General features: G+C 42.8%; 1 long non-coding RNA gene across 4 annotated transcripts; it reads right to left on the bottom strand.

The window, feature by feature from the left end:
• Window positions 1–27,987: 27,987 nt before the first annotated feature.
• LOC127476398 (uncharacterized) lies at window positions 27,988–70,363 on the bottom strand. 4 transcript variants are annotated; one of them, XR_007906588.1, is made up of 6 exons: window positions 70,312–70,363; window positions 70,082–70,215; window positions 69,569–69,852; window positions 68,278–68,414; window positions 53,764–53,882; window positions 27,988–28,109 (listed from the first exon to the last, which is right to left on the bottom strand). It is a non-coding gene; the product is annotated as an uncharacterized LOC127476398 (long non-coding RNA). The 4 variants fall into 4 exon arrangements; XR_007906586.1 differs by lacking the exon at window positions 70,312–70,363 and having other exon boundaries at window positions 70,082–70,303; XR_007906587.1 differs by lacking the exons at window positions 69,569–69,852; window positions 70,312–70,363 and having other exon boundaries at window positions 70,082–70,303.
• Between the last annotated feature and the right edge of the window lie 1,726 nt (window positions 70,364–72,089).

The raw sequence follows: 72,089 nt of genomic DNA, 5'->3' as shown, positions 1-72,089 counted from the left end.
GCCTGATATCTATGAGATCTTCAGCTCACTGATCTTACAAACTGCATTCACTTGCTTGTTCTCCATTATAATATTGTTGGTCAGCCTCCATTTCAATACTTTCAGGTGACTATGACTTAATTCATTAAATAATTATAGTTAAAACCAACCACTTTGGGACTCCAAATAGCATCATGTATTGCAAGGAATGTCAGTGCTTGTGAAATGACGTGTAAACCCTACATCTCTAATCACTTGGTGAGGTGCAGCAGCAGTTTAATAAAGTAAAGAATATCTTAACCAACAGACATCACCATAAATATACAGGTAGAACCCAGCTGGCATCACAGAAGAGGCCCAAGCAACGCTACTACTACTCATTACTTCAGTTTTACACCTCTTCCTAAGAGATAAACTTGCTTCAGGAAAGTCAACTATGTTGTACAAGGTAAAGTTACTGCCCATTTCAAAATTAATTGTATATTGCTAAATGCCACTCAAGCTTTGCTGACCTTCTTTATCCACTCAAGTCACAGCTTTCTGAAGTCTATGAAGTTAACAGAATAATTTGATTGACTTCCTGATTATTAATTCAGAGACCTGTGAGTTATTCAAATTTCTTGAATAGATGGAAGCATTTACTTTATTCTAAACTTCATTCCCATTGCTCTGAGGAGACAAGTTACCTCCATATAACACTTTAACTTCATTTTCTCTTGCCACTGAAAGATGATTCCAGAGTTACTGCACTATTTCGAATTCAAAGAAAACTCAGAAGACATTGCAAGGTTGGGGGGCTTTTGCTTTTTCAGTCTGAAGTTCAGTAAATGCTGATCTTCACTTTAGTTCAATTATTATTAAGCATTTCAAAACTTCTCCTTTGTGATTTTATGTTCCTTCCTTGAAGAGCAATAAAAGTCCATTACAGAGTCTCCGCTTTTGAATGTTTTGTGAGCGCTCCTTATATGAAACTATATAAAACAACTGTACCTTGGCTTATAAAAAACGTATGTTAACACCTCTATATTATTCATGTTTTGCTAAGACAAATAGCAAGCTTCAAGCCCGTCCTGCTGGAAGGCAGATCCATGTGCACAGCTGTCCCAGGCACTCAAGCACTTACAAAATGCACAAAAAAGAATAAATCTAAATTGCATTTCATGGAACCCATTGGGGTTCGTCCATGCAGGGTTCAAAGGCAGGCGAGGAGGTGTTAGTTACTGGAAGAGGTAGTACTGTTAGGTACTGGAAAAGATGATTGCAGGGCTCAGCCAAGACCAGGCCAAGACCCCTCCAACACAAGTACCTCTAGGCTTGGAGGGCAACCTTTTTCAAATCTCCTAAACAACCCTAAAAAGCATTCTCAGAAGGGATACAGACACAATACTATTAGTCATTAAGCATCCCCAAATGTCATGTATTTAAATAGCCCTTTGGTACTTCAGCTCTGTTGTGAATTACTTGGGGATGACAACTCTTGCAGAGCTTTGTGCTCTTCGGCACAGTTTCAGACAGATTCAATCCCTTGGTCTCAGTCGCTGAAGCATTTAGAGGAAATTCCAGTCCAGAACAGATCTTCAAAAACAGACAGGTCTCAGAGCATTATGGTGAACAGGCTGCTACAAGGTACAATTATCTTTGTTTCTCTGGGCCTAAGAATCAAAATCAACTTCACTTAAACTGAGTGTAGTCTCACTGATATGTAATTGAGTAACTGATAACCATCAGGTCCTTTGCCTGGAGAAGTGAGCGGTTAGCTTGCACACATCAAGAGACTGATTTAAAAATCAATTAAAACTCTGACATGGGGCAATTTTCTCTCAAGGGGTTTCAGATCTACAAAGCTGGTGATAGGCATCCCACAGAGCAAAGAATATGCTGTAGGATGGTGGGGTCTGGGACAGGCCCCATCACATATCAAGTGATGCACACAGCATTTTGGACAGCTTATGTATTAAATTCAATGTTGTTAGGCTTCAGTGGCTGAACTGGATACAAGCAAGGTATCCTTAATACAGGCCCCCTTAGTATGGATGACTTCACACAGGGATGCAATTTTCTAAAGCTTAGAAAATGTTATGTCCATTTTAATAAAAATGATTTTTTTTAATCAAAAAACACCATGCTAATAAAGAGTTAATAAATAGTTGACCATAAAAAGCTAGGTACTTGCAGGTACTTGTGGTTCCAAAAGGAGCATCATGGTACTTCTGCAATTTAATCTCCTTCACCAGTGACATCTGGCAAACAGAGCATAACTTATGTGAGACAAACTACACCAAAAAACAAAGGTAGGACGTGAATTATATGACAGAGACAAATAAAAGGAGGTGCTTGTATACTATGCAATGTAATAAAATGAAAAGAGATAATCTGAAGAGTAACACTGAAAGGCAGAAGAATGAGGAAGGAAGAGAAACACCGCAATCAGTAAAACAGAGAAACATCACACAGTAAAATCATCTGTAAAGGGCAGTCAGGGAGGGAGTCGACACTTAACATCTACAACACAGAAATTCTTGTGGCAGTCCTGGAAGGAAACTTTTGCAGCCTTAATGTCCCCGCATTGTACTACGTACTTAATCTGCTCAGACCTGAAGCTGACAGCGCAATAAATGGTACTAGCGCAAATACCAGACTCCAGAAGTATCTCATACCATTTGTGTTCTCTAAACTACAAAAGCTCCATAATCAAGCTTGCTCTAAAGAAATTACTGCTTTTCATGACTGAAGCCATCTTACCTACCAAGCTTATCTAGTAACTTTCGGGTAATATATTGAAAAGTATGTTTAATTCTAGTATCTAGTTGATACCAAAGTTTAGATCATGCTACTTAAAATGAAAAAAAAAATATTAGGAAAAGTGCTTAAAAATAAATGCTTAGATTAACCTAACAACCTTAGAGGCATTCAGAAGTGGTCAAGATGGTCACATTCAATTTTTTTACACATACAAGTTTCTGTACAAAAGCATAACGTGGGGCATGCCTACATATGTATCCTTTTAGAGTGTGGTGAATTGCACAGAACAGCCAAAATTAGTGAGACCATGTTAGCTCTTTCTCACATCTTTTGTGTCCCAAATAACACCTTCCAAAATATTCCCTTTTAGCATCTTCACTAGGCAAAATGCAGGTTGCAGCATGCCTTGTCTGGAGAAACAGAGGCGCAGCTCAGCCTGACACTGTGTAGGGTAAAGGAACTGGCTGCAGCTCCTGGGGGAAGAGAAGCCCTGATCTCCTCTACATTTCCTGGTAGGAAAGGATAACTTCACTATCCAGAGAGCAATTTCACCATGTCTTTGCATGTGTCTGTTATCACTAAATCCCTCTTGCCACAAGAGAGAGACTTGAGAAATGAGAAGGGTCACCAGCTTTTCTGTTCTGTCTCTGACATTACTTGTGGCTTTATGCAAGTGCTACTTCCAGCTAGATTGGATTATTTCCCTTCCCCCAGTGCTTCCTTGGCTTGGCCAGGACACTAAAAATCCATTACTAACACAGCTTTACTCATTAATCAATGTAACCTTTTTTTGCTTTCCAAAGTTTCTCATGTCCTTATCTTTGCATAATTGAGCATTTACATTTCAGAAGAGCATCACCTGAGGGAGTGGGGGCAGACTTTGAAAGGCTTGGGGTTTTTTTTTTTCCCCCTTAAGTTTCAAGTTTAAAAAAAAACAAGGGCAAAAAAAACACAAAACCAACTTTGAAAGGGGATGAAGTTAAATTACCAAAGCCTTAGGGCAGAGTAACTTAAAGACTGATAATGTGTAAGAGTTTCTCCCATTCACTACAGAAAATAACATTTCACGTGACAGGAAATCAACGAGCAATAGAGTTATAACATTTTGTTCTTATGTAGGAGTTTCTTATCAAAAGATACCAAACTGCCTCCCAAGCCTTTTTTTTTTTTTTTTAGATATCTTTCCAAGGCAGGGACAACTGTGGATTTTCTGAACGCTTGTATTGGAAAACTCCACCTCATGAGATCTGACCGTTTCCATGAGAAGTCACAGGTTTAAACAAACTCAAGTCACAGGCATGGTCTTAGCAGAGCCCTCTTTTCTTGGGCAGGAGGTTCCATGGGCAGGTGTTCTGGGCTGCCAGAGCCTCAGGCAACCTTACCAGCAAGGTCTAACTTTTACCAGGGATTATTTCTCAACCCAAAGGATCTAAAAGTCCCCAAAGCAGTGCAGTGTGCCCCCAAAGTCAGGAACAACACTGAGCTTTTGGCAGTGCCCAAATCATGACCAGAACAAAGCAGCACAAGCATCCCAGTGAGCCTAATGCCTTGTCTGTATATTTTACACGTGTCAAAAGCACATTATTTCTGAAAAAAAAAATTGCTACGTAAGGTTGCACTTGTTTCTTCCCATAGGAAAATTGCTCTTTATATATCATTAATTTCTTCTACAATAACGCTTTTATACTCCCTCTTTCCACAGACCAACAAGAAATTCTTTCACTACAGAGAGAAGAGGAACTAGAGTAAGACAGTCATGAAAGCAGGGAACAAATACCTACAATGGTTGTCTAACAGTCCCATGTTATGACTATCATGAAAAAAAGTAGGAAAATCAAAAATATTGCCTCCGGACAGCAGCCACATAAATCCACTCTCAATGATGTGGCTAATTTGTTATGGAATATTTGTTATTTTAGGCTTGATTTTCATGGAGAAAAGTAATGCATTTCCTGCTGTTGTTACTGGTGGTGGAAACATAATTCATTGTAAACATCAACGGAATCAAGGAAACAATTCACCTGTAAAAAGCTGACTGCTGTGACTAAGAAAATGTCAGACGTATTGAAGAGAATCAAAAGACAAGGAACCCTCTCTTTTTTTTTCTCTCCAGAAATTACAGAATACTGGAAAAGCATTATGACAACACTTTCTTTCATGTCACTTCTTTCATCATTTGAAGCAGCCCAGTATAGAGGTCATGTTCATGAGACCTCATCCCCAGTGCTGCTGAGAAGACTTCCCTAGAACTAGAAGAAGAGATTTCTCAACAATAGCAAGTGCAGAAACATGCCCAGATTCAGGTTCTTAGGCAGCAAAACAAGCATTTTACATCTCAAACACAACATAAAATGGCTAAATCCTAATTTAGCCTGACTTGAGCTACAACCCTTTGCCTTCCTAGCCCCACACAAGCATTACCTGTTCTCCTGCAAGGTAAGAATCCATAGAGGTAGAAGAGTCAAATCCACCTGATATGTCTAAACCCACCTAATAATCTCAATTGTGCATGAAGAGTCATTCATTTCTGAAGACTGCATGCCTTTCCTAGAGATATATAAGCTCTCACTCATTCTCAATCTGTCTTTCCCTGGTCTTTTTCCATTTGCCTGATATCAATGGATATCCAGCCTCACATCTAGACACAAAACAGTGCTATTTGGTAAAAGCTTTTGCCTGATATCTTAAGGCTGGTGAATGGTCATGGTTAAGGACTTCTGTCCTCATAACAACGCCCAGACAACTCTCCAGACAGTACCCTATTACAAATTACTGAAACCCCAGAGCAATCCCAACACAAAAGCTTCTTAATGCACAAATCAGTTTGTGTCCCACTCCTCCAAGTCAGAGGGCTGGGATGCTGCTTGTGTCAGCCAGGGATAACTAAGCAATGATCCTGATCCCAGTCAGATATTCATGATCCAAATAATACAAAGAAGCAATAAGAAACTCCACAACACCAAACTGTCTCTGTACTGACCCAATCAGAAATGGCTCCAATTTAAATGCTGAAATTCTGGCATTGCCTATGACAGTGCCTTCTTAAAAGAAAGCATGAAGAGAGACCATTTTCTTTCTGATCCCCCCAAAATTATTCACTACTTCATTGCTGCATTTTGCAACTTCTATGGTGCTACTTACTGGGACTTTGTTTCTTGGCACACCATGTTTCAGGAAGTTTGGGAAATAAAAAAAAAAAAAAAAAAAAAAAAAAAGGCAAAGTCCAAACTGGCTTGAATTTGTTTTGAAGAGAGTTAAAAAAAAAATCAGAACATCCCAAGCACCACTACTGCCACTATTTCCTCTAAAGCATACAAGAACTGATTCAATTTGGTTTTCATTCTACATTTTGCAACACTTGGGCTATGCTTTTATTCAGAAATAAAATTTACTGAGCATTGGAAGATTAGGAAAAAGCAAGATGTGCTTAACACTTGATGCACTTTATTGAAAATGTAGAACAAGCAAGGCTTAACTTAGCTCTAAAACTAATAAATACTTTAGTTGCTTTGTGTTATGGGTAGTGTTCAGTGGCTTGCATGACTAATTAAACAATCTTTAGTTTGCTTTGAAGGCTAAGCCATCCTAAATGGCTTTAAATTACATTCTATCAAGCTAAGCTTAGAATTAAAATCCTCATTTGCAATAAGGAATTCCACTGTGTATAAATGCTAGTAGAGAGTTGTATTGGAAAGTTTAATAATCTGGATAGTTTCTGGCCCTTGCAGCAAAAGGAGACAACCTAGCTTTCTCATAGCTAAAGTCTCCATCAGTGTTGGGAGAGGAAGCTCCATGGGGAAGGTACAGGAAGAAAAGTGTTTTGGGGGAAGTTTTGCATTGGACAGTAACTCAAGGAGGAGATGAAGATGTAAATCACATTGGCGAACAAAGCCAGAGGGTCAGGGAGGAAAGCTGTGAGAAAGGACATGCTTATCACAAAACAAGGACTACCACTACATTTTATCTATTCCATGTGGCCCAGAGAGCCAGCACTGCGGGGGCTCAACCCTAATCCCTGACTACCCAGCACTGGGTAGTCAGAAGTCACAGCACACCTTTCATTCACTTTTGTTTACAGTCATAAATAAATTGTTTGAGGTCACAGCTCCTCCTACGTATTCAATACTCAGATATTCATTGTCTCTAAACAAGTGCACTAAGAGCAGAATTTTTTTCCATCTACCGACTTACAAGAGTCACCCTTAGGCACACAGGGAACCACTACCCATGCTGCAGGGCAAAGTCAGGCACAAATATATCACACGGAGCAAACATGGCATTTTGCTGCCACTGTCACTGACTATGCCTACAACCCCTCTTAGTGGAAGAAAGAGAAAATAGCCCCTCATGTCACTTGAACATTTTTCTCAAGTAACTTATTGAAATCTCTGAATTCTGGCATGGCTGTGTCCCATGCCACCTCTTCAGGATGAAACAGATAACTCACACTTGTTGCAACAAGCATGCTGAGGACTTTTTTCTGAGCAAGGCAGTTTTGGTCCCCAAGCCATCTGAAGTGAGTGGAGGCATTCCAAAAATACAAATGTTTTCAGAAGAGAATGTTTTTTTCCCTGTTCAAATAATTAACCCATCTTTTTCATTCATCCAGCAGGACTGGAGCCGAGCCTGCCCTAGGAGAGGCGTAACTGAACACTCTTCCTTTTGGCTGCTGCCTGCAGTGCATGTGGTGCACTCATGCAGTTTGAGTCACTGCCCATTAAACAATAGTTCCTCCTTCTCTTTCATTAAAACCATCTTCAAAATCCTGCCTGGCATCTCCCTGCAGTTAAGTTAATTTTTCTGTGTCTTTATGCATGGAGGGGAGGAGGGGGATTCTTTTTTTCCATGATTACTTTACCCACTGATCTGGTGGTTGAGAAATACCATATGTTTTCACTGTTTGCCTTTACTTTTAGCTCTTCCACAAACGAAAATGTGAAGCCATCCATGCCTTCACTGGCACGGCTCTGCTTTGTTTTCTTTCCCTCCTTAACGGACTCATTCATGTGTAGGAGGCTTTTGATTCTGGGTTTAGATATTCATCCCTACTTTACATAACCATAAGCAATGGCAGGTACTTATGTAAACTACAACTGGGTCTTTGCCCCTGTGCACAACAAGCAGAGGTCCTAAGCCATCGACAACTGCCCCCTGCTTCCAGCTGCCTCTTTGCAAAATACACTGGCAGGGAGAGAGAGGGGCTGTGGGGGGGAAGAGAGACAGACAGAAAACAAGGGGTGAAGAAATTATATCGCACAGTTCCTATCTCCGTGGCAGAGTCTTTGTTATCTTGAAGAGGAAAGAGACAGGTTCCAGAGAATGAGGATCCCTGAAGAGGAGCCTGTACTACTGGGCCATAGAAACACCTTTAAAGGCTGTTTACTTCGCATTGTAAAATTCAATTCAGTGGGATGGAGATTACTAGAAACAAAAATATTCATCAAGGAATACATTAAGCAAGTGACTAAATGCATTTTTAGTTCTCAAAGATATTTATCTTTTCCACAGCTCCACTTTGGAAAAGGGAGGAAATTCCTTGTATTTCATATTTCACCCAGTTCTTCCCTTAAGGAGGAAACACAGCAGCCTTCACACACTATCTGTGCAGGAACACCCATACAGTTACACAGCAGAAGAAATTAAAGTCACTCACCACAGGGCTTCAAATTTCCAGCAAGCCCACCTCTGAAGACCCTGTGCTCCACCACAACATATTTCAATGCACAGCTGTGGAACTGGATTGGGACTTCAAGGGCTCTGAACAGTTTATGTTCTCCTGTTCTCTCCAGTAACCACCAGAGTCTCTCCAGTCAATAATATGGACCATGTTTGCTTCCAGAAATGATACAATCAGGATACAAGGTCCACCCTAAAGCCACCACAGAGGTCTGCTGTAGAGTTTAGCTGAAGTCTACTCCAAGACACCAAAGCAAAGGTGCTGCACTCATTCAGGTGCACCATAAAGGGAAAGGAAAATTGAAATAAAAAGAAAGAGAGGGGAAAGAAAAGCCACTACCTCTCCACAGGTTCTGCCCTAATTGCAGCAGCTGACTGCAATGAATGGGAGGAAACTATGCCTGTCACTTGGGCAGCCTCTGCATACTCACCTGGGGAGGATCTTGGCTCAAAGACACCAGCCCCCCATCCATTCCTTACTGTCAAATTCATATTTAACCCACTTAATACCAGGGCATGGAGCTAAAGCTTTTGTAGCCCCTGAGCGTCACTGCACCTTGGCCTCTTTTATGTCCTGATGTATCTTCTTTAATATCTGTTGTTGACATCTTTGCACACCTGTAAAACCAACATGAGGTCGAAGAGAAATCAGCGTGTTTTCTTGCACTACACAGCAAAAAGAAAGAGAAAATAAATGTTGTTATTAGATATGGATTTACTTAAGGAAAATATTGTTAGAATCTGAACAAACCCCTACAGTTCTGTGCTGTGGATGGTGCAATAATGAAAAATATTATGGGATATAAAGGAAAGTTATGACACTATCATGTAACACAGACAAGTGAGAAGACGTATCAGTCATTATCTAGAATAGAGTAGACTCCTGTGGTTTCATTTTTCATTACTAATTTAATGTACTTACAATGCTACATGATAAAAAGTGAAAAAGAACAATAAGAAGCAAATATCGTCAGAACAAAATGGGATCTGCAGAATTCAGAGATTTCAATAAGTTACTGGAGAAAAATATTCAAGATCCCTTGAGAACTGAACAACATCTATTGACATCCAACAAAAGATCTAATAACAGACACATAAAAGAAATATGAAAACAACATTTTAATAAACACAAATTAGGAAATACATTTCTTTACATATCATAGTCCCGCTACTGGAAATTATTTCATAGAAAGAAAAGATCCGTTTTGCTAAGAAAGGATGCTTTGCAAATGTTAGCTCAGCAATTGCACTCCTGTGATTCAATGCAAACAGTTTATTCCACACTCTCCCATGAATCCTTAACCCTTAGGAGTTTGCAGTATATTTTCTTGTAGCCATGTAAATGACAAATAATCCCATGTAAGTAAATGGACTTACACCACAGTTAAACGGGTATGAGAGGATAATCACACCTTGCATTGTTTGCTGAGCAAATGCTTACAGACATACTCTGCATGTCTTTCTGGGCAGATTCACCATGAAGCAAATACAAGCCAAAGCCACCTTGAGCTTGATGGTTGAACTCAGGTCAAACAGGCATATTCCAAGACTATCTTGAATGAAATGCCATAAGAGCCCATTTAGCCACAAGTCAGCTAGTAGCCATACTTTAAAAAAACAGTGTCAGGAGTAGAGTGAGGACCCCTGACCAAGACCAAGGTGAAATACAGCCAAAAGTTGTCTCTCAAGTGTGTAGGACACTCAATATTTTCTTTGTCCCAAGTGAGAGTCACTGGGTGTCATAAGTTTTTTAGAAGTCTACATTAAGACTTGTGAACTTCTGTTTTTGTGTTTTGCCCTGTATCACAGATAATAATATATATCAGTAAATTTACAGAGACCTTTCAGTGATGCTTGGGTATCAAATGTCCAACTATGATCTTTGAAATCTTGGCAATAAACCAGCATGTTTGAACACTGGCTAACAAGATTGAAAATGCAGAAAGCCTCAGCAGAAGCCACTATGTGACTAGGCAGAAATGCTGCCTACTTGTATATATGGAAACTGGCTGGGAGGAGATAGAAGATACTGTGTTAATACGAATAAAGGAAAACTCTATTTGGCTGCAAAATTATCCTCACCAGTAATATTTCCTTCAAAGCAGAAACTTTCCCACAGCTGTTTTGTCCAGCTTGTACTCCACTGCTGTGTCTGTAAAATGTAATTAAGGACTGTAGGCTTAGGGGAAAAGAGGAATCCGATTAAAAGTTACAGAAAGGAATGGAGGGGGTAGGTTTGAAGGGTGCTAATGGGGGCATGTTTCAGCACTATTGAAAATAAACAGTAAAAATACTTTCAGACACAGTACTTTCTACTGTGGAACCAGCTTCTCTTCATGATCCTCATACTCAGCCAAGTGTTTTTTCTTAATAAAAAGGAACTCTGGGAAGGTTTCCCTAAATCGCCTGTAGCAGAGGCAAAAGGCATTGTTTTCCTGGATACCTTTGGACATATTATTCTAATGTTGCATTTCACAGCATTTTGGGACACCTGAAGCTTGTAATATTCATACCAGTAGATGCAAACCATCTGTTTCCTTTTGAAAGAGTCAAGCTTTCACTCAAAAACTCTCCCCCTCCTCTCTTTCTCACACACTGAGGTAAATTTTCACCACCTGAGTTTTGCCTCTTTTTTTTTTTGGCTTTACGAGCTGTATCATCTGTGACTGAATGCCATCAAGTATCACTTAGGCCTGTTTCCACAGTAAGGGAATATTGGAAGTAAAAACTGTTCAAGGAATGCTCTCTGGTCCCCTTAGCAATGCAGAGCTTGATTTGCAGCTGTGGCAAAGCGAAAAAAAATCTGGCTGGAGTCCATGGGAGTTACATTTGCTCAGCATCCCTGAAAAATCATACTTTGGATATGTTGGGTTGAAATCTGCAAATGGAGGAAGCAGCCTATGCTTTTGAAAATCTAGTCTTATGTGCATTTCAGACTGAAAATTTTCACTCTGGTCTTTCCGTAAAAGAAAATTTTCTCCAGAGGGCTTTACAGTATCCTGTGAGATCTTTGGTACTTAGGAAGGTTGAAGAAAAAAAAATCCACTGATTATAATAGAATATTGGGTCCTTTAATTCTCTTGGAAATGCATGCGGAAAAGATAATGTTAAATGAATCTCAGTGGGCAGTGCATATATTTGGTAAAATCTATTTTAAAGATGGATTTAACTGACAAGCCTATCAAAAATAAGAATGAAAAACATATGAAACAAGACATTTTTGTTAAATTCTTAAGTGTGAATTCATAGCTGGACATAGTGCCTGTGTACGGACAGCTCCTTAACTGCACAGCTATTTGGTCCTATGGATTTACAGGCTCTTCTGTGGAAATTTGAAGAGACAGAACCTATGAAATCTTTTGGATTTACAAAGCAGTGAGTGGAGTTGTTAAATACAGCCAATTGCTTAGGCTCAGACTAAAGTCCTTAAAGTGTGTTTGTAAATCCACATCCCCACTAGATAAGGAGAGAAAAGCTATTGAGGTTCCTCTGGCAACATCTGTGGGACTTTCTAAGTCACACAGAGCTTTCAATTATGGGTCAAGGACCTATAATTGGCATAGTTGGCAACAAACAGTAAAATGAGATTATGAGGTTCTTTGTCATCCTCAAAAGAAAAAAAAAATGGAAAAATAACACCAGTTAAAAGTGAAGGCTATAAAAAAAATCACATGCTTCCAAGTCAGGAATGTGTATGTAATTAGCAAGCCCATGGTGTGCATATTTGGGTTTGTTATTTTTTTTCTGTTTTAAAAGGAAAATACTGTCCTTTGCTTACTACGCAAGCTTCATCCACCATGCAGATCTATCGAAGGTGCTATCCTAAAAGATTTCCTGGTGCTGGATGGAAATACCCCGGCTCCTCTGGCAGGATACAGAGGACAGGTGAGCAGCAGTTACAACCTGGATGGCCACCCTCACTCCAGGAGCAAACACTGGCCTCCGTTTGAAAAACAGTGCAGAAGGAGTGGGCTAAACAAAGGGCTGTCCCAGCCCACTCCTTCCTCACAAAGTGCTTCACTGCAGAGTAACAACTCATGTTCAGCTGGAAAAAACAGCTTAAACTTTGCACAGCCACAGGTCTGAGCCCATGTCTGAGAGAGCTGGCAGCAGAGGAAATAGAACAAAACTTGGGTACCACCAATGGTAGCACTTGGTTTGGCTCGATCCATGTGAAGGCAGCTTTTCTCCCTGAAGTGTGCCATCAGTACTCCTGGCACATCCAGATCCTGAAAGGGGAGAGCCAGGACAGGAGAGCCAGGATGCCCTACCAAACTCTTCTATAATGCAGACTGCCCTGTTGAGGCAGGGTTTCCTAAGGGAAAGGACCAAGTGCTAAAAATATGAAACCACATCTGATCCACTTTGAATGTATAGGCCTTTAATTTTTAAGCCATGAAGCTGATCCCTTCTTTTGAACACATTCCCACTGGTAGGGCTGAAAATTGCTAAAAGCAGGTACCTGTCTCTTGACTTTGGAGTATGCAGGGCTGGTGTGTTCTCCGTGAACTGCTTCATCCCTGCACCCACCTAACACAAGCTCTAGACAAGTGTAATGACAGAAATCTCATGCTTAGTCCTTCTCTGATGAAATTTTCAGCATCGTTCTTGCTCAGCTATTGACAAAATATTTGCTTGTTTACTACATCTATTGTTTCCTTTCAGAGACCACATTCATTTAAACTATTTCAAAAATACTAAATTCATTTGAAGCTGGAACAGCTTCCATAAAGATTGCAGCTAGACCACACATTTACACACAGAAACCAGATCTGTGCTTGGTGTGGATTGTCTGCGTATTTACTACAATGCTCATTTTCTTCTTTGAATAAAAGTGCAGATTTTTTTCCTCCATTATTTGCCAGTGCTATTAACTAGCCTCATTCTTTCTTTTGGTTGTATAATCTGTGTCCTTCTCTGATCCTCTCCAAAGTAAACGAGTCATTTTTGACCCCAGGATGCCATGCCATCACCACCACAACCTTCCCTTTGCACTATCTGTGCCATAAGGAGAGGCACTCTTGGGACTCCAAGAAGCGACCCTTTTTGGCTGGGATAGCTCAATGTTGCTCTTGTGGATTCACAGCACTGCTGTTTACCCGGGCTAAGCTCCTACCCTGGCTCCTTAAGCACACAGTGGATGTATTCAGAGCCCAGGATGACCATGCCCACATCAGAGGATGGACTTGCACTGTCATCCGGAGTAACGCTGGAGGAGCTGGGGCAGGCAATACCACAGCCCTCCCTCCCTCCTTGCTTTGATTTGGCAGCCTGGGAGAGGGGAAGCATTCTCCCCTCCACCACAGACCCTAGGGCTGGGTGCTGGGTCCTTGAACCTTGAGGGTGTGGGCACATGGGTGTGGCCCATTGAGCATGTGAGGCAAACGAACTAGGAGGCTTTGCAGGGGGTTGCACAAGCTGGTTTTAATGGACTTTGTGGAGTCTGAGAGCTGGCTCAGCTGCCTGTGTAAACACAGCCAGTAATACCACTGATGTAAAACTTGTGTTGTGAGACAAGAGTCAAACTCCTTTTATTCCCCCATTACCTTGTTCATAGCTTTATCAGGCAGACGAATCAGATCTGTCTCCTAATGTCACAAGCATTTAGCCAAATCTCCCACCGTTCCCCACTGTGGGCAGAGCAAGAAAGCAGTGTATCACCTCCTAGCTACCCTTCCTTATACTTTTGTTGGGGTTGGAGGAGCCACCAGAACACTGTTTACTCCCACTTCAGTTACCACATGCCATGAATGGGCTTATAGTTGCAGAAGAAGAGATCTATCTGAGGAAAGAGCATGCAGTATCTTGGGGCTGATTTGAGAAGTGCTGACAGTTTTCAATCTGCACCTGCTTCACTGACTGGATATTGAAGTCACATTGATCAGGTGCTGAGTGATCCCTTCATGTTGCTGGTAGTCCTCAGATTCCTGAAATCTGAGGAATTTGGGAGCTTTCTGGGGTGATTTTGGTGGAGTGTGCTTCTGGATCCAAAAGGGGACCCTCTGCCAGAAGGTACCATGATGTTTGAAAACGGATGAAATAAGGAGGAATGTTTGTTTCTGGGCCTTTATCATGAATAAATGATTTTAAGGACACCTTTTGAGAAACTTCTGCTGTGAGCTGTACCACATTGCCTGCTTTTATGGTATTCCAGGTGTCATTGGTGGTATTCTTTGAGAATGGGGTAACTCCCTTGCCCCATAGGGACTCAGTACCTTGCCTTCCATCAGCCTGCTGCCAGGCAAAAGCCCCCACTTGGACTGCATCCCAGGAGACCTTCAACAGTTGAACAAGGCTCATGAAGGCATATTTTTGGAAGAACAATTAAGGCCTTACTTCTGAGACACCATGTGCAGTAGCAAAATTGTTCTTCTTTGACATCATTCTTTTGAAGGTTTACTGATGGAGCTTGGTAATGTGACTCAAGGTGAGGAAACCCAATCCTAAACTTTATGTGCATGCTACAATGACCGGGGTTTATGGCTTACAACTTAATTCAGTGCCAGGTGGTTACAATTATGAATGTTAAAAAGGGAAACTAGGGAAGCACTCTTGTTATGGATCTTCTTTCAGGGAAAGGAATAAAAAGAAAGAAATTTAAATAGTGCCACACTGGTGGGTCTTGGAACAAAAGACATGATTTCTATTAGTAAAATACTCCATTTCCACTAATACTCCATTTCCACTCTGAAGATTGATACTACTATTTGTGTAGCTCAAAGCCACTTGTGCCTTACTCACTCTTTAGATAGATAGATAAAATTCCAATTCATTTCAATTGAAGGGTTTCTATTTAAGTGCCATGGATATAATCAGTCTATTAAAATGGGAGGTGTTAATTTTCCAGTAATCACTACACTTTCTTTCTCTTCCTGTCTCCCAATTGAAAGGACAGCCTCATCGTGCATGGTTAAAATGTAGTAATGCATTTAATGCCAGGCCATGATTTTAGACCTCCAGCTGTTTTACTGGTTGTGTAAGTAAAAATAAGATAATGTTATGCTTGGTAACCATGGTTTTGTAGGGATTCACATTTTACAAATCACCGCACAGTATGCAAATCATTATATATATTTAAAATGTTTAAAATCAAGACTACCAAGAGTCTACCACTTCCATTATTTAAGGAGGGGGACTGCTAGACTGTGAAGAGTGATATATTCTATCAAGCTACTCAGCTGAGTTATATTATCAGTGCAAATTATGTGAAAATATGTGCTTCAGCAAGACAAGAAAGGAGTATTCTCTGCTATAAAAAGTATGCTGTGGGAAGCTAGATGGAGTCATTGGTTTGGTGTAATATATGAGTAAAGGTTTATTCGTTCAAATAATAAAAAAGGGAAAAAACAGAGCACAGAAAGAAGACAACCATGAAGTACTTGTTTATTGTCTCCCTGTACAAAAACCTCTTTCTGCTTCAAACAAAGGAATTGAGACTCATCTCCAGCAATTTTAGGCAGGTGTAACTACTCATCTGAGCAGAGATCTTCCTGATTTATATAGGCAGGGGCAAAAGGAAAACCAGGGTCAAGAAGAAGCAGCTTATTGATTTGTTCCGTGTGCACAGGCAAAAATATTATACCTCACCAGCATGATCATAAGCACGTAGTTAAGTCCAAGTAAACCTTAACTGAAATATTTCTTTGTAAGAAAACACTGGTAAGTGGAGCTATTGACAGCTGCATTTTCAAGAGCATCTGCTTTCAGAGACAGCAGCCATTCAGAACAAATGTTTTTGGAGGCAGATTGTGCTGCTCTGATTAGGAGTACAGGCAAAGACAATGGATAGTGTTCAGCTGCACCTGAAATTGCCTTTAAAGTTCAGTAGGAAATTTGTAGCAGGAGTAGGGAAAGAAATGGCCTCTGCTTGTGCTGTAATTTTTCAGAGAACACACATGAAGCTCTCTGGACAGTTAGAGCTCTCAATTTTAATTAAAAAATGGTAAGTATTACACAGTACAGTCAGACCTGATTAATCGGGGTGGAGCTGGTTTATGTGTATATCTGGGAATACAAATGCTTTGGGTTTATTTATTTTAGATATTTATTCAGATTGACCTCTGTTTGCCAGCCTCCAGCATTCAAGAAGATCCATCAGGGCAAATTCACAGCACTGGCTTCCAAGAAAAAAAAAAAAAAGAGAGAGGAAAGAAAGAAAAGAATGTTCCTTTTCAAACCATGGTCTTTCTGTTCTTTGTTCTTTTCATCTTTAGGATGCATTTGGGTTAACTTCAGAGCTCTTTCTTCACCACTGAAAGGAATAGAAACCAACATGTTCCCCTCCACCATACAATTAAAAAAAAAAAAAAAACAAACAAACAAACAAACAAACAACCCAAACTCTGAAGTTTAAGCCAATAACCCATCTTCATGAATGGGAGTGGTAATTAAAACTTTGACTACAGCAAGAAGAGCATATGAGAATGGTGGCAACACTAGCTTTAATAGGCATCTCCTGATTCATGCCTAGAAGGTCCCCCGAAGGTTATTATAGCCCAAGAGCATCACATACGTATTCTGCCAATAGTGCTCTGCGTTACCTGTTTGAAGGTAGATTTCAGCAGTGTAAAGAGCCCATTTGCTTAGCTTTAAATCAGGAAAATCCCCAACTGCTGCTCTTTATCAGAGGAAGAGTTTCAGCCCCGTGTCCTGTTCATTCTCTCATTTCCTTGGGAAACAAAAGATGGGCAGTAGACAGAGAGTTCTCCTGAACCACTCCTGAATCTGGTACAGTCTGTAGGCTGCCTCCTTCCCCCAGCAAAAAATATCTGACTTGGGAAAGAAGCATTTCAGCAGCCTGAGTCAAAAGGGAGAAGGAGTGGGTTTAGCCTGACACTGCAAAGTGGAAATGAACAGAACCTATTTCCATGAGGAATATCCACAGTGGTCCCACATCATTGGGGTTTTTGGTATTTACTTACCTGAATTAGTGCATCAAAATATCAAGACAAGCATCTTGAAATAGTTTTCTTCACAGCAAACAATCTAGAAGTCTCACAGAAGGAAAACCATGTCTGAATTCAAATTCTGACTTTCTTTGTGTTTTGGCCACAAAATCTTAATTTCACAAATCACACACCATTCATTCTGCTGGAAATATCTTAGAAATACTTTAATAATAATTTTCACACACTACATCTGTGAAAACCTGCTATACAAGTGTTATTTCCTTTTAACAGACATCTGACAACTTTGCTCAACAAATGCACCCACACAGAGAGGAATTTTATCTGTATGCTTTACGTTCATGAATTCCCTAGAATACTAGGAAACAGCTACTTACATAAACAGGCTCACCTTGACCACACATACTTTTGTGGGCAAATCTGTCTGCAAGGTAAAAATAACAAATTGTCTTTATACAGTATTATCAACTAGTAAAAAATTTGCTGCTTGTCTTTACATTTCTTCAGTGTCCTGCAAATGTTAAAAAACAAAATAAAAGTACTGTCATTAGAAAAAGTTCAACCTCTCAGACAAATAACATCTGCTAACAAGATGTCCCTGCGTTGCAGATGGGCACCCACTTCCAAAGTACGATTGTAAAATCTGTGTATATTGGCGAGTTAATGAAAATGTGGTCTTCTGTGTGTTTAAACTTCAATGGGGATCACTTGAAATTATACAGGTTTCCATCTGATGAAACAATGTGGTTTCATCATGTTGTTCTTGCTGTGTTCCAGAGTGAAATGTTTTTATGTGTCTGAAGAAAGCGAGAAATAAAAATGCATGCACTGTGTTAGATACCAGAAAGAAAGGTCTGAGCTATAACAGACTCAAATTTGTCCAGTCTTTTACTCGCCCACAACTCATCACTAGCAATGAAAGTAGCTTACATCATCAACCTCTTTAATTTAAAAAGACAGGATTAAAAGGCCGACTCATGTCCCTGAGTTCTCATCCTAGGGCAGCTAGGCAACCTTCAGAGTCCCCAGAGGACCTCTGAGGGCCCCTCCAGGGCTGCTGAACATGAAGGACATCTGTAGCTCAGCAGCCTTCTGCATTTGGAGGAGTACCCTGTGGACAACTCACAAAATGGATTTCATAGAATCACAGCATACCAGGTTGGAAGGGACCTCAAGGATCGTCTGGTCTAGTCTTTCTTGGCAAAAGCACTGTCTAGACAAGAAGGTGCAGCACTCTGTCCAGCTGAATCTTAGAAGTGTCCAGTCTTGAGGAATCCAACACTTCCCTGGGAAATTATTCCAATGGTTGATTGTTCTCACTGTAAAAAATTTTCCTCTTGTATATAATTGGAATCTCCCCAGGAATAGCTTGTACCCATGACCCCTACTGACTTCTTGTAAAAAGGGAGTCTCCATCTTCTTTGTAACCACTGGAACACAGGGATAACATTTCTCTGATTTGCCCTCTGATGTAGGCATGCCTCTTATATTGGCTTCAAGAAAGAAAAGAAAACTACTTCTTTCTCCTCTGCTGGAGAATGATGTGAATTTATTCCGAAAAGATTCTTCTGCACAGGGTCCTGCAGACAAAAGGGCAGCCAGGCTGAACCCCCTGGGTAATATCTGCACCCTGGCTCTTGGTCAGTGGGAGATGAAGGAAATATCACCTGATGTTCCTGAAAAAATGACCTAAAGGGATACCTATCTCTAGGCTAGCCTCCACTCTGAGGATTTCTCTAAATGTCTCAGAAATATTGACATATGAATGCCATCAGTGTACAAACACAAGTCCACTTTACACGCAACAACAGGCCAGGGGCATGTTGTAAGCTTTCCTCACCACCGAACACCCCATTTGCTCTGGGATGTCACAGGAGAACAGTCAGTCCATGGCTCTGGTTTTCTCTGGACACAGAAGGTCACCCTGTGGTCAGATCTATATGTCCCCTCATATTGTACAGTCACTTTTGAACCTGTTGTGTGTTCAGCCAAGCCAAGAGGTAGAATAAGTGTCCCTGTAAGTTTTATGAAAAGAGGTGGACAAAAAGATACAAGAACTTACTGGTGCCAACTGAAGCTAATGAGATCTGTCTCAGACAGCAGAGGATCCACATAGAGGGGAGCTTTTGGAAACTGTTTTAGCAAGAACTTTACTGCACACTGGAGCAGATTGTCCAGAGAGGTTGTGGAGTCTCCCTCACTAGAAATATTCAAGAACTCCCTGGATGCAATCCCGTGCAATGTGCTCTAGGTTGGCTCTGCTTGAAGAGGGAGGTTGGACCAAATGACCCACTGTGGTCCCTTCCAACTTTACCCATCCTGTGATTCTGTGAAACCAGGCTTTGTTATTTCCAGTGCTCGTGAAACAACTTTTTTAATCATGTTTTTTATTCATACAGGATTTCTATGCAAGAAATGAACACTAAAGCAACCCTTCTTTTGCAATATCTTTATATAATCCTCAGAATGGATTATTGTATTATTTAATGCACTCACATTCAACAGTTTTGGATCCTACTTGTAATATCTCCCCATCAGTCTGGAGACTTGTAGCTTTTTAACTCTGGCTGTTGTTAATTCATCAGGTATCTGTTCTAAATACTGAGATTTACCAGACAGCAAAGCTATCCACAAACAAGGATGCAGGGGGGAACAGTGTTTTTAAACAGTATTATTTTCATCATCTTTATTAGCATTATCATCACAGAGAAGATCCAACAGCACCAAACCCATATTACGTATAAGTATAGGAAGTGAGCATACCACAAAATACTGATAACATAATGGCCTAAGTTGCCCTTGTAGTGCCCCACTCCTCTTCAGAAGGAGAAAATGTTCTAACGCAGAAAGCAAAAAGGCAGCAGAATGCTTTTCCCTGACTATTAGGTCCTGGTATCCCACAATGTTTGAAAGAATTTTCTGGGCAAGAGGGATGGAGCTGAAGATCAGCTCATCCTTGTGAGATAATTCCCAGGCAGTTTGGGAATGTCTTCACCCAAAATACTTAGTAAAATGTGCATGGCCAGAACCGGTGGCATCTTCTTACTCTATAACAATTGTGGGGTTATTTTTTACAAAATATGGGGAAGAGATAGATGTGTGCCCTGAATAAATCACAATACCAGTCTTGAAATAGAAAATATAATGAGCTCCACAGTCTTTTCAGGTACACCCACTTTCTTTTTTGTAGATCACTGAACCCTCAAAAAGAGTTAGTTTTAACCCTCTGCCGGCACTCAACTGGCAAGCCCAGCAGAACATTATGCATTGCCTCAGGCACAAGAGTCCCTTGAGGTAAGGCAATTTTTATCCACGGAAAGCTCAGCAAAAGTATTCAAATAGCACAGACCTGCTCAATGGAGAACCTCGCTCTTTGCCTGCAAGGCTTTTGGGAGACATGGCTAACTGGGTGAGTGAGAGTTACCTCATTCCTGATATGGGAAAGATTTGCTAATAAGTGGGAACCAACGAGAGTTACGTGGTGGTAGCAACGTGATTCCTTGACAGGCTTGAACAGGTCCCTCCCTGGCACACATGCCCTGGTCAGTAGGGAATGGCTTACTCACTGCAGCCTCGAGCAGCACATAAACCATGAGTGTCTACCTTCCCACTCTCCCACCCAGGCCCTGAATTGGGCAGAACTGTTGCCCTCAGGAACATCCCTAATGTGAGGCTTATGAGGGAACCAATCAAGACAACAATACAGCATAACAGCTGTATTGGCAGCTGACCAAAGATTTAAGTGGCCTTTTAAGGAGCTGCAGAGATGTCACCTTTCAGCATTCCACTTTTGGCATGAAACCAGACCTGCTGACATTGCTGAAGCTGATCAGCAGCATTTGAGCACCAGGGCTGGCCTGTGCTCCACCTAGCAAGGCGGCAAGGTATAACTGCTCTCAGCCACTACCATCTTGAAACTGCAAGGCATTGGAAAATGTTCTCTCAGATGACTCCTTCTTAAATGTATTGTCATTTGCTGGAAATGCTTTAATGAGGGGTTTTCCCCACAGTGTTCTGCTATATTCTAGCTTTTACCAGTTTGGCAGTTCTGGGTATTCTGTAAGGCTTTCTGTAAAAGTTGCAACCAGCTATAATTTCAAGCAAAGGTTTTGGTAATCCACCCCACCTTTTGGACAGACCTTCTTCTGGGGCTCTGTGGGCAGCTGAGGGGAGGCACTGGGGGAGGCTGTCAGCACCCACCCACAGGCTGCTGAACCAGAGCTCTGCAGGACAGTGCCTGTCTGTAAGGTGCTGTTGTGGGTTTCTCACCAGATAAGTGGATTATTACCCTGGCTTGCAGCTGCTCCACAAAAATAGGTCAGCCTCAGGAATAAGCTTTGCCTTCCCCTATTTGGCATCAGAAGCATCCGAGAGGAAAAGGGGCTGCTTGCAGGATCCTTGACCTGGGACCATTAAACTCCTGAACAATGGGTTGTTGCTGTCAGTGTCTCCTAAAGAGGGAAATGTTCTTAAAGTCAGCACCTGTGGTTTTCATTGCATTAGATTTAGGAATGTGTCCCATTGTGGCGGGATATTTTCTGCATCTATACTTGCTCAGCCTCTGCTGAATTCATTCTGCTCTGAGCAAGGGAGACATTTGTTGGTCATTCATGGGTAGCACTTTGTTTATAGGACACCTGCCCCCCATCCACCTGCGCCTCCCGTCTGTTTTTTGGATGGAAACTCTCATGCTGAGGAAGCGTGAGGGTAGCACTTATGCCAGATGTGCCAAAATGGGATTGAGAGGAGTAGAGCCTGAACATGGCCTTACCTTCTTCACATTTGGCAAAGGTGACTCTGAAGCAAAGGAAGAACCTCAAGCAGGCTGGGAGGAGACTGTTTTGGCCCACACTGCCCAGCCATGTGGGTTGCAGTACATCATGCCTGCTCCGTGCAGGAGACAGCATACTGAAAAAGCTATTGCCCCATTTTCTTCTTGTTTTTTTTCCATCCAATAACACAGTAACTGCAGCTAACATCCCACCACCAACCACCTCCGATCTCTCCTTGCCCACCACATACTTGTGCCTTGAAAGTGTGCTTAGCACAGATTTTGAAGGGGGGTTGCAGGTTGAAGTACAAGGGAGCTGCACTGTAACATCATCAATGATAACTTTAGATCTAAGCATCATGTCATCCATGCCTACCATCAGAAAAAAAAAAAAAAAAGGAAAAAAAAACTCAAACTGTAGAACTGGCAAGAAGAACAAAACAAAGTACTGAAATCAAGGATATGCAACTTAGCTTTGATATGAAGATTTCTTCATCCCTCATGCCCTTTTCATGCCATTATAACTCAGCTGATGACTTTGCAGCACAGAAAGCTTGCAAAGTTTTAATTACTGCCTTTATGTTTTTTACTTCGTTCCGCTGCCAATCTGGATTATGGTTAAAATCACTGAAGAATACTGGGATAAAAGCCTTTACCTGTTATATTTAATATGACTGGAGAAAGTCTTACAGGAAACATTCTTCCTGTAGGAATTCCAGATCGAGGAATTAGAGTAATTTCGCTTTTTTGGATGGTATACCTAAATTAACCCTTTTTGCACATTTAGCTCCCACAGGCACTTATGCAGTAAGGGCCTCATTGTCAGCTGGTATAAACTGGCTTAAGTCCATGAATTTTTTAAGGAGCTAATACAGTTTTCCTCAGCTCAAACTCCATCCCTTGAATGCTCACCCCACATATCTGAGCTGCTCTGTGTGAAGGGAGAGGCTCTGCACACCCTTTTCCCCAGTGAAACCATACAGGAGGCAGACACTGTGAAGAGCATCCCTCTCTGCCCATCATGCAGTGGCAGGTCTACAGATATCTATCATCGGGGTCTGCAAATTAATTTGCCTCTTGCAGGAGAACATGTGCTGCCGAGGCTACCGCATGCGACAGTTTCTGGAGCGTCACGGCAGATTTAGAGCAGGCTTTGCTGAGTTCCCATTTCCATGTCCCAGTAACCACATGCTGGGGACTGTGGGAGAACTGCAGGTGACTGACCCCAAAGACTGCGGCAGAAATTCGCCCCCAAAGGCTGGCAGCTGAGCGAGGCCCGAGTCCAGCTGGAGCAAGCAGACGAAGGAGGGAGGACGGGCTGCAGCAGCCTTGGGAAGCATGCCATGGTCGGCAGCATGCCGAACAGGTTGCTCCCAATGAAAGTGCTCCACCACTGGATTGAGGCGGCGGATGAATTAATTGTGCCATTTCAATGACATTCTGCTGGAGCTTAAATGTATTAGTAACTGTTCATCCCCGAAACAGCTTTTTCCTCCCACACGAGGGGGAAAAATATCCATCTGAATTTTTTAGATTATGTGACAGGCTTGCAAACTCTTGTTAACTTTATCATTTGGGATATGGATTAGACTGCAGCACATTAATTTATCAGGAAGTAAGAGCTGCCTGTTCATCTCTTTTCTGTTATGACATCTGCAGAGAAAGTACGATGGGAGCCAGACAGACAGTGAATAATAGACTAGAATATGAAGTTTAGAGGGGGGAAAATGGCAGGGTTTGCTGCGGATATAATTGAACCCATTAAGCAAAAAATAAAAAAAACAGTCAGTGGTCCTTTAGCAGATATTGCTCTTAATGAAATTGCAGATAATGAAACCTGCCAGTTAAAAGTGATATCAAGTCACATTTATTAAGGATGGCACTGCAAAAGTCAAGCAAAACCTAATCCTGCAATTGAAGACATTTTGCTGGAGTCCCCAGGACTTTGAAGACACCACCCACTTGCTCCTCACCTCTTCAGCCCCCCGTGGAGAGGTCACACACACATACGTGCATGCTTTGCCTCCCCTGGAGCACACAGGGTTCTCTCCCACTCTTCACCTTCAGTCCTGCATGTCAGACCTGCTGCAGGGCCACAGGGCCAACATGATGGGAAAGGTGAAGGCCTGTGACTTGTAGGCCAAAAGAATGCATGAAACATTAAAGAGCGCCTTGCCAGCATTCTAAATTTTTAATACAAACTCTCCAGCTTTGCAGAAAACATATTCTCATTGTCATTTTAATCCCCCCTTGGACTCTGAGTCCTCCAATTATGTGAACGGCGACATGAGAACAATTACATGGCACAAAAAGTGTGAGGCTTAGGTGCTTGAGTTTGGCCCCTTAACACCAATGGTCAAATCTATTTACATTATCTATATTTAATGTGTAAGGGTCAGCGTCCATGAACTTCTAGACTGAACTTGCCAAGTCACGACAGTTTGGTAAGAATATCACCTCACAGTAATTTATTATGTTTTATTTTAGTACTTTATGCTAAAGACAAATCAGCTACAGGGCATAGGTCTCTCTGCCTCTGTGGGTGCCAGCTCCCCAGGGACAAGATCTGCTGTCCCAAATCCTTCAGGATTTCACTCCTCATAAAGGTATGCTTGTGTATGCCTGGACACAGTAAAATTCAGCACATGCATCTAAAAACGGTCCACCAACATCTAGTCAAAATAAATTCAACTAATTCATTTTGAAGGTGTTCTCAGGCACTTTTTAATTCATATTATGTAAACAATCCCAGCAGCAACCTTTTTCCTTTGTTCCTATTAATTCACTGGGTGTGTGCGTGCACAAGAGGCAAAGATTTATGTCAGCAGTATTCATGTAGTCTCCTTGTAACCTTTTTGGTTTCCCCCTTTCTATTTGTACAAGGTATCCCTGGCCTAGCCCAGATGCAGAACAATGCCACATGGAAACAAAGGAATGGCCGGGTGCGGGATCAGGGCATTGCTCTGCCACTCCCTGTCCCCATCCCTGCCAGTGGCTAAGACCAGCTGCCTCAGAGGGCAGTGCAAGAAACTCCCAAGGAACCATCATGGGATGATCTGTCCATAGGAGAAGTATTTTTTTACTCCTCACCAGTTAGCTGCTTCCCAACACCATGAAGCCTGAGAGTTTACATCCCTTATAGCTTTTTTAATCTGGTCTCATGTAGCTCTCGTTATCCATACAAACACCTAGCCCATTATGGAACCCACTAATCTTTTGGGCTCAGTGGTGTTTTGTGGCAGTAAATTCCCAGGATTAACTAAGTGTCATCTAAAAATATTTCCTTATCAGTTTCTAATCTTTTTTTCCTCTTGTGCTTCCTTACTGAGTGACTCTTACTCATGAATTTTAAAAAACTGGCTGAGATCATCTTTGTTAACATTTCTAGTATTTCTCATTGTCCACCCAATTTCCCTCCTTTTACTTATATCATCCCTGAACAGATGCAGGAGGGCCCTTTTGGCCTCTTGTGAGGAGCATGCTCCAGGACTAGGTCATGCTCCTTTTTTATGTATAATACATCCAGTTCACTCATACAGCCTAACCCCAATAGCCTCAAAAAGTTCACACTGCTATAAAAAATAGACCGGACAGCCTTCAAACACAAAGGCCCACCAAAGACAGATCACTGTACATTTCGGGTTGATGAGCTCAAACCCTTCAGAAGCAACAAGTTTTCAGAGAACTTGCAAAGGCATCAGCCAGAAAGGTAAAACCATCTATGCCCATCCATAAATCCAATGGGCTGGTTCACCCAGCTTTCCTTTGGTCATGCAGCCTCACTGGGCCGTGTAATTGCCGCCTTATTGGAGAGATATGAGCCTGCCCATCGAACAGATGCAAGTTTCCCCTGCTCTCATTCAGCTGGGAACCCGCTCAGCAAAGCAGAAATAAATCACAGGGAACTTGCTGTCATTTCTCCACCTTCCCGCACACCCTCCGCCGCTGCCGCCTGACTGGCTTGAGCTGGCATAGTTTTTAAATGAAATCTGTGAGATTGGCATCAACAGCCTTGCCTAATTTTTAGCTAATACCTTGGTGAGTTCTGCATTCGCATCTGGCCGGTGCCGTCACGCTGAGCCTGATGATAACAGGCTGCTGCTCTTTCCGAGCAGGAAGCTGGAGTACCGCTACCGACAGCCTAAACAGAGGCTTGTTCCAAGCACAACAGCACAGCGCAGCCAGTGAAGGGTCTGAAGCGCAGGACTTCTCCCAAGGCATAAAAAACAGAGAGAGAAGGGGGGGGGGGGAGGGGGAGAGAGAGGGGGAGAGAGAGAGAAATGTGTTAACTGTGCTAACAGTGCCAAGTAATATGCTTCGTTAAAAATTTAATCACCTGCAAGTGCAAAACAAGTGCAAAGCAATCATGTTGTAATTAGCACAGCAATTAACACCTCCCTTTTCGATAGCACATGCATCCTAGGAAGTGCATGATTGCAAGTGTTTATGCTGCTGACAGACTAAGTTCCTATAGAGAGGAAAAAATTGCTTAAATAGATTTTTTTTTTCCCCTCGTCTTTTTGGCATTTGGGCTGTTATGTGTCCATGAAACCCCAGCACCAGCTGCCATGTTGGTTTTGTGTGAGTGCTGCTCCAGTGCATAGCATAACTAACAACTACAGCTTGAACTGGAACCTCCTGAAAGATGGCTGCAAGCCTCTAGAGCCCCACTGCGAAACAAAGATGTAAGTATTAAAATTACAAGATGATTTTTTGCAGACTAACACTTCCCAAAGGGGAAGCACCAAGCCTGCACTGAGATTGTAGGTTTGGGGATGCTACAGCAAAGGAGAACAGGACAAACTAGAGCTGTGACTTCAGGAGGGGTCTGCAGCTAAAATATGCCAAGCTCCATAGTACTGACATCTCTCTTTGATGTGTCCTCCCATTCAACAGCCAGTTCTCCACAAAGGCTGTGCTGGAAGCAATTTGATTTAGTTTGATACACTGGTAGATGCAGAGTTGCCTTGGGAAAACACCCTGCCACCAGCCATGTCCATGCAACCACTGCTCCTTTACCCACACATCAGGGTGTCCATGCTTGCCTGCTTGTCTATAATCTCCTGATCCTTGTCACCCCTAGAAAACCTGGAGTTTGACCGTCCCACTCATGGTCCTGTCCCTCTCCTAGGACTCGTTGCCAGTTTCCTTGTGACACCACATGAGGAAGGAAAACTGACTCTCAGCATTAGCTTAGAGAAGTTATATAGACTTAAATACTCACATACATCCCATACAATGCTCTTATTTAGAGGCTGTTCAGCTTTAATAAATGGACTGTGTTTGTAATGGCATTCTTTCAGAAACTCAGTGGATCTCATTGTTGCTCAGTTACAGACAAAGAGCTGGTCTGCCAGTTTGGTATCCAAAAGCTGAGCACCAAAAGGTAAAAGCCATCTTTGGAAACATAAACCATGAGGCCAGTCTTGATGTTCCTTCCCTCCCAGACACTGATATTGTTGAAAAGTATTTTCATCACATAGTTCAATATTGGGATTCCCATTTGCCAAGTTAAAAGCCACGAACAACATTACCATCAGGTCTGAGTCAAACAAATAACTCTGCAATAACTGCAGCTCCTGAAAAAGTTACTTCCTTGCTGCATGTCCTCAGAAATTCACACTTTCCACACCATTAATTCCATGAATTAGGACAAAATTGAAGCACAAATTCAGCAATTACCGTAGAGACAAGTAGCAGGCAAGTGAAAATGAAGCTGGGAAAGAGCCATGGTACCTTTGCTATCCCAATGTATTTTGCTATTTCTTGAGCTGCTTCTGAACCGAGACAGAAGCAAAGTCATCATAGCTGCTTAACTATAATTTCAGCACTATTTCTGACAACACTGGGGCCCTATGTTCATTCCTTTCCCTCCAGGAAATTGACCTGTGATTCACTACAGACCTTTGGGTTTCCCAATTGTATTTTATTTGAGGTTTTGTTTCCAGCTCCCACTGGCCTACTTGCACTGTTTTCTGCCTCCAGTGAGCACTTCCTTGGAGCCAAAGGTCTTGGAGTTGGTTTCATCCGCCTCTCTGTTAGGAGGTAAGCACATATTTGTGGCTTTTTGGCACAGTCTCCACACTACCTTTCTCTTATTCAGATTAAACATAAACCTGCCCAATCCTCCTGAATGCAGTTCAAACATCCTGGGTTTAATGCTTTCCATTGGCAGTGATGGGTACTTACCTCTAGCACACATTTTATATTATTTTTATAAGTCTCTAATATGATGTGGACTGTAGAGTCCTGAAGTGCATACCTCAGGTCTGCCTGGCGCTGTGTTGGAGAGGGGTGAAAAGAGTCTCTCGGGATCTGCATTTAAAGAGCTGCCACCACCTTTGTGAGAGGTTTGGAGTGATTTCCCTTCCTCTGCTGGAGTTCACCTTCTCAAAGGCATACTGCTAAATCATCCCTGCCAGAGATGACTTACCCTCAAGGCTCATAAAAGTACTTCTGAAGAGCAGTCGTGTTTGTACTTGAAATGCACTGAAATAAGCCACGTGTGAGTGTTGGGGGGATGGGGATGATCTTGAGGAGAATACCCCTGAAATACCAGCCCAGGGTCCTCATCTCAGTTGACAGCACAATTCCAATGACAGAAATACAACATCATGTGTAATTATATATAAACAGGGCTTGTTTTTCAAGAAGAAGATCTTGTACAATGTGCAGTCAACACCTACACTAATAAAGCATGGTTGGATTCTGTGGTGCCAAGTCCCTTTCTGTCACTAAAATGGGTTCCATGAAGTCAAGGTAAAGAAGTTTGTGCGAGTTGCTTTTTAAAGGGTTTGCAACACAGCAGAAAGTTTAAGTAATGGCAGCCCCTGTTCTCTTAAAACCAAGAAATGTTGATAGTTATCACCAATTAAAGGCTTGGAAAACCACTGGGGGTAAGTAGAACCTTGCACTCATAGGAAACCACAAGTTAGTGTAACTGTACAAAAGCTAATGGTTCAACATATATGCAAACTACATCAGAAAATTCTCATCCTGGGAACAAGCAAAACAGTCTGTGCTCATGGGAGGCAAACACAGGGTGGGGAAATCCTCTCATGGACAAGGGCCACAGCAGAGAAAAATGTCTGGGAAAGGCTAGTGGGCCCACTACTTGCCAGCAGCTGTTGGCAGGGAGATGTTACTGGATCCCATGGCAGCTGCGTGTTTGGCTCTGAATGAAGAAGATGGAGGGGCAGTTAGAGGGACAGACTGGGACCTGTGATCTGCTCAATGACATGATCATCAGGAAACTGCCTGACCAGGAATTGCTACATGAAGTACTGAATCACTCATCTCTTAATAGCTTTGTTTGAGTAAAAAAAAAAAAAAAAAGCCATAAAGAAAAGTATGGTTTTATAAAGTAGGAACAGTACAGACTACAGCCCTGGACTAACCTCCTGTGACTACTTCCTCACAAGACAGCTCCTTATAAGACAGAAGGAGTCCTCAAACAAATCCTTACAAACAGATGTAACACCGTGGATCTACGAAATGGATGTAGCACCATGGTCAGGCTTCACCAGCAGGATTCAGTTGTATCCAATGCCCTTGCTTCCTGAACTGTCCAACCATGTCAAAAGCACCACTATGTCCCTCGAGGATGACTTGGTCATACTTCTCAGTGTCATGTTGTAGAGATTTGCTCCTGGCCTTCAGAGAGGTGAATGTGGGTGGTGAAAATTCACAGGGGGTTATATAGCTTTTCAATTAACGAGGCATACGCCTTAAAAATAACAGATGAGATGGGAAGGAAAGTACCAAAGCAGTGAAAGGAGATAGGAAAACAAAAGTACCTAAACAACAGGTACAAAAGGCTTGGGAGGTATTTAGGGAGGCTAAAAACCTGCTTCATTGACGTATAGAGCAAATTTTACAGGGGTTTGTGTGCTAGGATCATGATTAAGATCTCAAAGTCTGTGGCTTGGCTCCCTCTTGGAGTTTGGAGGGAGTAAGACCCCCACCCCTCACTAGTAACCCACCTAAACTTGACAGACACTACTCTCCCACAACTGGGGAAGATAACCTTTCTCACTGATATTTCTGAGTCTGGAATGAAAGAGAGTGAAAAACCCAGAGAAAGAAAAAAAAGTCTGCATTCCCACTCATTTTGCATATCCAGGTTCCCAGGCACCCATCCCTTTTTTACTAAAGGGGGGAAGAAATATATTTAATAAAGACCTGGCAGGATTATGATGAAATAATGAGTAGGATGAGACCATGTTACATAAATTGGCAAGGCTCCAGCTTGTAAATGATTAAAACAAAAGAAAAAGGGAGTTTCCACGAAGACTAACGTAAAAAGCATTTTATAATCAAAAGGCCTGAAACTATGGGGGCTGATGGGAATGTCTAGCAAAACAAGCCTGTTCTGAAGCTTCCAGATGATACATGGAAACTTAATCAGCTCATCTCAGTCAACCTTAAATCAAAGAAAAGACTGATTAGAGGTTCAAAGGGAAAAGTGGTTTTGTGGCTCGAGAACCAGAGTGGGACACTTTCCTGATTCTGCCACAGATTTCCTTTGAGATCTTGGGTAAGTCACTTACTTGTGTGATATTAAATTTCACTGCTATTGGGTACAGTAGTTTGCCTTATATGCATATTACGATTTGTCCCTGGAAGTGGACTATTACATTCTTTTGCCCGGCTCTTTACACCTACACATACCATCCACACAGCACTGTTGTTGACAAGCAGACCTTCAAATTTCCCTCAACAATTTTTTCCTCTGGAAAATGTGGAGAAGCCCCATATACCTTTATAGCAGTGTTGTCATACTGAATTAGTGGATAATATTTCTAAAGATCTTTGAGTAGATAACATTATGGAAGTGAACGAATTCTCTGTAATTTACTGCTATGAGATTAACAGTAAGTGTTTTCCTCTCAGGTAGACACCAAAAAAAAAAAAAAAAAAAAAAGGAAGCAGCTTAAATGGTTGCAGTCTCGCTGCAGTTACAAAAAGCATCCCTTTGCAATTGTCCAATAACTCTTGCTTCTTGTTTACCCAAAGCCAAAATTCAGTGACATTAAAACTGAGAATTATAACATCAAGAGAGAGACAGATTTAATTTGTGTTGTAAAAGAAAATTTGTTACTCAAAATCAAATGCTAATTGGCTCCAGCTTTTTAAACTGTGCAAGCTAAGAGGCTGTGGAGAACATACAGGTCTTCAAGGGGAGTTTGCTAACCAGATGCAGTTAGAGTCCAACATTACTGTCTTTTTATCTTCCAGGTTCACAAGTGTATGTGTGTGTGTGTGTGCGCGCACATTTCTGTAAGTCTGTTCTTCTGTACACTGAAAATTCAGATGAAAGTCAAAAACAGGAAAGTTAGATCAGGGAATGAAGACTTCTTTATACTGCTTCCAAGCTCTGCCCTGATGCATTGTGTAACCTTGGGCAAGTCATTTAACTTGTCTTGCTCATCCATCAGATAGAAAGATGATGCTTATCTGTTGCATGAAAATGAGTTAATTGCTGTTTGCCAACTGCTTTCATCTCTTTGGATGAATCAGATTGAGGCCATATATGTGAGTGTATATAATTTTGCATGTGTGTTTTTATTTGGTGCTTGCTTATGTCTTGGAGCATAGCTTCTTCAGGTCAACACTGGTTATCTGCTTGGCAGAGAGCCTCTATTGTACATTTCTGATGTAATGCAAATCACAGCAATGAGAAAGACATAAGTGAAAGGTATTACACTTATCATCATCATTAGCTGCTGCTGTTGTTGTTATTGCTGTTGTTGTTATTATTATTATTATTATTATAGTCTCACACTTGGATGCAGAGATAGGACCACTTTAAAAAATATGGCCCCAAGAAAGAAGTCTTCTGTTCTTGGGAATAAGTATCTAAAAGTAAAAGGAATGGGAGAGGCATGGGCCTGGAGCTGCCTTTACACAAATGTGTTGATGTAAAGTTTCCCAGGGGCATCACCAAATCTCTAAATTTGTTTATTTATAGGCTTTGCCGCTCAGGAACTGACCTATGCAAGTGCTTGGCCAGTGGGTGGTTCTCACCAAAACAATAAATCTCCTCCCTCAGGGAGGAGTCATAGCACTCAGGACTTGCTTGATTTTTGGAAACACAAGGAAATTGGTGTGAGAGACTCAGAGAGCAATAATAATGAGAAATGAGAAATTCTCTAAACCAGAGACACAGCTCTTGAAAGAAGTCCAAGGGCTGCACAGCTCTTAGGAACAAAGTCTGTTTCTTAACCATCAGTGGATGCACTATGGACTGTACCTTGTCTGTGACACATGGAGCTGACACTGCTGTTGAAGGATGTGGAGTTGCCTACAGAGGCCAAAGGGGTCACCATTGCTTTGGGAAGCGGGGCTGGATCGAGCAGCAGATGACAGCAATTTGAAAGGGTTTGAAAGGTATGATATTTAAATATACATGAGTGTTAATTATAAAATCTTGTCATTCTTTTATGCAGGGCACACCACCATCAGAGAGTTTCTTCAAAAGAGGCCAGGTTCTCCAGTCCTGTCTGACACATGGCCTCGCTACCCGTGCTGATACCTTTGTTGGGTGTTAACAGTCTCCCTTGCCTGTCTGGAGCTCTGAAATTCCAGAAGCAGCTTTAGCCTAGTAACAATTCCCATCAGAAAGGGATTCAATGAATAAAAGGGCTAAAATCTGGATTTGCTGGTATCTCATTCTCTACCCCAAGTACCAGGTTTTCCTTTCTTTGGGGTGAAATCTCCCAGTTTACATCTGAGTTTGAAAGCACTGCAGAGATGTCCCTCCCCACGAGCGGGCTGCAAAGCTTTGAAACATCTGCTCTTTCAATCTCATGGACAACACCACCACAGCATCCTCCATACCATGTCTGGACTCATTCCCAGGCCCCATGGTTCTGCCATACCTCTTTGCCTTGGAGAAACACACATTTTCTACCCAGTGGCTCTTCTAGTTCCTCCTTCCGTGGAACAGAAAGAATGGGGAAGATCTTATCCAGGCTTTCCATGCGTGGTTGAATTTTGCCCGTAAGGACTTGTTTTTACTCATCCCACACTTTCGTCACACTAAGTATGAAAGATCTAATAGTCTGGGATGCAAATGCTGTTAAAGTGTTAACTTGTGTGATTTTTTATTATAGATTGCAGTGCTTGTCATTATTTAAGTTAGATTGGTTATCTCATTTTGTTGTTTCACTCTACTTGCTTTACTTGCTATTTATTAGTAACTTATATAAAGACTATGATTAAATTAATAGGTTTTAGAATGTAAATTAGTTTCCAGTAGTATTTATTAGATACATCTACAGATAGGGTTTAAATAAAAACACAGCCTGAAATCGGAATTACAGTGCATTCTAAACTTAATGGGTGGCATGGACCTAACCTGCTGTTTGTTAAGTTTGCGTATCTGGAAGAACTCTCTTTAGTCCACCTCTGAAAACCACTAAGAGTAGATGTTGGGGCAAATTAATTTTTTTTTTCTTTTTTACAGGGGCCTAACTTTGTTCAGATATGAACATGCAGCTTGCAGTGAAGTGATCAACTTTTGTGGCCTAAAAAGGGCTTACTAATTTTTGTAAAGGCTCCACAGAAATGCTAAAGAAAAACTTTCAGCACAAGTTAAGAAATTCAAAGGACAGCAGCAGAAGATACTGGTTGCAATGGGATACAATAATTCAAAAGAGGCCCTCTCCCATGCTTCCTGTGCCTCCAAATGCCCTTTTTCTTGTTAGTATGTTTTGCTCTTGCTCTTTTTTTGTAAAAGATGATTATTAACTGATTGTATCTCACATGCACTTCAGTCTAAACTATTTTGTGGCAGCAAGAAGGTCCATAATATTAAAAGAGGTGATTGCCACAGGTGAAGGGCACCTGCATATTTCCATGTTTCCATGTTATTAGAGGTAGCGATTCTTGACTGCATGGAGCTCTTGAAAACCACACTCATCTGGCTCTTCATGCTGGAAGACATCAGGAAGAAGCAGTCTTCCCAAAGCATCTTGCAATTAATCTCTGTTACTGGTATGATACCAGGTCTATTGGGATTTCAAGAAGGATCATCCTGGCCTGCCATACAGGACCCCATTCTCCACAGAATAAGTTCATGAGTTCACGTGCAACTAATGACATTGAACCAAAAACTCTGAAATCTCCCTTGTACTGCTTTCCTCATGGGGAACCAAGTCCTTGCTCTAGACTCCCTGCCACCCTTGTCCTTCTGCACAGCCACATGTGCCCAGATGGTTTTAGCTTCACAGCCCATTCTGCTCCTTTAAAAGCAATTACCAGGGGAATGCTGGTGATGCAAACTTGTTTAAACCTGAGCATACAGTCAAGTCAGCTCTGTAATTAATTGCCTCATCACTGCAGTCATCTTTCAGGAATGCTGCGCTGCTGGTTCAGGATCGAGTAAAAAAGGGCCAGATCCCCAGCAGAGATCCCCCAAAGTGAACGAACTCATGAAGCTCCACAGCAGGTCAGGTCTGACCCCCAGAGATGGAGAGACATCATCGGCCCACTAACAACCCAGCATGCAGAAGGTGTGCCTTGAGATCCCCCAGTGCACCACTGGTTTTGTCCTGGGGAAAGGATTTGTTTCCCTGAGGCATGACCTTTGCAGTCACCCTCCCCCCAGGGGTGCTGCATCATGACAGGACTGCTTTCCACTCAGTCAGGTGCTTCAGAGCACTCCAGGGCTCACACCCATCCCTGACATGGGAAGGAGAGACAGTAAGCAACGAATTCACTAGCAGCATGTGAGAGCTAATGAAAAGAGCATGGAATTGAAAAACGTGTCATTGGAGGCCTGCCTAAAGACACGTACAGATGATGCGGAGGGATGGTGGCATTAACTTCTCCCTCATACACCTACAGCAGGAACTAATGAAAGTGAAGCTGGCTGAAGCCATAAAACTCCAATTACAATTATCTTCTTTCTACTCTCATCTAAATGCACCATGGGTGAGCATGTTCAGAAGGTGGTTTTAACCACACACTTTCTTCTTGACTCTGGGCTCTCCTATGTATGTAAGGGAGGAAGAGGAAAAACAGGAGCACCAGCTTCTCAAAGAGTGATAAGAAAGTGAAGAGAGGAGAAGAAAGAAGAAAACTAGTAAGTGAGCAAACATAGGCTGAAGTGCCTACAAGGAGAGAGCAGAGAGTAATGATGACAGAGGGTAGCAAACTGAGAAGCAACCTGTACAACTTCATGGCCATCTCTTCAGTCTTTGTACCTCTTAGAAGGCTGCTGTCCGTTATGGAGGAAAAGAAGGTTGAAAGATAGATAGCTATTTTAGAGAAGAACTACTGTTAATATTTGTGGATACTTTTTAATTGCTAGTTACTCCAATGAAATAACTACATAGAGGAAAAGACCAGGGTCTAAATTCTAGGCAAGATGAATGATGTGACTAGCATAAACTTCAGCATGAGTCCTGTGCACAGAGTAGCCCAGGATGTGTAACAGCCTTCATCCCTACTTCTGCCAGCAACCAACGCAGCCCATAGATTTGATGCCTCTAGTGAAAAGAAGACATCTTTACATGGATTTCTGGGCAGACTTTCCACTGCTGGAGGAAAATGGTGTGTTTTTGCCAGTTCTCCTACACAGCTGTCAGCTAGTGCAGAGACACTGGCTCACAGTCCCTCTCCCACACTGTCAAGCAGCTCTTCTGCTGGATTCTGGGGGAATTCTAGCACAAGGAGATAGAAAGGGCAATCAATGCCTATGATAAGATACACTCCAGCAAACTGTTTATAATTTTTCTCACTGGGTTGCAGATGACCTAATAGGCTCTTTTCCCATCTCTAATTTCTATGAATCTGCAATCCTATTATTTATATTATATCTTGAGGGTTTCTTCAAGAGTAAATGGTGTAATTATACCCTGCACCATAACATTTCAGGTTCTGGTGTAATAGGACTAAATATGCAATTATGTGGTTAGTAAATGTAACAGTACAAAACTCAAAATCTCTATCCATGTACTGTAGCTTCGTAAGAAGAATTAGTTTCCTCTTCTGTACACAGCAGATGTAATGTAATTATTGCTAACTGAAATGTATCACCAGACATTCATATGATACCAACAAAAAATGCCCCTCCAGCCAATTCTCCATTCAAATGTGAAAATGAGAGAAATATCACAATTCTATCTTATCAGTGAAATCTAGGCACATATATTTGATACTCTGCGTATAAAATCAATACTTTCCAGGCTTATAGATACATTGAACCCACAAAGAATATACATCCATATGCAAAGGGAAGGATCAGATTCACCTCTGGTGTTAGTCCAGCAACTTCAGCTGAATTACAAATCAGCAGAAGGCAGTCCATCATCCAACTTGTGTGGATTACCATTGGAAGAAATAAAACTGGCCTCCAACATTTATACCACACCGTGTGACAAAAAGAAAACAACATGAAAGGAACCACAGCCCTGTGGTTAAGGAGCTAATCCTGGGCTTGAGAGATATGGTTTCTACTCAGAGGTTTGCCACAAGTTTCACAGGAGAAGGAGAAGGAGGAGGAGGAGGAGGGAGAAGGAGAAGGAGAAGGAGAAGGAGAAGGAGAAGGAGAAGGAGAAGGAGAAGGAGAAGGAGAAGGAGAAGGAGAAGGAGAAGGAGAAGGAGAAGGAGAAGGAGAAGGAGAAGGAGAAGGAGAAGGAGAAGGAGAAGGAGAAGGAGAAGGAGAAGGAGAAGGAGAAGGAGAAGGAGAAGGAGAAGGAGAAGGAGAAGGAGAAGGAGGAGACCTTTACTGTGGGCCTTGACTGCAAGAGGACATGTTACCAGTAAAAAGTGTGATTTTGCACAGGCTACATCTACCTAGTACAAACGCCCTTTAATTTCCACTTAAACCCGAACATGAAATGGGCCTAGCTGTACCAGGGGAAAGCCCCTTCACTGAATAATAATAATGCTAGTTTTAAAAAATTATTTGAAGGCTCGTGACAGCTCTAGCTTTAGAAATCACACCTGGCTTGGGATTCCCATTCACTTGAGTAAGACAGCTACCTGCTTGTTGAATGTGTACAGTGGGAACCCTCTAGACAGGGCCTGCAGCTGCAAAATCAGGCAGTGAAGTTGGAGTCACCACTGAGCCATGTGTCCCCTTGTAACAGCCCCATTGCCTCTTGGTGGAGGGGTGACTTCTCACAAGGTGCATCAGGCCCAATATGACAGAACCTAAAGAAGCACAAATGTTGTTTTTCCTGTAGAAACTGTACTTCAATTATCCAAGTGTGAAAAATGATGACACTTCAAAGGAGTGTTTTATTGCTAAGCAAATATCCATCAAGTTTTCAGCTGCTACTGACACTGAGCTAAATACATCCCTCTGTAAATATATGCTTACTTCATCACATATATGTTAGACCTACACCTAACTGAGAGTAAAAGCCTGTCAAACATTACCCACCACACATTACACATTGTCCCAGCAAGACACATTTTCTGTACACTAGTCCCAATTTACAGCGATATCATAACATTGAGCTGTGGGCATGAAAGGAGACAGTCACAGTGGAAGTGTCAGTCATGTTAGATGCATCAGGAGGATATTAAACCTGTGTGAATCTTGTATGTCACACTTAAACATGAATGGCCCTTTTTCAGATTTTGTCCCTGGCAATTAAAACTACCATATCCCTGGCAATTAAAACTACCACAGCCTTTCTCAAAATGTCCTCTTCAATGAAATCAGACTCCCAGGGGCATGGGACCCCTTCTTTTCATATTCAGATCCTGGACACAAGGAAGTGTGTGCTCATATTAAGAGATGTTAGTAGCCTCAGCATTGCATATTACTTTGCTCCCTGGAAGAAATCTGCACCATTCACCAGAGGTGCCCAGGCACTATACTCCCTAAGCCTGAAGACCATAACAGAGCTCTGAACTCTGTTGTGTTCTACTTTTGTCTAAATGTCTTTGCAACCTTCCCATTTACTACAGGAGAATAAATTACATACCATCCCCATTGCTAAGGGACAATTTGGTGCCTGAATGTCTTACAGAACTGTGCAGTTCTTTCTTGCCTTCTCTACAGTCAGTCATGGCTTCCACATCATATGACTGAACTATTAAGATAAAAATTGCCATGATGTTCTGCAGTAATGTGCAGTTGCTTCACTTGGAGCTGAAACAGTTGATCATATTCTCTCACCCTATATTTGTGTCATGCTATTGGCACTGGAAGAATCAGCTTTGTAGTCACAATTATATGAGAACTAAGTAAACTGCAGAAATTTGTAAACTGTTGCATTGCTAAATTAAATGCTGTTTTAACTAACAGTTAATAGTGTTTACTGCTGTGTAATAGTAATTTTCATTTTTTACTGTATCTAATGACTTTCTGATGACTCAAATTCTCTGTAGGGATACCAAATCATTACATTAAGGATGAGTGATTTTAGTATGCAATGACTGATCAGTACAATAATATGTAGACTCATGCTTCAGCTAGTAAATTAAATCATTTACACCAGAGTGTTTGTCAACCAGAAGAGTTCTATTACATTGCTGCATTATAATGTAGAGTCTGCTCAAAATAAAACTGTGCCTATATTAGATCTGTGCCACTTTACAAACAAAACCCTTAAGGAGCAAGGATTTAGCATATAGTAAGGCCATGGAGAAGGACCACTTTTCACACAGAGTGGATAAATCCAGAAATTTTGTCATTCATTTGGAAAAGTACCGCAGCAACATACAGTTATAAGCATACTAGTTGCATTAAGGACACAAATATTACTTGAACACTTCATTTGGTACTAATGAGATCTGTGAAAGTGAAAATGGTCACAGCCAGAGTTTGTGGACTTTCAGATAAACATAGAGTTGAGCCAGATTCACGACTTGATGTGATCACTACATCATCCCACGATATGAAGAATAAAAGGGCAAAATAAAAGGACTTTGGGATGCAAACACTCAACAGGTCTGCTGAAAGTGAGTGTTACAATGTCACTTTGGTGAATAGTTCATCTTGATCGTATTGTAAGAAATTAGATCAATTCTTTGCTTGGGATAGGACTTAAATAGGACTTAAATTGCAACATCTAAGAATAGGACTCAAAATGAAACATCTCCTGACATTTAGCAGTTTCCTAGTAAAGGTTTTGGTTTGAGCCCAATAATTAGTTTGATGTCAAAATCTTCAGAAGAGCTGAGAAGATGCTTTAGTGTTTTACGTGCTTGTTTTAGTGTTTTGTTTGAGACACCAAAGGTCCTGATCTCCAGTAACATGAAAGCATCAGAGTTTCCATTCATTGTAATTTAAACAGAAGGTTCCTTATTATTTGGAAAATATCAGACCCCAATGTCTCAAGGTTATCTTCCAAGGCCACACTCCAGTGCTAATCTATTGACTGCATTGACTTTGACCCAGACACGCTCATGTAAACATATGCAATGAATCAGAAACCCAGTTTCCATCAACACATAATTAGGCCATACAGAAAATACCTATGTTTCCTTGGACAAATTTTTCCTGTTGTTTTGAGACACATCCTGAGACACATACAGAATAAAGCCTTGGAGGACGGTAAAAGATGCTTCATCATGTTTGCTGATGTGGCAGCTTTACTGTCAGAGAAGGACTCTGAGCTTCTCATAATGGGACAGAGTCGTGACAGGGAGAACGACTTGTTTTGTGAGCATACTTAAACCCACATGAATATATTTCTTTTCAGGAACTTAATGACTCATTCAATTTTTACCCTTGGGATATCCAGAGTCACAAAAACAGTGGTATTTTGACTTGTGAAATCTTCATAGTAAAAATGTTTTCTGTGCTACTGTGTAAGAATTAGGTTTCTCTGGCAATAGCTAAAAAGTCAAGTTATCATAACTAGTTTACTACTTGGCATACGTCACTGAGAGGCACTTAATGGATGAGATTTGAAACAAGTTAACAGTCTTCAGTGGTGCCTCAACACCTAATTCAAGGGGGCATCTCCTGTGCAGAGCATGAGCCCACATCATAGCCTTACATGACACATTTAAGTACAACATACACTTTCTCCTCAGCAAGATCCTCCACATAAGCCAGCTCAATCAAGATCAGTCCCTCAAATTTTTTGTTGTTGTCATTTGCTTTAGCAGCCTTTAAAAAAAAAAAAAAGGCACAGCAAATGCTTTTGATCTTTTTGTTTAAAATGTAAGAGGATTAAAATATCCTAATAATCTGGAGGTTTTCCAGCTTGTAGATAGGCACTGAGATTTAATTTTTGCACAGAAATCAAATATTAGCAAGGGGAACATGAACAAATACAAAAAGACTGTTCATCTGGCCAACATCTGGTTTGATGGGGCCATTATTTCAACAAGTACTTATAGGCAGTTTTTTGTTGTTGTTGCTTCCTCCCAGAGCAGCAACAAACTAGTAGTAGAGATTAAAATTTCCATATCATTCCCACACACAGAGTCATGTTGTACAAGTCGCCCAGAACTCCTAATACTTCCCTTTCCCTTTTTTCATTTAGCTTAAACAAAAAAAAAAAAAACTATTACAATTAAATACATGGGAGGGAAAAGTGAGAGTAGCAGTTAAAATTGCTACTTTCCAGTACATTCTTGCATGGCAAGTTATGACTATTTATTATGCATGGTTAATGAAAGAGCTAGAATGCAAACCTAAAAGCCCTTCCTCCAGGTTTAGACTGGGAGGTGAAATCAGTCATCTTAAGACTCAGTGGCTCTCAGTTCCACAAATGCACACATATTTGGAAGTTCAAGGTGTCTCGCTCATGATGGGCCTATTGATCTCCACCCAGAAAGGTGTGTCCTTTCTTTCCCCATCAGAAGAGAGGCATTCTTTCTAGAAACATTTAAATGCACATACAGCATTTATTGCTGTACTTGCAGATGTATCTGTGCTTGTCTCCAGAACACATCTTCTCTCTCTCAGGGCAGTGGTGTGAACCTTTCTAGGTAAACTGGGAGTCATCACCAGTCCTGTTGTTAAACTGAGCCTGTGATAGCCCTAAGTACTCCCCTGGATGGTATCTACGAGGCCTTCCAGTGTTGCAAAGCTTTCAACAGCTTCAAACAACAGCCATGGGGAAGAAACCAACCACTCTCCACATAAAGGAAAAAACATAGAATGCAAGAATAAATCTGCATTAGAGATAGTAAACTAGCGACAGAAAGAAGGCCAATGCTGGAGTATATCTGTACACAAAAATAGAAATGAGAGATTTTTGTTCATTGCTGCCCTGCTTGATCTGCTTTTCTTGGTAATGATACTTCTTCTCTTTGTAGCACCACCTGTCTTGATATCGCTTTTCCTCTCTGGCACGGCTGTGACCATTTCTGACGTTTCCATAAAGCATAAGCCAAAGTTATGGTTAGACTACCCCTAAAGCAGTTGCATGGTAAGTATGGGCATCCATTTACTGCAATTAAGATAGTCCACAGAATTCATGGATACAAAGGGTGACGAAGGCTGGTCTGTCCTGCCATGGAAGCTCAGCACTCTAGTTTAGATTTTAACTGAAGCTCTCACCTTCCATCTCAAACTCTCAGCTCACCCAGAGCAAACCCCTCAGCTTACCATGGAGTGATGCAGACTGTGACTCACACCCTGCACATAGTGCAGCCTGGCCATTAGACCTCTGAGGTAGAGGGTGTCCTTGCTGCTGCACTCAATTCTGCTGGCTGCCTGCAAATGGCTTTCTCCAAAAGAGAAGTGATTATGGTTCCAACATGTTTTTCAGGGGCGGAGTAAGGAGACAGAATGAAACTGCACAGCTATTCTTGTCCACTGGTTTGAGAGTGTACAAATCTTTCTTTCTGATGGTGTTGCTACAGCTCTAACAGGTAATAGTCTTAGGTTTGGGGGAACACCTGGCAGGTGCATGTTTATATGGAGAGCTTTGCATGGGGAAGAAGGTGGGAAGGAGACAATATGCTGCTGCCAAAGAACATGAGAAAATAGAGTGTATTTCCCACTCCAACCAGAGCAGCCATGGAGTCAGACAGGAACACAAGACCAAGTCAATATGTGGCAGGTCACTTTGGCAGCAGGAAGGGCATAGTGCTGAAGCAGAGCTGAAGTTTAGAAGTAAGCTTAGTGATTGTCTGTGCAGGCCTGGCTAAGGCTCTCTGCTGCAGGGAAGTCTTCTTTCAGCCTTTCCTTGCATAAATAACACAAGAGGCCCAGAACACACCTGGAAATCAGCTTTTCTTCAACTGCCTTCACAAAACTTGCTATCCTGCACTCCCTCTCTGTGCTTTCAGCAGGCTGCCTCTTTGCTTACAGCAGCTGTGGCAGCTCCATCAGTGGCCAAGTCTGTTTTCTGTACATCCCAGGCAATAATTAGTTGGTTATTTCTCGTCTCTGATTGACATAGCTCCTACTCCAGGACAACACAGAACTTGCTTTCGTCACTTTGTGACTTTCTCAAGATGCCATTAGTGGGCAAGGTAAATCACACAACAACACCATAAACACAAGGGCAGGGCCAGATTCAAAGCTCTATCCTTGCAGTTTCACTCTGTAGGAACTCTGTTGAAATGAATCTGTCACACGAGACCAGAGTTGCATATTCAGCCCGCAGTGTGGTCATGAGACAATGCAATGGAAGAGCACTCATTTCTATTACCAGAAAGCACTTGTGCCATGCAGTTGTATTTATGTTCTGTGAACAAGTAACGATAAGACAGAAATACATGCATGAAGAGAAAGAAAGATGGGGTTTCTATGGAAACACAGAATTTCTTGACTTGTATAATTAAAATTAGCCATATCCCTTGTTAATGGAGTTGTGGGGACAAAGAAATGTTAATTTTTTAATTTTATTTTTTTTTATTGTGTGAACACTTTTAGTTATTGTTCTCTTTTCAATTCATCTCTCTGACATATACACATTCACGCAGCGTTTTTTACTTTATACATGTTTAATACGCAATGGGCACTATGTAGCTTTTCTAACTCCCAATAATATTAACAAGAGTTACTCACATAAATCTCCTGTTCATTGTTGGGACAATGAACATCAAAGAATGTGAAAGCACTGCATTAAACTCATTTTTCTCAGTACTGATATGAATGTGGGATACTAACATCCAGATGAAATGGACACATAAACTTAAGGATTCATTGTTGCTGGGTATCATGCATCATGCACTTATCTCTCTGTCTTATGCAATACTGAGGGAGAATGTTCCTAACAAAATACGTCTGTATTTCCCACAGCAACATCTCTTGCTAAGAGAACTGAAGCAGTACAAGTACGTAAAAGCTTTCCACACTGAAACACAGGGTGAAAGCCTGTAGCTTAGAACCTTTGGTTCAGATTGTGCCATATATCACATGTTAAGTAGGACTGCGACTGATCAGAGGTTGGGTAGAGGACCTCCAAGGAAAGTTTCAATATGGTAGAACAGAGTATTAGTGTCTCACTACACAGTGTATATCACTAATTATATCACAACTTAATACTGAACCAGTACTCCTGCTGTAACATACTGGTAGTGATGGAGGTGCTAGTTTTTAAAAGGAAAAATAAATCACAGCTCTAATCCTTTTTGAGGAGAAATAATAATATAATTCCTCCATTTTTGTACAGTTTGGCCTCCGTTTCACTGCTATGTGTAAGTCAGAAAATCAGTCCACAAAAAGTCTCTTCATTAGTAGCTGCTAAGTACAGTCAGATAAGAAGTGAACTTAGGGATACCCTTGTTTCCACCCAGAAATAACCAACAGATAAAATAATAAAATTAAGAATTGGGAAGATTTTGATGCTCTAGAGTTGGAAAAGGAGAAAATTCTTCCCAATAGAGTTACAGACATGGTCCTATTATCATAATAATGCAGGATGATAACCCTATTCCAACCCCAATTGGTTTATTTCAGCAACGGGTATAAAGTGAGCCCTTGTTGTACCATCTGCCAAGTACCTTTGGGATCTAACAGCATGGAAGGATCATTAAAAATGTAGGAAGTTGCTGTTTGCATTAATAAAAACACAGGTTCAAAAATTAGGTTGAAAAAGCAATGACATTGTAAACATGCCTTTAAAATGAAAGTCATTTCCTCTTTGTAGTGAAAGGCATCGTTTATTTTCATCTGTTAGTTAGGATGTGACTATGCCGAATCCGGCTTCTGTGTCCTCACTGTGCCACTCTCTGATGGAGTTTGCACTCGCAGAAATGAAGTGTGCGTTGCATGTGGGACTGTCTCTGCTCTTTCACCTGGACAGAAATAACCGCATGTCAACCCCTATACCATTACTTCCAGAATTCTTATAATGAGGGCTGGGTAAAATTGAAGCCTATAATAATAGTGTACAATTGCTTTTTTAAAGGCTGACCTGCAGTTCTGGTTTACAAACCAAATGACTGTAGTCAGGCGTATTAGTGCTTTAACCTTTTTATTACATTACATACATGAAAACAATTAAGGCTGGGATTCTTTCCAATGTATTATCATTTTCTGTTCCCTCTGGCCTTTTTCCATCCATTTCAAAGAATGTACATAGCATCAACTGAACATTCTCTCATGTTTTATTTTTTTTGTTTCTTTTTCTGCTTAACAACTGTCATGCTTTCAAGATCAGCCAACTGTAGAATATCATGCAAGAGCAGCAGCCAACAGCAGCGGCAGCAAAAACAACAACAAAAAGTTTGGGGGTTTAAAACTCCTCATAAAATTAAATCTGAGATTTAAATTCTCCCTCATATTTTATTGTCTTTTCTTTTCTTTTTCCTGTGGTAAATGGTAATTAGAGTCAATAATCTTTTGCTGAGAGAGCACCTTGTCCTCACAGTGTTTATATCATCATCATCAAAGATCTGCCTTAAGGCCCTGGCGTGTTAATAATTTAAGGTGTGCACAGCCTAGTTATAGCAGGAAGCCTAGTTATTGAGTTTGTAAACCAGATGATGATTTATGGGAACACCTTGCATGAGTCATGCTCATTAAATAAAATACTTCAGTTTAATAAGGAACATGGGGTAAACAGTTCTTCCCGTTACAGGGTGACTGTGCAATTGGAAATTGCTGAGTTTTGTCACCAGCTTTGCCACTGCTATTTTGTCTTAATTGTAATGTCAGGGTCAGCTTGTCTGTATGCATGTGTACGCACGTGCATGTGCACACACACTTCCCCTTGAAGTACAGATAGAAAGTCTTTCACCAATGCTTTTTTTTCTCCCACCCTCTCTGTCTCTGCCTCTCTCACCATACAGCTGTTTCATAAGTTACCCTCTGATAATGAAGATGTTAAATCTCTCCTTAAAAGGCTACTAATTAAGAAAACAGAAATGTTCACGGAAATAAAATTACACAGGAAAAAAAAATCAATATATGGTTGTTAAATGTAGCTTGCATTTGAGAGCCATAACCATATTTTACTTTTAAACACTAGAGTAACTCTGACTCATTAGAAATTCCTTGGGAAATTGAGGCAGTAAAAGCCCTACACATTGGCCTCTTCTGTTTTACCAGAAGCAAGCATACTTTGCCCACTGCTTTAGAAATCCACTGCATCTCCAAGAGATTTCAGTAGGATAAGGCATCTACCCTCAGATGGCAAACATGCAGACAGTAACATCCTCTGTATTGACTGCATTTTTCAGCCTTTTGGGAACTGCAGCAGCGGCACTGAAATCCCCCCTCATTCCCACCAAAGCCAGTGGCACTTGAATACTGGGAGTGGAAGGAGCTGATGCAGCTGTGACTGGAGTCTTCACTAGGCTGGAGGCTGCTCAGGGGCAAAATTACCCTTGTCTTCATGAGGGGGGAAGGTGGGACTCATGGAGGTACAATATTTCTATGGAATAAGGGGAGAAACAAATTGGGTAATAACATAAAAATTCCCATATATTTTTCTTCATGAATTTCAGTTTTATCATTCCAAACCAAAGGCAACTCAACTGGGTTTAGTTAAACTCTGAAAATAACAATAAGAAATTAGTTGGTTTTTTTAAAAAAAAAGCCAATCTGTCCCAGCAACCAAGAATTTAGTAAACATGCCATTACCCCTGCAATATTGATTTTTGTGTTCTTTATGGTTCCTTTTCAATGTACTTTTCTGTATTCTTTTCACACGGGTGATACAGCTGTAAGTTTAATTTTCTGACTAATAACTGAACATCCCCAAATATAGACAGCCTGTCAGGCATCATTAATAAATTTGTTAGAGAACATTGGGCCAAACCCACTTGTGGTGTAACTTTTGGATTTAACAGCGCCACACAAACGAGTGATCTGACTGCCAATTTGTAAACAATGGTTTGAGTCCTCCCTTTTTTTCCAGGGAAAATGAAGCATGACATAACAGGGTGTACATACCACTTGGGCCATCTCTTTGAGGCATCTAATATTTGCATTTTGCAATCTTTTCTTTGTTTGACAATTATGTCAGCATAGGCGCTACTGCGATCTTATTTTGTGGAGAGAGAAGGCAACATAGACCACTGCTGGTGAGACCCGTAAACAAAATTAGGTACCCTAAAGGGGAGGATTTCAGGGCTTTCCACTGCCAATGCAAAGCAGATGGCCTTGCTCAGAGGTGTCCACCCAAGGCCTTAAGGGACAGGGACAGGAACAGGAACAGTTAGGGCAGAGCAGGGCAGGCGAAGGGTCACCCCTTTTCCTATACTCTGCCCCAAAACAGCCATTACTGGCCATCCTCCATAACAGCACACCAAGCTGGTCAGACCTTCAGAGATCTGAGCTGTTCCTCAGATATGGTATGTGGAGAAGTGTTTTCCTTTTAGAGATGGGGAAAGTGGTAATTATGATTATTTGAACTGGAATAACACCTAGAGACTAGATCCCTACTGTTCTAATCTATATAGCAAACTATCTATACAACCGACGTAAAGGATTTTCAGACTAAGTATAGAAACATGATGTTTCAGGTCTTGGAGGTTTCAGATGAGCTGACACAGTTTTGAATGATCCTTTGAATTGAGGTCAAAAATAGTCACAAGGTGTAGAAAAAGGAACAAGCATGAGTGTGGAATTGAAAACATAAGAGGAAAAGCTAAATTAGGCCATTAACTTATAAAACAGGTATTAAATGGAAAAGGAATTTGGTTGGCAGGATTGTAGATTATGTAATGGAAAGATACCAAAACAAGGCAGTCTCCTATACATTCACAGGCAGGTTAACATACCTAAGCAAATTCATCCTCTAATTGGCTTCAGTTAAGTGCTCTATTCAGAGTGTCTTTGGGATAATCCAAAGTGCCACTAGGATGCCTGGCAAGTGAAAAGCTTCTGGGAATTAAGCAAAAATCTCAGAAACACCCCTAATGAAACAGCTGGAGAGTAACAAAGAGGTTGTATCAGGTGATACACCTGATTTTTAAGGCTGTTTGTCAGCATGGCACAATAGGACTTCACTCCAATTGAAAATGAAAAAAATGACCTTGCTGATGAAACTCTTGTAATCATGAATATGTGTAGAAATAAACCACGTGAAAATGAGTGCGTCCATAAACCACTGGAAATCAGAAATCATATTAAGAATGCAATTTATCCTATTCTGGCCAAATTGCACAAATCTGTCCAGAAAATTGCAAAATGAGCTCAGTCTCAATATAAAAGGAGCAAGGAATTTCAAAAGTCTAATATGAAGTAAATGTTAGCCCTGCTTGAACCAAAGTCAACTTGCATCTGTGCTGGGGCAGACTCAGAACTTGACCCAACCTGACTGGATTTTGATAGCGTGCCTCCAGATGAGCAGCCAACATACACGGTCCAGGTACCCAGAGATAAGCATCTTTCCTTGGTTAACAGAAGATAAAGACAGTGCATAACATATCATCCTAAAACAGTCAGAAACCTTAGTTGTAGCCTTCAATGTTGAACTGAGGCACAAAAACAGAACTGGAGATGTTCCTTTGTAGATGTAAGTGCACCCACCAGAGATAAGATAACCGAGTGAGTGATTCTGTTAAAAATAGCAGGAGCAACATTCAACAGAATCGGTGAAACAACGAGATATTCCTGAAACTTTTTGGTACCTGACTGATGGATACCTATGTGAGCTAAACCACAAAGGTCACTGAGTAAGCTGCCTCTTACTTGCTGTCTTCTTGTGGCTCAGTTCTGAGTGTTTTGACAAGGTGTTGCACAGCAGATACTACTGGATTAACCAATTATAGCTTGCTCCACATGCATTTCCACGTAAATTAGAAACAACTAGCATAGATTATAAACAGTTCATCTGACCAAATTATCTTTGAAATACACAAAACACCATGCCAGGTCTACACCATACAATGTCAATCAGTAAAGAACCTGATAACAATAAGTCTTGGTTGAGTAAAAAGGTTGGTATTTGTCATCGTTACAATATCATAACACACCTCACAGTACTTTATTAGGCTCACCAGTTTGGGGCAAGTAGGCAGAAGGCAAACCACAATCCTGCCAACTTCTTGAGCAAATACAATTAATCCTGAGGTATAGTTACAGGAGAAGGTTATGCCAGGACAAGAGCAGCATCCAAAGTTGCCAAATAGCTACTATCTAAATAGGAGAGATTTCAGCAAGTAAGTATTTGGGAACCTGACATACTTACAACTATTGTGTCTGTGCCAAAGTCAAATATGAGAAGCCTGTATTACAGGAAGGCCTGCAGGAGGACTGGAGCTGCCGGCTGTACCTTGAGGACATCCAAATTCAGTTGGCATGGTTCTTGGTGCTGGCAGAAAGCGGCACATGCTCACCCCGCTACTCATGACAAAAAAAACAAAATGTGAAAGCAACACAGATGCCAGGTGCTGCTGAACAGATGCTGGAAATGAGGAATGGAACACATGACAGGAGAGTCCCAGAGGTGCTCAGGATGTGGTTGCTAACTCAAGCCTCTCAGCATCAAGTTGTTTCTGGTCTTCCACTCCATCCCCACATGCACAATACGTGCATTCATCTGAGTATGTGTTTTGAGTGTAGTAGGAAGAAGTTGTTGCTATTTTGTCATGTTTGCTTTCAATTTCTTTTTTCCTCTTTTAGAGGTATGGTTTAATAGCAGTCACTGAAACTAACAGACACTGACCCACTGACCTCTGCCTGTGGAAGGACATAGTCCTCCTGTCCCTGGCCCAGGTTCCCTAAGCACAAGCTTAGCAGAGCTCCTCTCTCTCAAAGCTATAAGGAGTAACATCCTCAAAAGCCTGGTAAAAAACATCAACTCAGGTGGCAGAAGTGGCAGTGTAATGTTTCAAGGCCTGAAAAAGTACTTGCATCATTCCTAGATAACAGCAGTAGTGATCAGCAACCAAAGAATTTAGCTCTCAATTATTATTATTTTAAAGGGCTTCCTTATAATATGACATGTGATACAATGAAAAGCAAAATATAGGGGTTTTTTTTAGAAAAAGGATCCTAATAAGGAAATGTAATGGCATGCAATTGGATCTGGCTCACTGCTGGGCAAGCACACCCCAGGCATGGACTGGGGACAGTGCTCTTAGTACTGGCCATGTCATGGAAATGAGACACACAGACTGAAATGAGGTCTACACAGCTGCATCCAAAAAATACCAAGTGCCCTATAAATCATTTTGACTTATCTGCCCTGAGATTTCTGAAGAACTGAGTTGTTCAGGGAAGGATGAGCAGAGAGGGACACAATTAGCCCAGAGTCCTGCAGGAAAAGCATCCACAAAGCATCACAGGGAGGAATGTTTTTTGAGGCATCTACGTGGGGAGTACACCAGAAACCTGACACATGAACTGTGTGTGTGCTGCCCATGCTGTGATCAGAATTCAATATGTAAAGAGAGAGGAAAACCCCAACAGGTGCAGGGCATGTGGTTGGAAGGTTGATGCCCTTACTGATGCCACGCCTTAGCAGTCAGGGACACTCCAGCTCACTAGATTAAAAACTAACATGCAATACTTGCACAGAGGTCAGACTCCTCGTTGCAATGCAGATAGACTCAGACTCAGGAAATAATTGACATGGGAACAATAATGAGAAAATCAATTGCTAAGTCAGATATCATCGACTGCAATGAAAATTTTGTGCATGGAGCATTTGCAGGATAAAGACACAGCTTTTCTTTTAGGTTAGATGAGTTGGTAGAGATGTGAGAAAGGGTAATATGGTTAATATTGCTGTCCTTGTTACCCTACATTTCTACGTGGAATTCAAAAGGAGTTTGACAGCAGGGTGATCCTTCAGTGAAAGTTTTAGGCTGTGCTTCTATAAATGTTCAAAAGTGCATGATTAAGGCCTTGTGAGACTAGAGCATTTCACTAATGATGTGGGCCACCGCACAGTTTCATTAAATTTAACATTAGAGCTAAAGCATCGTCAAAAAATATAGCCCAGTGTCATCCTGCATAATTCTGCAGGTATGTGGGATACTTCACATAAGGCTCACAGTGCTCGTGCTTTATCTGCAGCAGTTTGCAGCTGTACTCAAAGCTTTTAATCAGTGCTCCATTAATGCAGGCAGTGTCCAAAGTGTAAAAAAAGCCACAAGGAAGACTGAGAACGCTTAATACCATCATGAGCCATTCACTCTGTTGTGCATGATGTTATCTTCATCTTCTGTCAACAGTACCTACTGAAAGATCGATAGCAATTGTAAAGAAATGTTTATTATCACCTTGCCCCTCACACCTGCCCCACCATACCTCTGCTCTTTGTCTCAAAGGCTATAAAAGTGCAGCAAACTAGAACAGAGACACACCTCCACCTTACAGTGTTGTATTTTTTTTTTTGTTGCAAGATTACAGGGCTAATTAAAGGCCACGTGTACATCACCACTTCTACTCCTTGAGTTAGAAGAGCGGAGCATTCCTCCTCCAGGAGCCCTCTCCAGAAACACACCCGTTGGTACTCCCGCGCCCTTAAAAAGAAGTAATAGAAAAACCACAAGACATGCTTTTAGCCTGGATATGTGAAATACTCCGATTAATTTTTTTTTTCCCGTGAAGTGAAACGGCCAAAACATTTCAGGTGTGAAGGTCGCAAACGGGGGGGGCGTGTGCGTGTGCTGGTGCTCCGGATCGTGTTAGGAACTACCCCGTCTGGGTGCTCCCTTCCTTCCCCTCATTTCTCCCTTTAGAGAGGGGTTAAAAAGCTCCCGCCAACACCCCTTCTTAGGCAGGTCGCTCCCTGCGGGGGCTCCCGAGCCGGCGGGTGGGCCGTGCCGGGGGTGGCGGCGGGGGTCGAGAGCACGTCGCGACCGGGACAGGCTCCTGCCCGAGGGCGGGCGGCGGCGCTCACGGCCCCCGCCGGCGGCCCCGGAGAACAAAGCCGGTCCGGGCGGGAGGGCGGCGGGCGCAGGCAGCAGCCCCCTGAGGGACCGGTGTAATCGCCCGTCGGGGAACAAAGCCCCGCCGGGGTCGGGAGGACGACGGGCGCCTCCCTCGGAGAGGGAGAAGCGGGCACGGGCTGCGATTTAACCCTCTGTCGTGATTGTCACGACGTGTGACGGCACAGCAACCTGCTCACCCACCTACAGGCAGGTAAGAATTGGTTTTCGCAGGGCCGGAGGAGAGCAGCGGGCAGGGCGCTCCTAAACACACCCACCGCTCCCGCTCCTGTCAGTAACGCGTTCCGTGTCCCCGACATCGGCGGCAAATTCTAGCACTGACGTCATCTCATCGCCGATATATTTTTTTAATTAGGTGGCAGCTAAATGATGTAGAACATTGTGAATGTAATTATCCGTTGTGCTGCAGACACGCGCCTACAGACCTTTTTTCTTACCCCCTTCCCTCTCTGAAAACTACCAAGAACCTGGGGAATTCAAATACTCTTCCTATCCCTATGCGTGGATGGTGCCTGTCAGACCCTGTGCAAGGGCTACTGACAAACACAAAGGAGCAACAATAGCTGCACACCACTTACAGCACTGCTAGACTTATTCATTCATTGTAACATAATAATTTTAGATGGTCATTGAAGAGAAGCATATGTTTTGGGCAGACATCAAAAGAACAACCAGACATTTAGATAAGTCAACTAAAACTCAGTTTTAAAGTTTCAGATCTAATACTGGGTAAAGACCGAACAAAGAGTCAGAGAGCAGAAATTACGTTATTTAAACTGACACCACCTAAATCGGATCCTTTTTTTTTTCTGCGACTGCACATAAACACAGTGTGTTCATCAGATCCAGCCGGCTTCATTACTATTTATATTACCGTACGCTGGCTGTGTGCAGTCAATTCATAATTGTCCGATTTTTCTAATTAATCACAAAAGATTTTTGTTTTGCCTACAGCTAGTTCTGGGGTGACTCACAATGGCAAGCCAAAGCTCATACATCAAACACAGCCCTTCTCCACTCCAGCCTTCTGCTGGCGGAGGCTGCCGGGCTCCCCTCGCCTCGGCGCTGCTCAGGGGGCATGCGCGGCCCCGGGCGAGAGACGAGCCCCGCGCTCTGTCCTCTGCCGTGTGACTTGTTATTTTTATCTGATGCTCGCATTCTCAGCCCAAAACCCGGCCCAGAGATTTTTTGGCAAGATTTCTCATTTCAGAGCGTTTGATTTCCCTCTCTCTCGCTCGCTCCTGTGCAGGCGCATGCTCCCCTCTCCTGCTCCAGCAATCTGTTCGAGATCTGTGCGGCTTCAAAGGAGGCGAGCTGGATCAAACATTGCATAAACTTCTGCGCGATCAATATTTTCTTAATGAGCTCGGCGTAACCAGTGGATACTAGCAGAGGCTGAGCCAGCTGCTGGATCTCTCCAATCCCAATAGTGACAAGGCTGGCTGGTGACATTTGCAGTAGGCCAGGTTGCTGGTGCCTTCCCCGCCCACAGCATGAAGGCGAACTACTCACATAAGTAACATTTTTTGGCTGCAAGGCGGCTACCTGTGGAAGTCGCAGCTTGCAACCTAAGTCAGAGGACAGTGATTTGACCTCTATTTCCTGTGCTGCCAGAGGTTTAGGCACACAAAAGCTACGCCATGAACAAAGAAATGGGGTGATTCGGCTGATAACTGCATGACACAGAATGTTCTTTCTCCATACACGTTAAAAAAAAAAAAGAAAAAAAAAAAGAAAAAATTCCCATCCCCAATTCTTATGCAACAAAAAAACCTACTCGATTTTATTTTTTATCACTGGTGACATTGTAATACTGAAAGTCAGCCCAGTTAGGATCAGCTGAATTCACGTGAAGAGCAGAAAGCAATAAACATACGCTTCGTCTGAAGTGCGCTCCAATTTAAGGCTGCAAATGTTGTTAATTATGTGGAAGCTTTCTGGTAAGATGCATCTATCAATGCATCTTCTTTGATCACATTCTGCCCACTGCTGGGTTTGCAAGGAGTCAGCACAGTGGTGGGAGAGGGGCATTTTGTTAATAAACCCTGCGCAGAATCCTGTGCTCAGCCTGGGCATTTTGGAGTGAAAATGGCTGTGAAGACAAAGCTGATTTCTGTACAAGGAAGCACCAGCAAGCACTTAGCTACTGAGAGCAAAATAGATAGGTTTTTAACAGCATGGAAGAGAAAAATGTGTTTTCATATCTGATGGCATAGAGGAAAGGGTATCTCTGATTTTTGCAGATTTCAAGTGGAGTTGTTTGGGGAAAAATTGTTATGTTTAGAAGGGCTGAAAAAATATGAATTAGCAAAAAAATAATGTTTTCATAAACTTCTGTCATGTAGATTACTTAGCTGGCAGCAGACTAAGGAGTTCAAGGAAAAGGGGAGTGGGGTGAAAGGCTGCTTTTCTCAGGTCACCTGGGGGATAAATTACAATGTAAGATTTGTGAATGTACAGCCATACCTCCCAGTGTGTCCCAATTGAAGTCATGCTGGTATCCTTGCTTGGGAACTTAGAACATCCACAGTAATCTGCTGTCACTTTTTTAAGTCATCCAGGAGAAATGTACTCCACAGAAACTCCTGCAGGACCAGAGTACAGTTTACACTTCTGCAGATAAAATAATCTGTCAAAGAGCAGATTCAAAGGATAATCCATGAGAAATATTTTGAAGGATCAAACCCTACTTTCATTCCCAGTGCCCAACCCTAGTTTTCCACTACAGTGTCTGCTGCTTCATGTGAACATGCACAGGCCCTGCATGTGACAGGAGCACACACATCAGCCCATCACATCTATGGGCTGATGTGAGAGGTGGCCTTTCAGGAGCCACCACTAGCCCTCACAGTACTCTTTGCCTTCCCCTTTCCTACCCTTTATTGCATAAGTTAGCGATAGCAAAGTCTCCTATCCTTGTTGTCAGCCCCTTTCTGGGACTCACCGTTGCTGAGGCATGTTGGCCACAATCACAAGTGACACCAGCAACCCCATCTGGGGCTACTGAAACTTGGGTTTTAGCAAGGCTGTAGATCCTGTGCTCCCTTCTGGCTCTTTTCAGTTGCAGGGAGACAGATCCAAAGCTCAATGAGCCCAGGGGAATATTTTTCAACTGGCTTCATCAAGCAGGTGAGGCTCCCGAGGTCTATTGCCACCTCACTGTAAAGACCGTAATTTTGCTGGGACAAACTGCTTATTACCCAGTTGCAAGCTTAGTAATAACCATGGGCTGTGATTCCTCCTAAGGAACTGAGGAGCTGAATTAAGTGTTATTAATACCAACAGTATTGCGCTAACACCGGAAAAATAGCAGAATTAATAATAATGTTATCTTAATGACAGTGTAAATATAAGGTAAGTAGTGTACCTGGCTTCTGAGAAGTGTGAAGCCAGATGATGATTTCCTCTCAGGGCAGTGATAAACAACTCAGTCATACTGAGTTTACACTTTTAGTAATAATTGGCTTGGAGGGAAAAAAAATATATAAAGCACAGTCACAGGTTAACTACATTATAATTACATGGTGTAATTTCAGCCCCTTCTCCCGGAGTGGAAGGCACAGTTTTTATCTGATCAGCCTCCGTGTGTAATTCCCTACTAGGTTTGGGGCTAAGCATTGCTGTGCTGGTTTTAAAAATGACTAAGCGGATATACAGAGATTGCAATGCACCCCAGGTCACAGCGAGCTTGGCAATAGGCTCAGGAGTGCAACCTCCAGCCGTGGGCACATGGGGCTGAAGTAAAAAGTGGTGGCAACATCTGCATGGCCATCAGTGCATGCAGTTCCCCATGCCACCCAGGCAGGGTTTTGGAGCTAAGCCTGGTGGTGTTGCCCACATTCACTCCCAGAGTGCCCAGGCTCTGTGAGTATGGTGGCCTTGACCAGCAGCAGTAACAGCTCCTGTCACCTTGATGGAGCTGGGATAGGGTGTCTCATGACAGTTTAGCAAATCCTGATGCCTGGTTACCTTCCCAAAACACTGCCAGATTACTCCCAAAACCAGCAAATAATTGGTCACATCACATGATTGGAAAAGGCACCTCTAAAAAGGCTTGTTTATGAGTAGCTGCAAAAGGCAAAATTGGAAGCCAACAGCAGCATTAGATACCAGTTGTGACTTGAGTGGTGTCTTCCAAAGAAAGGGTAGAAATCTATTGTCTGTTGTTGCTTCTTGAATTTTCACACCCTTTTCTATTTTCACTGGAAGGCTGATTGTGAAACCAAACTCCAGAGAGGGGAGAAAGAATGGATGCTGTTTGCATTTGTCGTCTCACCAGCCCCTCCTGGATAGAAATCTGTTCAGCTTCCACAAGAGTAAACCTAAAGCAAGGGAAGAGGTTAACTCTTTTGCCTTTTCTTTTTTTCAACTGTGTCAGCCCACACACTTTAGTTAGGACAAGCAGGACAAGTCAGGCCTATTTTAGTGTGTGATGGGGTGCAGAGACACCCAGAAGCGTCGAGTGGCATTTCTTACAGTGCTCTATCCAAAGTCTCAACTAAGTTACCCAGCATGTGACAGTAGATGCTGAGCCCAGGACAATGAAATATCTGATTGTGCTCAACTTTCATGAGATTGTCCCACGAGCTAACTCCAGGTACTGAGTAAGAAACTTGAACATTTTCTTGATACACAACTAATGCTTAGGTATCTTCTTGGGGAAAGCAGAAATGTTACAAAGGTGTGTGGTACCACTCATCTCCCATCAAACCTGAAACCTCTGTGCCGAGTGAAGTCCCCCTATCTGTCACCACTGGTGACTGCAAGGCAGGTTGAATAACTCTCAGCTTTGTTTTCCAAGAGGCTGAAAGGCACAACCCACTCCCTGATGAGCAAAAATGTGGGTCCCATGTTGCTCACTGCATAATACTAGAAACATGAGAAAAGTTGAGGTGAAAAGGGGAGCCCAAAGCAGTAAAGCTGTCTGTTGGCCCTGTGGTGCAGAGTAATCGCTATTAAAGTGAGAGTAACATCTCTATCCTTAAATGTACTGCTCTGCAGATGGAAAGCTTACTTGGGAACCAGTGTAATTGCTTCCCAGTGGCATTGTAACATCTGCAGATTAAGCTATTCCCTTCCAGCCTCCATGACTTGTCTCAGCACCCTCCTTTTGGATACCCTGGGTATCTTGCTTGGTCAAGGCAGATCCAGAGAGGGAGGAGCTATTCTGTCAGTGTCAAAAGGTCCTGCTTGCTGGATGCTTTAAGATTGCTGTATTGGGTTTCCATGGCAAGGTTTGGGGGAGGGACTCCACACAGCAACAGGGGAAGAGTAAAAGAAGTCATCCCCCTGAGGAAGAAGGAGCGGCAGAGAGGGCATGAGACGAAATGACCGCAGCCCCCACTTCCCATCCTCCTGTGCTGCTTTGGGGAGAGGTAGAGAAAATCGGGAGTGAAGTTAAGTCTGGAAAGAAGGGAGGATGAGTGTTTTAAGATGTGTTTGTATTTTCTCATTATCCTACTCTGATTTGATTGGTAAAAAATTAAAATAAATTAAATCCATTTTCCCCAAGTCGAGTCTGTTTTACCTGTGACAGTAACTGGTGAGTGATCTCTCCCTGCCCTTATCTTGATCCACAAACCTTTAGTTGTATTTTCTCTCCTGTCCAGCTGAGGAGGGGAGTAATAGACTGTCTTGGCAGGCGCCTGGCATCCAGCCACAATCAACCCACCACAATTACAGTGAAGGAAAATGTTTCTCCAAGAGGCGCAAAAACAACTCTCAACATCCAGGCTAGCTCTCTTCATGGATAACCCACAGGCAGTGGGAGCAGGGAAAGGAGTGGAACACAAGCAGGGGAGACTCCCACAGCTGAGCAGAGCTGTCCTCCAGCAAGGGAGAAGAAAGCCCAGAATTTGCAGGACCTTTGTATATCTTGGGAATCTCTACCACAGAGTCATGTGAAGGCCACTTCCATATTCTCCTGACTAAAGCATTCTCTGCTTTTGCTGTTTAATAGGGAGCTACTCAACATGTTGTACAAGCTGTTAATAAGTGTACTTGGTACTTCACATCCATGCCTGTAAATTTTTTTTCCCTCCTTGTACAGGGGAAAGTCTCTAGGCATTTCCTCACCCCCTCTTTTCTTTAAATAATTTTTCTCTCAATCTTCATTTTTGCTACAGGGAATCTCCCTGAAAGGTGTATCCTCACCATGTTTATCATTACCCTTGTTAGCCTGCTTAGTAAAAGGGCTTTAAAGGCTGTCATAAAGGCAGCAGTATTTTGAACAAGCCATAGCTGGATGAGAGGAAGGAAGCCCACCCAAAATGATGGTATTTACCCCTTTCAAAAGACATTCAGGTGGCAGCTATAACACTGCCAAAACCAAGGGTTTCCTCATATTTCAGGGAAAACCTTTCATGGGAATCCAGGTAGTACAAGCAGCAGGGGAGGTCACTGGATGTGACTTTCTGTCACTGGTATATTAATGGAGTGGTAAGACAAATGTAACGTCTTGACATGCCGAATGTTTTTGCCTGCTGGTGCTAAGCTGGCTGCTCTTCGATGGGGCTTGACTTGCACAGGGATGCCTGCTGCACTGTGTTCCTGCCCCCGTGCCCTCAGCCCCTCACTAGTTAATCAGCCAGTCCTTCTGATAGATTCTTTAAAATACAGCATTACAGTAAGACCCGTGGTCACACCTGGAGCATATTTATATTACTGTACACAAATAATTTCAAATAGATGGAGTGAGTCAGGGAAAAGCCAGGAAGAACTTCAGAGGGACTCCAGATTATCAGTATGGAGCTATAGGGTAAGGGAGCCTCTTTCCCTAGGATGCTCCAGAACAGACCAAGACTCATGCACTGCCCATGGAGAGCTGATTTCTGCCCCAAATGTACCCCATGAACAATGGGGCGTAATTCTGTTTGACGTCGCTTGCAGTGCCCGCAGGAGGCTCCTTGCTCCTTTCAGTGTCCTTCCTTGGAAAGTAGGCCCTATGCTGTGGATTTCTGTGGATTTTTTTTTGATTTTTTTTTTATCAGGCTAAAGAAGGATATATTTTATCATAATGGTTTCAAATCCAATGTGTACAGGCCAACGCAAATAGGGTATTACAAGTTGAAGAACTGTACCTCAGGCACCATTTTATTAGAACTAGTGTTTACATCAAACAATACATCCTAAGTACTTCATATTAAGCTTGGACAAATCATTTGCCTGAGGATTAGGGTGTTGTGCCACTGAAATGTAATCCTTCTGTTGATTTTTTTTTTTTAACTGCCAAAGCAAACATGGTAAAATCAGTAACTGCTAAAAAAACAGAAGGGTGAAAACCTTAGCCTCAATTTGATGTGTTAAATGAAACAAAGTGAAAATTATCAGTGTGGGTTTGCCAACAAGTATCTGAACAGCAGGTCAGATTTTCACCTGTGTAGATCAGCAAAACTCTGTGGGATGACAAAAAATGTTATGGTGGTTTTCATTGTTCCACGATGGGGGGTGAGGAGGGAAGAGAGAACTGGTCTGGCAAAAAGGTGTAGGTGACCCTAGCACGTAGAAACTTGTGCTTGGTGGAAAATCTGGGGAGCAGAGCAAGGAGCAGTGGCTAGAGCAGGCTATGTCCCACCAGATGATGCGCCATGCCCCTGTGCAGCCCAGGCATCATGCCCTGCCCCAGCAGACAGGCAGGATGGCACAAGTGAGAGCATCAGACTTCAGGGGATGGCCTCTGCTCCCAAAAATGGAGGAGCAGGTGTTGAGACATGACACACAGATGTGTAACACCAGCTGTGAGGAGTGGTAGGCAGCAGGGGCCCAGCTAAAATTTGTGGTGTTATGTGAATTGGAACCAGGCTAATGCCCACTGGCTTCACAAAAGCAAGCTGTGCTCCACATAAATACCTCATGCCTTTCCACTACCCAGAAAAGCACATTTATCCCTGTGTCTTACACAACCGCAGTATTTGCTTTTACATGTATGCACTGTCTGGGCCCCTTTTAACAAAAGACACCCCCAAAGGACACCCCTGATGGGAGCTGCCATTGGGTATTGAGAGGCAAAAAAGTTTGACATCAAGCTGAACACCAAACGCCTTCCATTTCCTCACAGGGATTTAAGCTCAAGTCAGAGGCAACACAAATATTACATAGATGCAGTCCCTGAACCAAAAGCCACAGTAATTCCTTGGAGGCTGTTTTCAATAGAAACCCCATAGCAATAGTGAAAGAGGATACATTTCCATCCTAAGTAAGAAAATACTTAGATATAAATATTTGGTTGTATTGAGAGTGAGGAATTGGGACTCTGACTCCAAACTTTCTTGGACTTCTGCAGCACCAGCATTTCACCTGTTGGTTCCTTTGACCTCCAGCAATGTGGTGATTCTCACATGCTCATATGCACTTTGGGCATCTCTTCCCTGCTGTCTCTCTCTTCCCTCCTTCCAGAACAAAGTCTCATTTCCCCTGTGGATGCCCTCCATCCACCCCCATGATTTTTCCCTGGCTGGGCACCCCTAGTCAGTGCTTCTAAGCTGCTGGCTGGTTGAGGCTTCAGGAATCAAGAGGGAGCAAATGGGCAGCAATGGTCTGTCCCCACCTTTGCCAAGCAGGGTCAGGCTACTTAGTTCTCCAGTTTCTCTAGAGAAGAAGGTGGAATAAGTACAATGTCAGAAATCAACATCTTGTTTTGGGTACAAGTGTGACAATAATTACTTCTGTTAATAATTCCAGGGGCATCTGTGTTTGAGAAATCTAGCACCCAATACCTTCAGGAGTATGAGATAAAAAGAGGTGAACTGGGTTGTGCAGCCACCAGTGAATGCCAGTACCCTAGTACCAGCATGCAGTGCACTGATCCCTGGCCTTCATGACTAATCACTATAGCTACAGCAAAGTCCTGATCGGAGGGAACTGAGCCCCGTGAAATTTTGCTTCACTGCTAAAGGCACCTGTTTTGCAGAGCAGTCACAAACAATGAACTGGACATCAATCCACAGAATATGCCTTGGGAGATACTGATACTTGGTATTTAAGCATATCTAGGTTTTTCTAAGACTTTCCAGCCAGAATTCTCCAACAAAGTATATTTGTATGCCTTGGTTTTATATATGTGTGTCTGTGCCTATCCACTTATCTACATCTGTATAATACTGCATCTTTGGAAATTACATACTTAATAGATCTAGATCTTGCTAGAGATGTAGATAGAGATATAGATATGAGACATATATGAAGAGGTTACCCAATACTGTGACAAGTGATGGTGTGCAAGCACATGCATAATCCATGGGGCTGATCCCACAGTCAAACAGATGACTTTCAAGTTTAAAGCTAAGGACAATTTTAGGTGTTTCTAAATAAAGCATTCAGCCATCACTGAGGCAATCACCTCCATCCTTTTGGAAAGAAGAGTCACTGAAGACAGCATGAAAAAAAAGAACACAGAGACTTGTACACTTGCATCATTGGGAAGAAAACCAAGGATTATATCTAAGAAACTAACTAGTAATTTGTTAATATGGTCCTATACTTGTGTGCACACACACCATACTTACTGCTTGTTTCACCATAGTTAAAAAAAAAATAAAAATTAATTTATGTTCTTTTACCAGCCATGAGTTACAGGCCTTGCTAACTAAACTCAGCAGCAGCTCTTTGCCTGCTGGACTTTGTGGCTGCTGAGACATATCACAGACTTGTGAGGGCTCAGCAGCTCAAGTCAGGTATGAGAGCCACAGAGGTGTATCCCACCCTGCAGTCCATCAGCCCTCTCACAAGCTTCATGGACAACTCCTGCCTTGCCATAGATGAGCTAAACACTCAAAGTTGTGTCTGTTGCAGAGTGTCCATGATCACATACTGCATTCTCCTGCTCCTGTCTAAGACTTTTGGAATCACCAGATTTTGTGCAGGGGCACAGAGCTGCCAGTTTCATTGAAAGTCTGCTCATGCAACACTCCCCTAGGGCATCTAGACACTCAAGCATTCGAAAGTATTGTGAAGATCATGCTTGCAGGGTCTCCATCAATGTGTCTGATTTGAGGGGTATCCACAAGATCTGGCAGAGATGATGTCCAGTCCCTGCCCATAAACAAAACCTCGTTGATGAGTATCAGGGCATAAAAGAACTGCCGCAGTGGAAAGTACCATGGTTTGCTTGCAAACAGAAAGAAAATACTTTTTAATGTTATTTATTACTTTTGAAAACAAATTTTGGGCTCAAAATTACACTCTCAGATTCCAAGTGTCTTTCTGTCGAGTCAGAGCTGCTGTGCATTTTGTTAAACTAAGCCATGTGCTGAGAGGTGATATTTCCTCTCCTTATGGGCCCATTCTAGAAAACCATGGCTCCCAAATTAGCAGAGAAGAAGGAGAGTGTTGACCTGCTGAAGCAGGGCTCGTACTGATTGAATCTCCCAGTAGATCCCATCCTGTCTGCAGTTTCAGCATGGTACCTCTAAACAAGGCACCACTTTAAGAGCTTCACTTTGCCAAGGTCCCTAGTAGCACTGATGGATGCTACTACCTTTGCTTCAAGCAGAAATTTCACAGAGATCACACATAGGCGAGCAGAGCAGATTAAAACAAACAAACAAAGTAAAAAAAACCAACAGGAGGTAGAACCCGAAAAATTAGGAAATTATAAGCAAATAGGGAACACAAGCAGGAGTATTGCACACAAAGGGTAATAAACATATGGAATAAATTAGGGGAGTAGGCAATGGAAGCAAACCATGTAAATGAGTTCCACAGACACCTAGGCTTGCTGCTGCAGAAGGAGGGGATGGGGGGAGGAGGATGGAAAAGCAGGAAAGTGGAATTAAAGAGGCTTTTCCTGTTCCCATGGCCTTTTCTCATGGTTCTTATACTCTCCGTATGCTTAGGTATTGCTGAGACTCCAGATCAATAAGCAAGTGATATTTGTAGGTTCCATATGTACAAGCATACCTAGGCATACAGTTTCTCTTGGTTTACATCAAATGCTGAGCCTGCCTTCAAAGTATAGTATCAGGGTCTCTACTGCAAATTAAAATACAAGCATCTTAATTTCCCTGAAACTCTAAACTCTCAGTTTTACCATCCTGATGAGAGGACAGGGGAGAGTATAGAGATATCAAAAAAAAAAGGAAGCAGAAGAGAAAAAAAATCATGAAAGCATGTTCTGACTTGAAAGAGCAAAATACAGTATGCCTGTACATGGGAGGGGAACAACGGGTTTGATAATATTAAAAATAGCTTGGTCACAAGCTGGAGGTGCCAGAGTTAATCTTATTGCACTGGTTTTACTGACATTTTAATGTCTTACTCAGAATTTACAGTACATTATTCACTAAGAGCTATGTTCCCACCATAGAACATACAAACTCACTGCTAGCCCCTTGTACATGTATACTTTTTATGATAATGTTGTGGAGTTAACTCTCAGGGTTTTTTTCCTCTTGATCCTCACTGTGCTCACTTGCGGTGCCAGGCTTGTAGCTACAGCCAGGTTTGGCACCAGCCCTGGGCTCTTGTGCCAGATCCGAGGGGATATCACCCTGTCAGCAGGACAGAGTGGAGGCAAGACAGAGCTGCCTGCTACAATAGAGAAGATGCTAAATACAGACTTTCTCCTGGGTTGTGTGGGTGTTTCAATTTATCCTGGTGCTAGTAGAGCATTTACTGTAGCTCAGGCAGCAGACAGGGCTGGGGAACAGTGGTGGTGGCTGCTGCAGACAGGAAGAGTCAGCCCAGGCTGCAAAAATTGAGGGTTTCACGTGCTCTGCAAGGAGTCTCTTTGAGAGATACAGAGAGGTAGAAAACCATCAGAGACAACCTGATCCATGGCTTCCACAGTGGGGCTGAGGCTGCTGAATGCCACACCAGCTCTTCCCAGAGGGAGCAACACTTGGATGTACAGGAGGCTCCTCGCCTGCGGTGCTTGCAGGGGCAGCACTGGCACTGACACAAGGCTGGACCCGTGCCTCCTGCAGCACTGACCACCAGGGCTTAAACGCTTCTGTTAGTGCAAGCCTCGCAGGTGGCACCTCTTTCTATGCATATTCTTACATTCTCTTGCTACTGGATGAACTGGGGATAAAACACAGGAGATTTTACAATTTCATTTAAATTGCATCTTGGAAAGGCAAACAGAGTGAAGGAAAAACCCAGCACCACCATTTAGGCACTAGAAATTCACACATCATGCAGGAATTAAAAGTTGAATGGGAAACCTCTATTCTTACATTTTTGCATTTGCAATATCCTCATATTTAACTTCTGCATGTCTTGAGTTTATATCTATAATCTACATCCTGATATCAAGAATACGAGCACACAAGACTGACATGTTAGTGGGATTTAGTTAAAGCAAATTTAATTCATCTTTCTACTCATGGATACAGAACAAATCCTCCTTTGCACCCAGTAATCTGAAAAACCAATTACAAGGGGCTTGTAGTTTGTTTCCGGAAAAGTCACACCCTAGTGCAAATTCTTTCATATCTTCCTTTTATTCTGTATGTCTACACCATGCTTATTTCCTCCAGTGCACTGGAAACCCTATACCACTCTACAGCGGGAAACAGAAAAAAATTATTTATGCAAGAACTTGAAAGGCAAGAGGCTTGCATTTCTTTCCAGATCTGTGTGAGGTGGGATGTTTGGCCTTGAATAACTCCTTTAACAACTTGGTGCTTCAATTCTCCTCTCACTAAAGGACTAACATAGCAATCTCCTAGACCCAAGATATCAAAAGTCCTAGAGCCAGGGACTCTGAAATACAACACTAGACCAACACGCAGAGATATAGACAGCACCCATTCTCAATTAGTTTTAGATAAAACCAAAAAGTGGCAAAGTTTCCTGGTAGCAAGACCCCCCTGATAGTGGGTCCATCTAGCTAATTTCCTGGGAGACATAGTGGAAAGGAAACAGAAGCAATTACAGAGCTTGGCCACATAATGTTCCACAAGCTAGGATACCCCCCAGCACCCCAGCAGGCTCCCAGGTCAATGGCTCCAGGGGCGATTTTCTCTTTCCAAGCACAGCTGGGAGAGGCATGTGAACACTGCAAGCCATTGCTCTCCCCTGACTTGCAGAGCCTCTCCTTGCCTAGATGACTTCTCTGACTCACTTGGAACAAAATGTGAAGAAGAAGGACTGATCATGCCCTCACTTGCCTGGAAGGCATTGCTGAACCATCATCAGAAATGGCCTGATTGCTATGAACAAGGGGAAGCACATTTTGAAGAGGCCTAGGCAGGAATGCCAAGACATATCACACTGCTCAGCTGTGTTCAGAGTCCTTTCCTGGAAGTTCACAGGAGGCGCTTAGGGACAGGACGAAGGGCAACGGTTGGGGAGCCACAGGTCTGTCTGTCCCTCAGAGGACCCTACGGAAAAGGCTGCCAGTTTGCGTTCTGCCAGCAAGATTCTTGTTGAATATCAGAGACTGGGTTTGGGGGAGGCCATCAAGTTAGAGGCAAACGACTCCTTTGAGGAGCAGACAGAGAAATGTGACACAGCCATGGAAGAAACACAGCAGTGGATGCATGCAACTGTTCCCACCCTGGACACTGCCTGGGCAACAGCGAAGAGGGAATCAGAAGTGACAGTACTACTTTCACGCTCAACAGGGTGAATCCAGGACACAGGCACAGCTTAAAATGTGACTTTCCCATCACTTTGGGTTCAAACCTTGGTGTCATTTATATGCAGGGTTGTGGGGTTTGCTGCCTTTCCTTGAAAATTTTTCCTTCTCATTAATTTTATCCGTAAAACAGAAAGAGAAGGATCTATCAGTAAGGGTGTGAGGGACAACACAAGTGTCATGGCAGCTCAACCTCTTTGTCCAGATCTCCAAATACCAAGGCTTAGGAGTGGCTTTCCTAAAGTGACAAGTCCCGCTGAACTCAGTGGGTGCACACTGTCCCATCAATCATCTGCAGAATCCAGTTTTCCATATGGCTTTATTAGATACTCCCCTGACAAATGTAAACTTGAAAGACACAGACCTAAAGTACTCTTTTTGCCTTTATTTTCTAACTTATTCTTAGAAACAGGCCAGCAAGTATTTTTAGTAAAATTTTCACCTGCTTCCAAGTCAGTTAGGCTGATCTTAAGATAAGGACATAGACACAAGGCACAGAGGGATCAGATTTTTAAAGCACTGAAGTACCTGAAAGTGCAGAGAGACACCTAGCTGTTTCCCATTGCTCTCAGTACAGAAGAACTAGACATAGCCCAGTAAATGTAATCCCAGAACCTCTATACTGGAAAAATGTGAAGAACATTTCATTAATCTCAGGTGTCAACATCTTGTAAGTTATATTTTGCAACTTAATCCACAGCAGCCAGCCTTATGTGTTGAGAACAATCTTAGTACAGGAGCCTATGCTAATTAGTTATAATCTATTATATTCCTCACACAGACAACAAAAGAATAGTACTTGTGTACTGTGTTATGATCCCACTTCCTCCTACCTATTCCCTATGACAGAAGTAACAGAAAACAGTGTAAGTCTCCCAGGTCCCAGTCTGGTTCCCAGTCTGCCCACCAAGATGTAGATCACCTACATCCTCATCCCAGCACACACACCAAGCCATCACACTGGCCAAGAGGTGAATGACCAGCCCCACTAAAAATGTGTCTGTGCAGACGGTCTTGAGTGTTCACACTAATAAAAATGAAAAGTTGACAAGTTTGGGCCCTAAATGTTGTAAGCATTTATTCTCATGGCTTGGCTAATTACAGTCTACAGTGTTGGTTAAGAAAATTTACACTTCCCAGTGAGTAATGTATAAACCAAGATTCACATGAGGGTAATTTTTTACAAAAAACACAGTAAAATGCTTCAAAATTATACTGGCAGTGGAACTGCAACCAGCATGACAATTAGACACAATGTTAATCAGATATGTGCAAAATTAACCAGATTATTCTATTAGCCTGGGAAAGATGGTCAAGCTCCTTCCAGCTCTCACTTACCATTTCCTTTAAGGTGATGATGATGATGATAATTTTATTGTTAGAGTAAAATTTCCCCTGTTGTTCTTTTCTCAAGAGTCCAACTGGTTTACAACAGGGTAGTTACCTAAGTCACTCTTTCAAGGAATAGTTGCTCAATCTCAGCAGCTGCTGTTGCACTAAATTGCTCTTATTTTCAAATCCATCTGTCTGTTGCTATTTTTAATGTACTCATCCTGATGAGAACTGCACTCACACCACTACACTGAGCCTCACACAAAAGGGACTAAGGAAACACACCTCAGCTCCTCCAAAATTAGTTGTTTAGGCTGTGAGCTTCACTTAAAGCCTGTCTTTAGAACACAGGTAGAGCGCTGTGGGCATGCTCATAGCTTCCTACTCAATTCCTAAATCTCTTGAGCAACCTACCCACAAAGAAAATCATCCCGGCATCAGGGCTGCCTCAGAACACATGGATATTTGCAGGCTGTCTGAAGTACAGCTTTTCCCTTATGTTGTGGTTTAGGAATGGTATTCTTCAATTTAGTACTCTGGCTAAAATCATGCTCTGCTTCCCCTCCCTCCCCTCCAATCGGAGGCACAAAAGCTAAAGATCATGGGTTGAGATAAGAACAATTTACTGGAAACAGCAATGAGATAAGAAAACAAACAGTAAGAGCAACCATATTAATAACAAAAAGTGTAAGAAAAGAAAGAATTTACACAGAAAGCCCCAGAGAGTAAACAATACCAGACTGCTCAGTCCACCATGTTTACTTGACCAGAAGGAAGCCATTATCCCACTTCTCCAGAAAAGAGAGAGGGAGTCCCTTTCCCCCTGCCCTCAGCAATGATGTGAGGTGATATAGCATAACATCCAGGCCTTAGCCATGCCCCCTCACAGTTACTGAAAAAAATGAACCCTGTCTTGGCCACCTTGCCAGACCTGATAGCATATCTTCAGTCAGCCCAGTACAGGAACCTGCACATCCTGAAGGGATGCAGAGCAGTGTTCATTCCAGGGAGTCTGTGCAGAGCACCCCTGCAAAGCCAAATATCGTGGTTCAGATCCCAGGGGTGCACTAGACAAACACCACTATGGGTATAAGTGGTGCAAACCTACACCTGCCAGTGGGAAAATGAGCTGCAGCATCCCTCCCTCTCCTGTCCCGCCAGTACTCCCTGCAAGTGTAGTAGGATCACTCTCCAGGTGTTTGCTGAAAACAGCACATAAATGTTTCAAACACCACTTCATAGGTGTCACTCAAAAGCCATAAAGAAAACAGGAGGCGAAAAGCCTCAGCTCTAACCCTCAAATACCAAATATTCTTCTCCCCACTATGCAATTTTACAGGCTGAGAAGTGATGTTAGTAGAAACCTCTGTTTTACAGCTTTTCCTCAAAAAATCAGCATACAATCAGCCTCAGAAGTGTTACTGATGTTGCCTGGAGAAGACCTCTTGGATTTACGGGCAGTAATTAATCTTTAGCTCCAGCGAGGCAGCTGTGCTGCAGGGTTAGTAGGAGTCACCATGTTGGTAAACGATAATTGCACTGCACATACAGTCCCGAGCTGAGTACCCTGCAATTATGGGGAAGGTTTCCTGGGCCTCTTGCAAAGGCCCTCAGGTTAGGAAGGTCTCACCAGGCAAGCTGGGAAGACCCTTCTCTATGTGAGACAAACTTTAAGGCAGGGTGGCCTGGGCAGCTGAAGCCTCTGAGGACAATGCACAGACAGAGCCTAAGAAAGAAAGATCCATCAGTTCACCCATGCCTTGCTGGCAGCAAGAGTCAGGGCTGCTTGCCCTGTGCTATGTCTTTATACGTTGAATCCAACACCTTGAGTCACTCTGAATTGGTCCATTTGACCAGCTGCGGAGGGATAAATGGGATGCTGAGCTCAGGTGTACTTTGCTCCCTGTGGCTGCCATGGGATGAGAGAAGCACTGCTCCCCTCTCTCTCTGTTTTGACTTCCACCACAATTATGTCCGTTCTCTGAGGTGGGAGTACCATCCATAGGTCTCAACTGTGTTGGCTGAAGGAACCCTTGCCCATTGCTTGTCATACTGGTGGATGGGAATACCTTGGGTCCAGCCTGAGATTCTTGCAGGCACCAAGAAAGTCTCCTTCAAAGGTGGTAAAGGGCCTATGGAGAGTGGCAACGCTGGTTACTCTTCAATAAAGACTCATCTTCCTGACACCTGGCAAAGTCTGGCTCCTCTGGAAACAAAATAAACAAGGAGTAAAAGAGGTTAGCTTTCATATGAGTAAAGGAAAAGACAGTTTGCCCACTGCTATATACAAGAAACACCAGTCAAACACCAATACCAGCAAAATAGCACCATGGATATTTATAAGGGACCAAATCACAAAGTCTTGAAGTCATTTATTAGTCATAGCTTCAAGGGTTTCGTCAGACCTCTCTCATACTGCAGGTTGTGCTCTATATTGAGCCCAATCACTCAGATTAGACTCAGTCACATTACCAGTGTGGACATCCACATCTCTGCCAAAATACAGGGACGAATGGGACTGCTAGTGCTCCTAGTAGCTTATTCAAGTGGTTAATCTCTTGCCTGTGCCTTATCTTGCATTTGAATTTGTCTGGCTCCAGCTTCTGGCCTATAGCTTTGGAGAAGGTTCCTTCTGGGAGAGGTATTTTCTCCCCAGGAAGGTATTGTCATGCGGAGCACTTGTTGCTCACCACAGGATTCCCCTCTCAGCTGGGGGCACCAGCCCCAAAGGCAGAAGCCAGAGTCATACAACCTGACACTAAGTAAACACCCCGGCTCCCTTTGAATGGAAGAGCTGTCAAAGTGGCCTCAAAAAAAAAGAAAAAAAAAAAAAAAGTCTTGCTGGGCTCTGCTGTATTTGTTTTAGTTCCACTTTGCAGTCTGGGGAAAGGGGAAAGGAGAGGATAGGTATCCCTCAGCCCTCTTCTCCAAGCCCTCCCAGCCCTGGTCGGGTGCATCTGTCCCCTCACCCCTGCACTGGCTTTCGGCTCCCGTGGAGCTGAAGAGAGAATAAGATCTCTAGGGTCTGGCCTCTAAGCTGATAATTGCAGCCTCTTCACTGGCACAAGGCGGCTCTCATGCCATTTTGACCCAAACTATGTCTTTTTTCTGTATATTTTTAATTAGACTCAAGAATGCAGAAAACCCAGCGTGAGATCCTTTCATTCCCCTTTGTTTAATATCTGTTATTATGACATTAAGTGTAGGGTTTTGTTGTGGTGGAGAGTTCAAAATCCCCCTCGGTTCTACTGCTGTAGCCATGGGTTCGTGTACATTAAAGTGGTCATTTTCGGATTAGCTCTTGCTTTCCCTTTGATGCATATGAAACGCTGAGCCAGTTAGTTGGAGAAGGCATTTTACCTCTTTTGTTGCCCTTCCTCACAACTAACGGCAGGGAGAGGACGAAAGCCCCCTGGCTCTCTTAAATCAGAAAGGAATTTCCAAAGGGTTTAAAGCTTTAGTTGCCACTTCTGTCTGGAGTTGCCTGACGAAAAATAGGTGGGTTTGCTTTCAAATAGAGCAGGCGGCGAGGAGCCTCGTAGTTGCTGCTGTTGTCATCATCGCTTGTGTGGCCGTTGCCTGGGAATTTGGGAGTCCTGAGGGCAGTACGAGAACCGAGCTGCAGCACAGCTCCAAACTTTTCACTGGGATACACAAGTTTTAGAGGTGGGAATCAGAATTTTGCTGCAATCAGGGCTTTTTTTTCTCTTCTCTCTTCCTTTCTTTTTTTTCCTCCTTTCCCCCCCCCCCCCTTTTTGATTTGGCAGTTAATGGGAAGCAGAACGAGGGTCTGATTGAACAAATGCTAGATTTCACGTATGCTTCACATTACACCGACAGCCTATGATTTCTTTCCGTTTACATAAGACCTACGCTCTGCACGGCTGTTTCTCTGGGATGTCTGGTATTTTCTTCCGAGGAGAGAGTATTCTCGAGCCTTGAGCTCTTCCCACTTTAACCATTCATATCATTACAACTAGTCCTAGGGGCTCTCGATTAAAATAAAACTGAGTCAATTGGAAATAAAAATAATAGAAAAAAAATGCTAGTTAGAAAAAAATAAATACACATGCACAACTTTTCTGCTGCCTTAGAGATCATACCAAATACTCGTGTGAAAGTCGGGCAAACCGGGGGAGGGGGAGTAGAACGTCGCGGGGGGGGAGGGAATGTTTATGTCAACACGGCTCAGTGATGGAATAACGCGCCCCAACGTGAAGTCACAGCCGCGAGGCATGTGAAGTCACAACTTCGCCAGGTGACAGGTGCTGCAGCAGTTCAGATGCGAGGGAGTCGCTCCTGCTCCCTTCCCGCCCCCGCCCCGGGCATCGGGAACCGAGAGGCAGGGGCTGCCCCTCCAAGCGCTGCTCCTCTGCTTGACATACAGATGGGCTCATGAAGTATTCCTGATCCACCAGAAAATTTTTACCTTGAGAACCTGCTTCCTTGTTTTGTGTTTGGTTTTTGTTTTTTTTTTTAAGACGCTACTCGTGCCTAATCAGCGAGATACGTTTTAATTTAAAAGCCAATAGACTGCAGCTGAACTGCGCTACAGAAATCCGATGTAAGGATAATTTGGAGTATTCAAAACCGCTGAGTCAGCGGCGGAGCCCATCTCCATGGATAGAATATTGTTTTTAACTCCCGCTGCTGTGTTTCACTTACTGTTATACCGATTGTATCGTGTAATTATTGTTTGTTTTCCAAAAATGTAATTACTTCTTTTTCTTTGTTTCCTTTGCAACGTTAAATCTGCCAAATGCCTGAGTAAGGCAGCTCAAGAAAATAAAAAATAAAAAAATTAAAGCCACTGAAAGAGGAGAAGGTCTTTCTCTCTCTTTAGCCGAGATTTTCCCTTTCGGACACCTTCTTCCGTCGAGTATTTAGTAAAGATACCGGCACGTGTAGAACGCCAGCCCCTTTTGAGGAAGACATCGGCTCCCGGGCAGCGTTTCTCGGGTGGCTTTTCCTCCTCACGGCGGGCACGGGTTTCGGCTGCCCATCACAGAGCGATCTGTCAGGGGGTGATAGAAATACCAATAATAACGATAATAACAATAAAGCTGTGGAGGTGTTTCCAGCCTGGTGCTGGGGCCAAGCTGCACGGCGGGACCGGGGGCCGTGGAGCCAGGGGGCGGTCTGGGGGAGCCGGTGGGGTCGCCTGCGGACCCGCCCACCCTCTCCGCGGGCAGAGGGACGTCTGCCCACCGGCGGCTGCCGTCCCCGGGCAGGAGGTGGCGGGGATGTCGCCCCGCAGACGGGAAAGCCGGTTCGGTGGCAAGTTTGGCCCTCGGGCCGAAAAGAAGAGAGGATGGTAAATGCTAACCTCCCGCTGAAACGGGGCAACTTTAAAGGATAGGCCCGGTGTAGGAGGGCAGCCAGGGCGGAGGGGACTGGCGTGCCGAAATGCGGGGCGGTCTTCGGCTTTCACAGCGCCGGAGGTGTCCAGGCCAGGGCCAGAGGAGTCAAATGCCCAGACTAGTATTCAGCATCGTGCCAGGAAACGTTACTCTGCTTTCCCTCCTCGTTAATATAGGATTTGGGAAGAGTGACCCCATATAAGATCGGCTCACCGGCTCGATAAATTATACCTGCTTTAGTCAAAACGGTGCAAAAGGATCAGATCCCCCCCACGCCAGCAAACATCCCTCTGGCTTCCCCAACACGTTCCCCGAGCAAGAGCTTGCGGGCAGCACCGGGGAAGGACCGGGCAGCTGAAGGCACTTCTCACCTCACCAGAGTCAGATCATGCTGCCGGGCTAATTCTGGAAAGGGGATGAATAGAAAGGGTAGGAAACCTCGCCCTCGCCTTGCCTGGGTAGAAGGATCAGCTGCCTAACTCCTGTCCTCAGAAGAGGGGTCTGGGGTTTCTCAGCATGGA

The sequence above is a fragment of the Manacus candei genome, unplaced genomic scaffold (genome assembly GCF_025592945.1).
Source record: "Manacus candei isolate 608988 ecotype Guabito, Panama unplaced genomic scaffold, ASM2559294v1 h1tg000049l, whole genome shotgun sequence".
In the NCBI taxonomy this organism is placed as follows: domain Eukaryota; kingdom Metazoa; phylum Chordata; class Aves; order Passeriformes; family Pipridae; genus Manacus; species Manacus candei.
This window is presented reverse-complemented; position numbering and strand designations above follow the sequence as displayed.